A 56,086-nucleotide genomic window follows, 5' to 3' on the forward strand; every position below is an offset into this window, starting at 1 on the left:
TCTTAATTTAGTCTTACTTTTAATAAATGAAAATAAATTTAATCTTCCAATCAAATGATACAACATGTCACTGTTGCCACGTGTCACCATTCGGTTGGCAAACTAACTTTACTTTAATTTAGTCGTCATACTTTAATAAATTAAAATAAATTTATCATATTAAATTAAAATAGAGTTAGTCCTCCAAACAAATGGTGACATATGACACGACATGTGATACCAATTAAATTTATTTTAATTTATTAAAAGTATGACTAAATTGAGAGGATATGTAAATAAAATGGACCAAATGTATGATTATACCAAAATATTTAACTATTGTTAACGACAGTTAACTTGCGGTGACCATTTCTTAATTAAACAAAAAAACAAAAGTAACCATATATTATGTTTTTTTTTTTAAATCGGTGAGGAAAAATGGACAAAACACAAACATAAATGATCAATCATATAGTTAACATTTTTTCTACCCAAACTTGAACAAGCATATAACATATGTATTATCTCAATAACAAGAGTGAGAATTAGCTCAATGATTAAGGCATGCACAAGTTACCCTTGGGACCGAAGTTAGATTTCCTTGAGTGTCAAAATTCATCTCCATTTATTTTCACTTCAATTCTAAAGGTGACACGTGTCAACTTTAGATTGGATTGTAAATTTATTAAATTAAAATCCTCTAATTATATTGTATGTGTCACAATATGATTGGAGAAATAAATTTATTATAAATTAAAATCAGTAACTAATTAAGAATTAAAGTTAATCTTTGTGATCAAATTGGTTAATTATAAAATCTAGGGGATTTAATCTATAAATTAATACATGACTATAATAAAAGATTTTAAAGTTAATGCTCAAATTAAGACATTAGACAAATTAAAAACAAAATCAGGATCAAATTGCATTAAACGAAAATCGAAGTAAACAAATCACATACAAGTAGTGACCAAAATGGAAGTAAACAAATTTCCAGCACAACAAATCATATACAAGGATATGCATCCTAATTATACCAATTTTGTTAACCGTCACTTAAACACTTTCGTTAAATGTTAACGTCAAGTGACTATATTGAAACTATTTAAATGATTCAGTAGTCATATTGGCGTAAATTTTAAAATAGTAGCCATTTCGAGGTCAACCCCATAGTTGGATGGTCATTTACAAAGTTTACCCTAAACTTTAATGCTATTAATACTACAACATATCAATTTTATTACATTTGAAAATTAAAAACAGATTGCATTGGTGAACTCATTTCTACAGAGCTGTGGAGTCTGGATTGTGCTCATATATTTTTGCAAATCAACATTGAATCTCTAGGTCAGTTGTACTTCCTTTTTTTCATCTCAACAAAGGGGCGAAAAAGAAGCGACTCTAAATACAATCAGTTGATTTATTATGTTTTCGCCTTGTTAGTGTAGACGGGTACATACTAACCCAGCTAGATCTGCATCTTCAAAATTATACCCAAAAAAATTATAGGAAAAATCGTATGGCGTCGCGGTTGCAAATTGAGGGCGATGCCTCAGTATTGCTCCGAGTCACTCACTCCAACCTCAAAAGTTTCGCCGCCGACATTCGCTTCTCTCTTCAGGTTCTGATTCACAACAATTTCTTTTACTCTAATTAATTCTTCAGTTTTCTTTTCCTTTTCTATTTTAAAATAAAATTTAAAAGAAATTCATTTGTTTAAAAGATGAGCGTGGAAGCAGTGAAAGAGAAGCTATGGAAGAAATGTGGGACTTCAGTAAATTCAATGCGGTTAGAGCTATATGATGATTGTAAAAATAAACTTTGTGATTTGAGTGATGATTCAAGACCTCTTGGTTTCTATTCTCCTCTAGATGGGTTAGTTTTTCCAATTCCCCTTTTTATTTGTATTGTTAGTTCTAGTTTTATCAATGTTTATTCTACAACATATACATCATTTTCTTTTGATTCCTTCCTTTGTACTGTAAAAGGTTCCGAATACACATTATAGATCTTGATCCTTCATCGGTAACTTCTGGAGGGTGGCTTGAAGATACGTCATTAGTAGAGAAGTATACGATTTCTGAAGATGAATACAGTAAACGTTCCGGTAAGTCAGTTACTTGCAAAAACTGATTCTGCAATGTTATCGACTTGAAATTGTTTTCCTCTACTTTTTTTTTCATTTTAATTAACATTTATTTTTTTGCAGTGGTTTGAACTTTTTTGTTGTTGTTTCAGGTACATTTAGGAAGTTCAAGGAACAGATGGCATCTCAAAATCCATCAGCATTTAGGAATAAAGTAAGTGTCTTATTTCATATACGAGTCTGTGTGTGTTTGTCACTAGCCTTAAGATGCCCCACAATAGGAATATTATATGTAAGTAGGCACTAGCAAGGTTTTGTGCTGCATATTACAAAGTGCAGTAATGTATTTATTGCATCTATTTCTGTCTTGGGTATGCTTGTTGATTTCATTTACAGATGTCAGACAACTACATGGAAGACCTCTGTGCAAATATCAAGGTTGGTGTGAATTATTATTTTTCACTTCTGCTGTACTTGGCATTTTCCGCAGAATAGTTAAATACATTTTTGGATTCTCATATTGTCCATTTCCAGTATGTTTTTTTTATGAAGAAAAGTGAGCAAGGCAATACATTTATCATTTATTGATTTATTCCCTTTGGACATTGATAGTCCCAGAAGGAATTATTCTGTATATGCTCAATCTTGAGTCTTGACAATGATTTCATATTGATGAGAAAACTTTTAAAAAATCAGTAGTAGCTAAAAGTTTCTAGTTTCATCATCTTTACAGATCAGAGATTCGTCAGTTTCGTTTGTGCTTTCTTTTTTAAGTGCCAAATAACGAGGACTAAAACCTGTTGTTGTAGATTCTTAAGGGAAGTAGTAATGAAGGTCTTAAAGAGTCCTTTATTACTGTGACAAATAAATGTCAATTAATTTGGTGTTTCATGCTTAATAATGCATACCTATAACTGAATGTAGTTTTGTTATATCACTTCTAGAATATGTTTCACACACTATTTTCTGGAGTTAACGATGTCCTTGGTACTTTTCCCCTGTTTCTCAACATATTGAATATCTCCTGGGCTTTGCATCTTGCTTCAACGTATTTGCCATAGATTTTCTTCTCATTGTTTCAAATCAGGTAGGAGACAGATGCGAAGTTGACCCAGGGGAGAAAAGAGGTTGTCAAATATGTGGGTCGAGCAGAAGCATTAGGACCAGGATTTTGGATTGGAGTTCAATACGACGAACCGCTTGGAAAACATAATGGCATGTACGTAAACTCTATATTCTTATTTTCCTAATGATTTCACTTTATATATATGTGATAGAAACTCATTTAAGGATAGATATATTTTTTTGTCAATTATATGTGTATTTAAAAGAGTGGTATATAATTTATTCAAGTTGAAGGTTATTTGTGTACCTTTTTTTAACGCAGATGCATTAAGTTGGTTATCATTGTTGGACGCACGTTAAATATTATATCTTATTTGAAGGCATTTTTATCTAAATGAAAAAATGGTTTTATTGAGTTTAGTGGTGGACACACAAGGATTGGAAATGGGAATATTTCGGATGCAGTATATATATATTTTTTTCATGGTTACATACAAGTATAAAATATCTATATTTCAGTACCTCATTCACAAGACTTTTATTGCTTGGTGTAGCATTCCTTATTGCCCTCAACATTATGACTTATTGCCTTATGTCTTGTTGACATTCATATTGTCAGCTGCTTGATATGTTTTGTTCATGCTTGAACCAGACATTGTGGAGTTAATTCTTCTGAGACATTTTAGTGCTTTATTTGTTTGAATTTGTTACAAAATCTGTTTTTCATACTGCAGGGTGAAAGGAACTCGGTATTTTCAATGCCCTCCACTTTGTGGTGCAATGGTTAGGCCCGACAAAGTAAAGGTTTGTATGCAAATATGACAAGTGATTTAAGCATTCTGGGGATTCTTTGTTGCATTTTCAAGTTCAAATTGTTTTAGGTTGATAGTCCTTTTATTTAGAATCACTCTCCAACGAATTAATAAATTGCAAGATCTTTCCTTTAAAGCTAACCCTCTACAAGCTTCTTACCCACTAGCATCTTACTTTTTTCCTTTTTCTACATGTGGATCTTTATCGCAAGAGCTTGTAATGCACATATATCCATGATGGAGTTGCCCATGCTTTAGGAAAGAGTGTTCACTACACTATTTCATTGTCCATAGCTACTTAACCTTCTAACATTGTTCATTTTATCCTGTGTTTCCTTCTAATTATTATTTATAGCATAATTACAATAGAAAAGGAAAATTATTCTCGACTGTTAATTGATTTATGGTAGTGGATAGGAGATAGGAAGGTATAAGAGTTTTAAAAGATGGGATAAATGTTGAAGACATTAGTTCTTTGCAGATAATATGTTAGGGAACTTAATCAATAATTCGTTTTTTTCCTTTGAAAGATTTGGATCCAAGTCCTACCCCTAGTGCTGTCCTTTTTTGCCAATTTATGAAGTGACTAACGATAAGTGAAAATTAGTGAGTTCTCTTCATTTGCGTTCAAAAGATTTGTGCATGACTTCTCTGTTAAAATATCTACAGCTGATGGACTCAGTTTGTCTAATTTTCTTGTTCATTATATAAATTCTGCATATATGTTTAACAGGCAGCTTAATCGATTTTTACATCTAAAGTCCAAGAGTTGTATTCTACCAGTAAAACATTTGAGGTCTCCTGTCCTTACATGTGTTTTGGCTCCTATTTATTTGAAACTTAGAATGGCACTTCCATTTTCAGGTTGGCAACTATCCTGAACGAGATCCCTTTGAGGAGGATGAGATATAATGTGGTTGTGAAAGGGTATTGCTACATTTCTGTTTCCAAGCAGTTTCAATAACATTACAGGCTGACAATGATACATTTGTATTTGATGTTATTGTAACATATATGGTATGAGAATGATGTGTGAGACTGAAAGATGATAAACTTTAAGCATGAAAAGCTGCTATTCTTCTTTTTGTGCTTGCTCCTTGACTTGTGTTTCAGGAAAAGAACTAAAAAGATCCCGGAACAGGGACAGAGATGATAACTAAGCAGTACTCACCTACACACTTTTTGTTCCATTTTCACCATGAGCTTCAACATTCGAAACTATTCCCTGTATGATTGCTTAAAAGTGCAGATTGATTGAGCTCTGTTGAGCTTTATGGAATATTGCAAACTATGTTTTCCCTCAGCGATCCACTCGTATGCAAATAAAGCCTGCTTGATATTGGGAATATAATCTTGAAACTACGGTTCATAAGATTTTGTACAAACTTTGTGGTAGCTAATGCTTTCAAACATACTATATTCACGATTGAACCAACAAGACTGGTCATTTAAGGACATTGATGGCAATCTTGGTTAGGGAAGATTTTATCGCCTTGAAAATATGGGATTAAATGCAAACTCTTTGCAAAGCATATTCATTTAACTAGATTACTTAGCAAAGCATTTCATTTCATCCTATTATTATTCACTTAGATCACTTTATTGATATGTTCATATCAAAATCAATCATGTAGATATTATTAACATGACACATACTTCATGGTTCTTACTTCACAAATAATCACGGGTTACTTCAAATCAAAATTCTCAAATGTACTAAAATTATTATAAACAAAACTTGGATTCATGAATTCATCACCTTTTCATTGTAATAAATATTCTAGCTTGCCTCAATATCATCTTCTTCCCTTCTGTTATCAAATGAAATCTTGGGCTTTGAAGAACTAATATTTAGATTATAACTCTTGTTTCATTTGTTGAGTTAATTAAAATCCTCCGAAGTCCTTCTCTCTCAAATCCTTTAACTTTGATGTTGATGAAGGAGGAAGAAGAAAAATGAAAGAATGATGATATCCCCCATTCTCTTCATTTCGGTTGGTAACTTGGGAGAGAAATGGTGGATTATAATTTATTTACTTTTATCCATTTAGGAAGGTGTGCCCACATTGATATGTTGATGTTGAGTGATCATTTTCCACTATCCCCTTTTGAGAAAATTGCCCTTTGGAGCCTTTCTTTCTTTTTTCTCTTCATTCAAATCCTTTTGAAAATTTATAAATAATTATTTAATTCTTTGTTTTAAGCTTTGGATTGAGTTGATTTCATGTTAAAGTTAAATTGATATATTAAATAGTTAAAAGTCTTTAAAATAAATATTATCACTTATAAGCATACAAGAATAATAAAAAAATTAAAAAAAATGACGTCCTTATCAATTGAATTTTTATATAAAAAATTTAGGTGTAAAAATATAAAGATACCAATATTACATGTTCTTTTCATGTATATGTTTTTTATGTACTATTCTTTTTATCAAGAAGAATATTTAGTGTATATATAGGGAGACTAATAAGTTTTACAGTCATTTATAGTCATTAGATTTAAATAAATAAATAAATGTCTTAGATTTAATTAAAATTTATTACTCATAAATAAATATATTTTAACTCACAGAAAAATAATATCTTCTTTTACCCTCAAATTTAAAAATTCTAAACCCCAAACCTTAAAAACCTAAATCCCAAAACTTGAAATTCTAAACTCCAAACTCAAATTCTAAACCCTACATCTTAAATCCTACACTCTAAACCCTAAATACTAAACTTTAAACCCTAAATTCTAAATCTTAAACTCTAATTCCTAAATTCTAACCCTAATAAGAAAAGTATATATTTTTTACTGTGAGTTAAAATATATTTATTTATGGTTATAAATTTTAATTAAATCTAAGTCATTTATTTAAATCTAATTGGCTATAAATTAGTGTAAAACTTATTAATTTTACATATTGTAAGTGGATCCTAATATATATATATATATATATATAACAACTTAACTTTAGATATTGTTCATGTTTATATTAAATTATATATTAAATTTTTATATACTATAAAATTTTACAAATAAGCTGGACTGGACCACGATTATACCTTAGCTACTAAAACTCAAGCTAACCTCATATTTTAAACAAATTTAGTTTTTATCTGAACTTATCTTTTTGACCTAATTTTTCTCATCAATACCATTTAAGTATGGTGAGAACTTTGAGGCTTAAAAATTGTTTCTTTTTATGCAATCAGTTACCTTTATGGATGTCTTATACGTGAAAGGCATAGGGCTACAAATAAATATAGAATAATATGGGTTTTATAATGTATTCAAAAGAAATGAGATCTTTTATGATTAGGAAAACAGTTGGGATGTTTAGCGGGAATTTCAACCATTAATATATATATATATATATATATATATATATATATATATAAAAGATTGTTTAGATGTAATGGATGCAAGCTATAAAATCTCTTTTTTATGTTTATTTTTAGGAAAGCACTGAAGAAGAAAAACTTTGAAGAGAGCTAAAATTAGAAAGTCTTAATCGGTTATAATATTTCCTAGCTACGTGAAACATCATCACTTTATGAAGAAGAAAGACTTTAAATATATATTTTTTAATTATGGATATTTGATTTTCTGATTTAGTTTAAATCGAGTATTGTAAAAATTTATTTATAGAGAAATTATTAGACGGTTTTAATTTATCACATCATTCGTTGTCTCAACCAGTAATATTTATCTATATCATTTTTTCAATGTGAATCTTTACCTCTTTTCTACATATAAATAAAAAATGGGTAGTTATTTTAAAATTTATGATTCTCATTCATTGGGACCTCGGATGACATAGTGAATCGGGTTCATCAAATAATTTCTCCTATATGTGAGAATGATAATTCCAATCTAATTTGCTCTATTCATAATCTTATTTAAGAATTCAAGTCTCATTTCACTAAATAAACTAATTGACGGTAACATAACCTCTTTAATAGCTGGAATCTTATCTATTTTTTGATTTTATAGTTCATGGGGAGAAAATGGCCAAACAAATTTTATGTTGCTCTTAGAATTAAATGAAATAAAATAACAAGACATGAGAGCATTGAGTTTCCCGAAATAAAATATATTTTATAAAATTAAAAAAAAAAAAAAGCTAGACTATATCAAGATTAGACCTTGACTGCTAAAACTCAAGCTAGACTCACATTTTAAACAAATTTAATTCTTATCTAAACTTATCTTTTAGACTTATATTTTCATCAACCTATTTAAGTATGGTGGGAACTTTGAGGCTTAAAAATTGTCTTCTTTTGATGCAACCAATTACCTTTATGGATGTCTTATAGGTGAAAAACATAGGGCTAAAATCAGTATGTAAATAAATATAGAATAATATGGGTTTTATTCAAAAGAAATGAGATCTTTCATGATTAGGAAAACAGTTGGGATGTTCAGTGGGAACTTCAACCATTAGTATATGCATAGGTTCATAAAGATTGTTTAGATGAATGGATGCAAGCTATAAAAACCATTTTTTGTTTGTTTTTAGGAAAGCACTGAAGAAGAAAGACTTTGAAGAGAGCTAAAATTGGAAAGTCTCAATTGGTTATGATATTTCCTAGCTACTTTAAACATCATTACTTTGAGATTTTTCTTTTACTTTTAATTGATACTTAGTTTCCTTTTATTAATGGATGATTTTATTTAAATGTATATATATATTTTTTATTATTGGTATTCTATTTATTGATCAATTAATTCGTGTAAGATATTATCAAGGTCTACTAATAAAAACGATCTTTCTAATCTAAGATGCTCGATTCATAATATCAAATTTTAAATTTATGGTTTTTATATAATACCTTATTTTACTAGACCCGCTAATTATTGGTAAATATACCTCTTTAATGATCACAATCTTATGTATTTTATTGATTTCGTAGTTCTGGGGGAGAAAATGGTCAAAACAGATTTTATGTTGCTCTTGGGATTAAGTGAAGTAAGCTAACGAGGCATGAGAACATTGGGTTTTTATTAGTACCAATGCTATTGCAATGAAGTGATTAATTTGCATAGGAAGAGTTTCAATTTGTATGGTCTTCCACCCCACCCCCCCAAATACCCCAATGAAGGATAGACAAGTAAATAGATCTTTTTCATTGCAATAATGAATCATCCATTTAGGGAAACATACAATAATATTCAGGATGTGGGTCCCCACCATTTTCAATTTCCATACTTTAATTGTTCATATTTTGTTTGACACATAAAAGTTTAGATAGATTTTATGTGAAAGGAATCTACTTCTGTATAACTCATAAATCATCTCTGTGAAATTGTTCTCAAATTCTTTTCTTTTATTAAGAACCAAAGCGTCCTTTCTGTTCAGTTCACTTTTTTCTAGTTTTTTTAATAGAATAAGATGATTATAAGGTAGAATTTGTTCATAATATACTTAGATATCGACAACGCATACATATTTTAGGTGCAACTATTCGAATCTAAGACACTTAAACTTATATCATTGAAATCATTCAATGAGTTCCGTTATTAATAAATATTTGTCTTTCAAAATTTTATAATTGTCCTTCAAAATATTATCTTAAAAGTTTGAACTTTAATGCACATATACAATTTAGTATCAACTTCAACCTAAATAAAGCTGGGGGACACTTACATGTATTTTTTTTATCCATACGAGCTTTTCTACTTACTTTCAAGTTACAATTGGATAAATTTTTATAAATCTATATTCTTTATAAGCTTGTAATTTATAAGCACGTTTTTCATTCGGATCAAATTTGACTCGTAAAAATTCATTACTTGAATTCAACAATCTATAGAACATATGTTAAAAATCAAGTCGAACATCATTAAAGATATTTAATTAAAGACAGAATATCACAAGGAATATAGAGGATGGATGTTGGCAATTAATAATGTTTAGGACAATCAAATACCATAAATTCAGAAGACCTAAATTAATAATAAAGGTCCTTAAACTCGGGTATAATTGTGCATGAAACGATTATGATATGCAGCTGGATTTACGGCAATCAGAATATATGCATTTGTACATTTCTGCAAGTAACCAAGGCACACAAAGTTGACTGCTGTATAATTTTCCCATGACATCCATTTGTGACTGAAAATGAACCTATAAGTTCAACAATATATATTAAGGAATTGAGGGTTTAGCTGTGAGAATTTGGAAGGAAGGGAGGCCAGAAATGGTGGGGGGGGGGACAAAAAGGAGGATTACAAGGAGGGAATCCAGATTTAGACAATACCAATTATAATATTAAGCTGTCCTGTGTGTGGTCACATTCAATTGTTGCCTCCATACAAGACAATCAACCATCAATTTTGTCCATTCCTTACATAAATAATTAGACAACTACCTATATAGCCAATTAAGCTTCTCCAAGAAAACCCCTATTGAAATGAAGAAGAATAAAATAAGAAAGACAGCTCATTTCTTTCAATATAAAAACGTGATAGCAATCCATGTAGCCTAATAAAGCCCAAGAAACCCCCCTACCACCAAAACCATTACATATTTTATAAGATAAATTACGTATTTAGTCTCCGGTTATTCTTATAATTTTATTTTAATTATTCAATTATTTTTTTCAAAATCATCATTAAACTTACATTTTTATTTCATTTCTATCATTTATCATTAAGAAAAATAAAACTAATGCCATGTAATTTTTTTTATTGATAATGTGATATTACATTATGATGACATGATAGTATCACCATCAATTTAATAAAACATAATAAAAACATCAGTTTAATGATGATATTAAAAGAAAAAATAATTAGATGACCAAACCAAATTTACATGATGATGATAAATTTCATTTATGGGTGTGTATCTGTATATATACATACACACATACATGCATACAATTAAAGAGTTGAGTGTGGTGGTGCGGGGGACAAAAAAGAAAAGGGTAACAGTGAAAATAGGGCATTGTATTTTAGATACTATGAATGAATACAGAGGAGTTGACAGATTGACCTGCATTTCTCCCTCCATCAACACCACAGAGCAAATCTCTGATTCTCCTTGTCTCATCTCCAATGAAACTGCACTTCATATCCACGAGAGAAAAAATAAACTAGTAATTGAAATCAAAGGACTGACATATATAAATCCAATAATCTCTCATGAATGTGTTTTCATACTATTTTGCCCGTCTTTCATCATCCATTTGTTTTTTTATATATATAATATATATGTAGAGAGAGAGAGAGAGTTGGAGCTAGAAGTCATGAGAGTGATGGTACATTGATGTGTCATGTCGGTTCATGGCTTCCCTCTGACTGTTGTGGCTGCTCTCATCGTCACCCTCCATTCTCGATCCCATTCGGGTAGCACCCAGATTCAGATAAACCATCCTCGAATCCAAATTCAGGTTCCCACTGCTGCCGCTGTTGTTCATCGCTCATCGGAGGGTAAATCGCGGTTGAAGTTGGTGGGTTTCCGATCCCTTCTTCACGCGAGATAACCATGGCTGCTGACTGAACCAGCTCGAGACATAGCCTAAGCTTATTCGGTTCAATGTGAGTTAGCCCCGGGACCGCACCTTTGAACAAGAAATCCGAAGTTAATGTTCGGAGGATGTCTAATGGAGTCACTCCATCGACGGTTCTCACGTTAGGATCCGCGTGGTGGTCTAGAAGCACTGCCACCATATCCGGTGATACCATTTCCGCCGCAATGTGAAGTGGGGTTTTGCCTGCAGGTCCCGCCGGGTAGTTAACGTCCGCTGCACCGAGCTCTAACAAGGTTTTAACCACTTCCCGGCTGCAATTCTCGACAGCATAGTGTAAAGCCAGTGCGTCATCAAGATTCAGACCTTCTCCCATTACCATGAGCTTGACTAGTTCCACATCCGAAGAGTCCAATGCCCTTCTCATCCTTCGAATCTTCTGGTCCTCGAGATCAGCCGCCGCGGACAGCTCATGGTGTTGGTGGTGGTGATGATGATGGTGGATCAACGACCGTCTCGCTAGTGATGACTTCAGACGCAGCTCTTCGATTTTGGCCACCACGTCCATAGGCAGATGCTTGGCGAGAACTTCCGGTGGTAACCCCGATTTAGCCACTAGGTGTGAACAAGTAGTCCAAAGCTGGTGCATGTCTTGCTTTCTCGAAGCTATTAGTACTTTCATAACATCTTCGATGGACGCCTTCTCCACCATACTCGCCAATTGTTTCTGCAAAAACAAAGACAACGAAAGCGTCAGCTTTGTGATAAACAGACCTCATTTGATTGATTTATGCACCCAAAAAAAAGCACGTATAGTAGTTAAGTGGGTTGTTCTTTTATCTTCTTTTTTGAAATTAAACCGAAATGGGGAAAGTGAATGTTTGGGAAACATTGTGTGCTTACAGTGGAAGACATTACAAGAGATGATCAAGACTCAAGATCTAAATTTAGAAACCCTTTGGTGTGTAGCATTTTGAATGAAGAACCCCAATTCAAGAAAAACAGAAAAATAAGGTTGTACATAAAATCAAGATAAACCCTTTTTATCATTTTGGGTTATTGAACATGAATACCATTTTTATTTTCTCAAAAGTAAATAGTGAGTCTTTCCAACATCAACAGTGGTCTTTAAGAATGAGAAGAAGAAGTCAAGATGATGGATGAGGAAACACAGTAAAGCAATTAATGGTTGAATCAGGTGCTGTAGCTGAAAATTTCTGGGGGAAAAATACTAGCAGAAAAGGGAAAGTACCCAAATGATCCAATCCAACTACCTTTCCAAGGAAGGAAATTTGTGGAACCAGTTAAAAGCAAAGAAACCCAGTTTGATGGTGTTCATGCCATAATAAGAGAAATAGGGAAAAAGAGATTAAATTACACTTCTCGAAAACCCAAAACACAAAGAGTAACAAGACTCCACAGACACAAGGATCAAAAACCAGACAGCAGATAGCAGACAAAGAGAAAGAAGAAATAAAAAGACAAGTTCATGGGCTCTGATGATGATGATTTGATGATAAAGGGAATGCGAAACCTGAGTAAGCAATGCAAGCTGTTCGACACCAAAGTATCTAGCGGCGGCGAGTGTGTCGAGAGCCAGATCAACGGCGGAGGTGCAATGTGTATGCCAACAGGCTCTCTCACTACAATTAGGCCTCGGCTCATGCTTTTGAGGCACAATAGAGACTTGTCCACTGTACAGGAACTGTAACAGAAGCAAGAACACTTCATATCCCACCGAGTTCACCGGTATAACACCGGGACGAGACCCCACTGCCGACGCCGCTGAACCTCCCGAGTTCATCCTCGAACCAACCGGGTCTAACCCAGATGGAGGATCGGGTCCACAGAAGAATTTCCTAAAGAAGAGACTCCGTGCAGCTAAAATACACCTGTGGGCATGAACTAAACGACCCTCCACACTGAAAGTCACGTCGGAGAAAGCTTGACCATTGATGAGTAGATTGAGGTAGTCGAGGGAGAGAGATCTTAAAGATTCTTCAAAGCTACTCATTTCTAGGGTTGTTTTTCTCAAGAGAAAGAAGATAAAAAAGTTGTATCCTTTTCTGGTTTGTTTTTTATCAATCAAGAAGAAGAAGAGATGAAGGATTCATTTGAAAAGGAGGTTACTGTTATCTTGCATATATATATATAGAGAGAGAGAGAGAGAGAGAGAGAGAGAAAAAGAGAGATTCTTTGTAGCCTGGGGAAGAAGTGGTGTGGTATAGATATTTTGTTGAGAAAGAGAGCGCAACATGGGTGGCTGTTCTGGGCGGCCGGGCTATTTAAAATGCACAACTTAATCAAAACTAATTTAATTTGCTAAATTATTCTTATTCTGACATATATAAAGGGTGGGGTATGATGCCGGATAAATACTGTTGGTAGACCAAATTAATTTTTTGATACATTAAGCCTAATAAAACTCAACAATTATGTTCCAAATCTCTTCACTTTTAAGAGTAATTAAATATTTATGCTAAATAGGTCAGTCAATCTTTCTTCCCTAATCATTCTTATCCGTTGTAGGTTTTAATACTTTGCTACGTTATTATTTATTATTCTCTTATTCACCTTAACCCTATGCAAACGCCAGTAAATTTATAAGTACATGAAACCCTTCAGATTATTTGTAAGTATACGAGATCGTTGTTAAACAACTAATTATAACAAAATAATTTCATGGATTTTGAAGATGAAACCAATGAGAGAGAAGAGAATCAATTCGTAAATACTCTAACTACCGATTCAACTAATTAATTAAAATAATTAAGTGTTATAATTGGAAATAATTTCATCGGTTTTCATAAGACCTTCGCTTATCAAGACTTAAAAGGAATTCATAACTTTCAATTTGACTTTCAAATCAGATATAACGTATAGACAAAAATTTTGACTGTTTCACGTGATCTATCAAAAGAAAATATCTGACGGTCAAATCTATCTAATCTACTTACAAATATCTATAATGATCCTATGTCTAACATCATCAACTAGAAACACAATAAGTACCCAATAACTATGACTAAAAATGGGATCTTGACCTCCATAATGTCTATGCACAATCTCCTTCCTATTCTCATGACCAATTTCCTCATATAATAAAATATTGACCAACAACCAAATATTTACTAATTACGTTTATTTCGTTCAAATGAAAAAAAAATAAGCTAGCAACAAAGGAATTTAAATTTATTCTCATCAATTCTCTTGATTACTTAGCAAGAAATAAGAGAGGACACTTTCTACTAATTAACTAAGAGCATAAGATAAATCATAGAGTATTAGTCAAGAATGTATATGGATGCATTGGTTAATCAAGGAAATATTTTTATTTTCTATTGTAGTGTCGGAATACAATGGAAACTACTTTTACGGAAAATTTTGACTCCCCTTGAAAACCTAGAAAGATTCGGCAGCACGATGAAGAACCACTTGATGGCGGCGGATCCCTTGAACATGTTGACTCAGCTAACCCTTTCACGAAGACCAATGACACAACACTTTGCATGGATACCTCTGAACCTTCTTTATTGTCGTAACCTGCAAACCCTAATTGGTTGCTCTCACACGTTCATTGAAGAAGAAGAAATCATTGAAGAGGATGAAATCGAGATCTTTGAGGGAGATGTCACTCGTTCGGTGATTGACGGGATCATCTCGATTGATTTCTCCGATAGAGTTAAATCCCTTGCGATCAAAACCCTTGACTAAACTTTTGTGGTTAAATTGTTAGGTCGACGTATTGGGTACAACACACTTAAGGGCAAGTTATACAATCTGTGAAAACCAAGCCAACCCTTCCACCTCATGGATATTGAGAACGACTACTTCTTGGTTACCTTCCAAACTCATCCTAAAATCAGGGCTAGTGACTAAAATGGAAATTTTTGAAATTTGGTGACTAATTTAAGAAGAATTGAAAAGTTTATGGATTTAAAGTGAAATATTCTGGTATTGGATTAAATATCAAGGAATGAAAGAATGAAGGGTAATGTGATCTTTTCATTTAAAGGATATTTATCTCTTTATTAAGAGATAAGCATGTGGGGTGAGAGAGAGTTATCTGGAAGCTTATTTTCTTGTCTCCTTATTCTTCTTCCCGTTAGTCTCATTTCATAAGGTAAGTTGAATTGCAACTGTTAATTTCTTGAATCTAAGTTAGTTTTGAGTCTTTGGGTGTTATATAAGCTTAAGGAAAACCTATATAAGCTTAAAACATCAAGAAGAGAATTAGAAATGAAATTGTAATAAGGGTATAGAAAGAATTGTTTGTATGAGGAGGTTTTTGAAGTTCTATTAATGAATTTGACTTTTTATTAGAAGGATTAAGGAGTTTAAAGCATTAGAAATTAATTTAGAAAACATTGAAAGTTTAGTAAAATTCTTATTCAAGAGTTATGTGAGTTATAAAGATGATGAGGTGTTATAGTGATATATGATTATTTAAGTATGTATAGTTGAGTTTAAAAGCATGAAGAGAGCCAAATAAGTAGATATTGGGGTAAAGTGTTGGAATTTTTTGGTTTAAGGAATGGATTCTAGGTTGGTAGTATCGGTACTGATTGAGTAAGTACCGATACTACAAGGCAATTTATGGGAAAATTATGTGTAGGGTATCGATACTTCATGAACAATATCGATACCATAAGAAAGAAGAGTGATAGATATTCATGAAGTATTAGTACTAAAGTGATAGTATCGATACTAGGGGTATCAATACCCATGGGGAGGTATCAATACCATAGTATAGTAGTATCGATACCATGTTAAGGGTATCGATACCAGGCAACATCGAAGCTAATATTGGTATCGATACCGGGGTGGGGTATCAGTACCCTAGTATAGAAGTATCGGTACTGTGCTAGTAGTACCGATACTACTTAACTTGGAATGTGGAAATTAGTGTTTTATTTAGTTTGCTTTGGTTTGAATATTATCGAGTAATTCAAATTCCGTTATTCATTGGATTGCATATTTATGTAGATATTGATCGAAAGCAAAGTTCGAATAGGCCATCAGAGTAAGATTCGAGAGAGAGAACAAGAGCTTGGTATTGTCAAGTGAGACCAAGGTGAGTACATGATATTAAGCGTAAGTTATGTTATAGAATTAAGACTTGCGATGAGTCTAAGTTCAATATTAGGCTATAAGAGTACTGGAACATAAGCATGTAGTGATATGATGCTAGATGTATATGAGTAAATGCATATGTCTAGATGTTGAGTACATCTTTATATATATATGAACTATGTGAATACATGTATGCATGATAAATCGTGTGACCATTAGTTATGTGTGATAATAAGTTATGTGAACATAAGAGATGAGATAGATGATAAAAGATATGTGAAAGTGATATATATGATTACATGTCTATATGAATACAAGAAAATTGTGATATGACTTATATGTGACACTACGAGAATGTTACATGATATGTGATATGAAAATATGACTATGTGATATGAATGTGTATATGTGAAAAACATAAAGATAATGCCCATGTTATTTGTTGTGAGAGCTAGGGGTATAGTTGCATGCCAAGAGTCGAGGGTTCTATGTGGTCCTTTGAGACATATATGTAATCCATTGGAATATATGCAGTTCTTAGGTACACCTATTTGGTCTTGGAATATGTATGTGGTCCTTAAGGAGTGGTCCTTCGGGACATATATTTTATGTAGTCCTTCGAGACATTTCTACGTGGTCCTTCGGGACAACTCTATGTGCCCCTAGTGGGAATTATACGAGCTTTGGTGACAACATATGTGCACAACCTCTATGTACTCACATACCTTAAGTTCTCAAAAGTATACATGGGATAATAAAGAAAGATAAAAACAAGTGCATTTTGTATGAGATATATGCTTTGAAATGTGAAAAGTATTACTAGAGTTTTGTGATGTGGTATGCATTGTTAGTTTTAAGAGTATATGATTATATGAATGAATAATAAGAATGTTAATAATGATAATAATGACATGTGTGCATATAAGTTTGTGGTGTATAAAATATACATGCATTTGTTAAATAGTTATTGTTTCGATTAATTGTTCATGTCTCACTAAGTCTATGACTTAGCGTGTTAGTGTTTCACACGTAGGATCTGAGAAATTTCGAAGAGAATATAGGCAGGGGAGACATCGTAACTTCTGCAAAGATCAGATTAGAAGATTTAACAGTAGGTTTCCTTGTTGTATTATAGTGTTGGCATGTATTTAAAGAGTTAAATGGTAGAAGCTCTGAACAAGTTTTTGTAAACTGTTTTAGTAATATATGTAAATTATTTTGTATGTTTTAAATTAGATATGAATTTTCCTCTATTTTTATATAAGGAATGGTTTGAAAGATTGATGTGACACCTCAAACTCGTATTTGGGTCGGATATGGGTTGGGGTGTTATAGTTACTCTTTACAAGGGGAACATAATCAAGGAGATCGACGAATGTATCAGTCTAGTGATTCATATCCATTATCAAACCGATAGTGGCCGGAGGGGCAGCTTCGCTCGTATGGCGATTGTGATGATCTTCACAAACCTCTTATCACCAAGCTCCTCATCAATAAGAATATTCAGATCATTGAATATGAGTCACTCCCCAGCATATGCTTCTCATATGGGAAATATGGCCACTCTCAAGAAAATTGTCCCGACCTTACTCCCATGAAAACTACTTCTCCCCCTCCAAGCCAACTCCCGGTTAGCAACCCCTCCGCCTCGACAATGGCCTACTGTCCGTGAATGGTCATAGAATAAAACAAACGTCGTTCGATAAAAATAGGTTCCTCAAATACTGCTACTGGTAGTGATATTCTGGTAATTACTTCCAAGTTTAACCCCATCTTTGAGGAAGGTCAAAATCGCTTGATAATGCTACAATTATTGTTGACGTTAACCCCTTACCACTGTCATTTCAAATAAATTCCAAACGCAAGACTGCTACTGCCCAACAAAAATATAAAGCTAAGTAAGTGGTTCCTATGCTTAAACCTCTGACAATTGTTACAAACAACGTCCCTCTCAGAGTTCTAGTCAGTGCTTCTAGCTCTTGTCCAATTGCTCACACTCAAGTGCTCAACAACACTCAGTGATCATCATTCCTGAAACTACCGAGCCTTGTATTGTAGCTGACCCGATGCAACCTAAGCCTACTCGGGAGTCTACACGATCCGCCTGACCCTGGAACTCAATGCAGGCCTCCTAACATGGAAACACCTGAGTATGCAACTTTCCCAGCAGTTCCGAAAATGGGCATTAACCATACACCTGAGTATACACCTAAGGCTTTGTCTTTCTCATCATCTATTATTTTTTTAATGATTTTAATGCTTTTCAGTTGGAATATATAGGTTTGTGGTCACCATAGGTTCTTGTCTGCGATTTTTCAGTATCTACGGGATAATAAATCGGATGTTATTGGTTTAGTTAAACCTTGTATCAGCGACGCTCAAGCAGATTCTATTATTGCCTCCATTGGCTTTCCTCATTCCTACCGAGTTGAAGCTACGATATTCTCTGGTGGTATCTAGCTCTGTTGGTACGACTCAGTTACTGTCCAATTTATGGTTCATCGCTTTCAGTTCTTTCATTTTTTTTTCCTGATAATATCTCCTCTCTTAGGACTCTAGTTTATGTTAGCCCCAATGCTCTTAGTGTAACATCCCAAACTAGGGGTTAGTGGCTAAATTGTAAGTTTAAGAATTTAATGAATTAAGTAGAAGAATGGAATAATTCAATGATTTATTTGGAAATAATTCCTAAAAGTTGTTAGTAATTATTAAAGTAGATGAAGGGCAAAATGGTCATTGAACAAAGATAATATTAAATATTAATAAATGGGTATTATAATATGAGAGGTATGATTGAAGAGATAAGTTTAGACTTATCTTCTTCATCTTCATCTTCATCTTCTCTCAAACGTGAAGAGCCAGCTTGCAAAGGTGAGTTTCTTTGTTAGTTGGTTATTTGCTAAATTTATGGTTGGGTTTTGATCATTAGATAATAACTAAGCTTAAGGAAAGCTTAGGTTATCTTAAGATTGAAAGATAAAGAAGTTATGAAAGATTAAAGAAAATGGGTTTTTTAAAGGAAATTTTGGAAAAGAGTTAATAAGAGATTTTTAAGATGGAATTTGACTTGTCATCAAAGAATAAGAGATTTATGAAGTTAGAAAAGATTTATAACAAATTTGAAAGTTTAGTAAGATTCTTAGTTTTAAGAATCTTGATGAAATATGGAAGATAAATATGATTTATATGGACATAAGTTGGTTTCAATAATGATAGTTGAGTTTAAAGGCATAATAGGGATTAAAATAGAAGAATTGAATGAAGAATTGATGAATTTCGGCTTGAAGTACAATTTCTGGACAAGGTGCATCGATGCACATTCATAAGTGCATCGATGCATTCCTTTAAAAGAAACATCGAATGCCTTTGATGCATCGATGCATAGATAATGCATCGATGCATCCTTTTAAAATAAAAACATCGAATGCATTTTATGCACCGATGCACAAGTAGTGCATCGATGCATACCTTCATTGAAAGAGGAAATTGGCTTTTCTCTTAGCCTAAGAAGTGACAGTTTAGAATATATCAATTGGAATATTGATATGAATCTGTGTATTGTTATGTAGAGATAGAAAGTGATCTGTTTCGGGATAATTGAGGAATTAGAATCGAATCAAAGCAAAGCTAAGGTGAGTGCAATTTATTTTGTACTTATTTTATTGAATTAATATTGGCTTGTGATGAGCCAGTGATGGAGTTACTATGGTAAGAAGTAACTTCTAAATTGTTATGTGATTACCATGTATGCATTAATACATAGAAATAGATGAATGCTATGTTATATGATTTATATGCTTAAGTGAAAATGCAACATATGATATATGTTAATTGACATGACATGCATGGGTACATGAAAGAAAGCTATGTGACTACATGTATATGTGAAAGAAGCTATAAGCTTATATGCACATGTGATATATGTGATATGATATGAGATATATGGTTACACATACATGTGGTATGTGACAGAAGAGAAAGAACAAGTGATACGAAATGTATAAATAAATGCCCATAGTATATGATACGAGAGCTATAGGTATAGTTGTCATGCCAAGAGTCGAGGGTTTAACTATGTTCTAAGGAACATATGGACAGTTTACCTAGGTTCTTCGGGACCTGTGGACAGTTACCGAGGATCTTTATGACCTCTGGATAGTTACCGGGGTCTGTGTGACCTCTGGATAGGTCCTTCGGGACATTTATACGAGCTGTGGTGACAGCATTAGTGCACAACCTCAATGTACTCACATACCTCTATTCTCAATAATATACATGAGCAATGAAATTGAAAGACAAATGAAAGTGAAAGTGATAAAAGAAGGTAAGTTGCATGTGTGCATGACCTGATTGTATATTGTTATCATACCATAGATTCACGCATATTGATATGTAGTGATTCAATGATATGAATGCACATACATGAATTATATGTGTTATATGATGAGTATATGGTAAGTGGAAAGGATTATTGATAGTGTTTGTATATGTATGTCTTTTATTTATATGAAATGATATATGGTTATATTATATGTTTTATATGCCTCACTAAGTCTATGACTTAGCGTGTAAGTGATTTACACGTAGGTACCAAGAACGAGAAGTGAAAGAATAGAAGTGGCAAAGACAGTATCACTACTAAAAGATCATATCAGAAGTATTTGACAAAGTATGTATTTGGTTATGTATAAAGTGTTGGCATGTAATAAGTCATTAAGTACGAGCACTCTGATCAAGTCTGTATTTTGTTTTAAATAAAATTTTAAATTTCCCGGGATTTTTCTTAAGAGTCAAGATTTGAAAAGTCAATGTGACACGTCGGACTCGTATCCGGGTCAGGTACGGGTTGGGGTGTTACATTTAATGGTATCAGAGCTACGGTTTAGCCGATTCTAGGCTAAAAACAAAGTCAAAAGTGTTTTAAAAAGTATACATGCCAACGAAATAGTGAAAACTTCTGATCTGATAGAAAGTAAGTATACTGTTTTGCTAATAGAATGATATGATTGTATTTTATTGGATGTCTGGACAAGACAACTCCCGAGACGTAGCGGGAAATGATAGATTAGCTGAAGGTAGTAATTCACCTGCCCTAGCCAGGCAAGGTGAAGGACAGACACTTTCTGGAGTGCCTGTGCAAGACCAAGACGTTTTCTTTAGAACGTTAGACGCGGTGTTGATGCGTTTCCAATCTCCTGCTCCTTCCACTCCGAGAAGGAATATAGCAAAAGATTTAAAAGGATTAGGAGCTCCTGAATTCAAAGGTGAAGTTGAGGAGAGTCCTGTTGAAGCGGACTTTTGGCTCAATGACGTAAAGATTATGCTAGATGGACTTCATTGTTCTGATATGGAAAAGTTAGACGGAGTAGTCTCCTTGCTTCGTGGACAAGCAAGAATATGGTGGACGAACGTTACTCTAAGAATGACAAGTGACCAAGTGACATGGTTCTTGTTTTTAGAAGAGTTCAAATACAAGTATATAGGAGACCAGTTCATCAAGCAAATGAAACAAGAATTCTTGAATCTGAAGCAATTGGATCACACTATATATGAATATGAGTGTGAATTCAATAAGTTGAGTAGTTTTGCGGCTGAGTTAGTTTCAACAGAAAAAGATGCATGCGAATGGTTTGTGGAGGGCTTACGCCCGAGATTAAAGGAGATGTTGATTGTGTTAAATCTGTCCTCGTTTCAAGAGGTAGTGAATCGTGCAAAAGCTCTTGAAAGAGCTCAGAATGAACGTTATGGGGATCAAAGAGTTCAATCTTTTAAAAGAACGGGGCCTTCATCGAGTTTAGTATCACCCAAAAGAAGTAGAGATTCTGGTTCTCGATCTCAAGCTCGGTCAGAGTCGATGACATCCTCCGCTAGAGGATCAAGTCAGATGAGAGATAGACAGACTCAATTGTAGAGTCTGGTGATAGAAGAGCACAATTGAGACATTGTCAGAATTGTGGAAGATATCATGGTGGGATATGTAGAATTAAATCTGGAGCTTGTTTCCGATGTGGGGAAATAGGACATTTCATGAGAGATTGTCCATTGAAGGACAGAGAGCTTGCACAATCAGAACGATCTGTTTGATGTCTCAAGAGGTAGGGGTAGAGGTAGAGAAAGAAATCAAACAGAATCTTCTACTCAACAGGAGATGCGCTCCACTGCTAGAATATATAATCTTAATGATAATGAAGACTGTGAGGACCCAGAATTATTAGCATGTATCTTTCGGTTGTATAGTAAATGCGTTATGATATTGGTTGATTTAGGCTAGCATAATTACATTTGAACAGTAAATTGATGAGAGAAGTACTAATTTTAGTTATAAGTTAATTGTAGTAGTTGTATTGATATAAACCCATTAAGGTATAATGTTCAGGTAAATATGATTTATGGTTACTTGAGTGGATTAAATAGCGTATGAGAACATGAGAAAATATATAGTTTAGTTATGCTATAAGGAAATCTTGATAATGAGGAATAAATAGAGAAAGATATGAGAATGATAGAGTTTAAAGAATCAAGTAGGATAAGTGTTATAAGTGGTGTTAGATTATTTATAGCATGAGTGAAAGAGATATGTATTGAGTAATTAAAGAGGACTGTATATAAGGATTGCTTCATATTGTTATAAAGTGAAAATTCGAGGACGAATTTTCTTAAGGAGGGGAGAATTGTAACATCCCAAACTAGGGGTTAGTGGCTAAATTGTAAAGTTTAAGAATTTGATGAATTAAGTAGAAGAATGGAATAATTCAATGATTTATTTGGAAATAATTCCTAAAAGTTGTTAGTAATTATTAAAGTAGATGAAGGGCAAAATGGTCATTGAATAAAGATAATATTAAATATTAATAAATGGATATTATAATATATGAGAGGTATGATTGAAGAGATAAGTTTTAGACTTATCTTCTTCATCTTCATCTTCTCTCAAACGTGAAGAGCCAGCTTGCAAAGGTGAGTTTCTTTTTAGTTGGTTATTGCTAAATTTGGTTGGGTTTTGATCATTAGATAATAACTAAGCTTAAGGAAAGCTTAGGTTATCTTAAGATTGAAAGATAAAGAAGTTATGAAAGATTAAAGAAAATGTGTTTTTAAAGGAAATTTTGGAAAAGAGTTAATAAGAGATTTTTAAGATGGAATTTGACTTGTCATCAAGAAGAATAAGAGATTTATGAAGTTAGAAAAGATTTATAACAAATTTGAAAGTTTAGTAAGATTCTTAGTTTTAAGAATCTTGATGAAATATGGAAGATAAATATGATTTATATGGACATAAGTTGGTTTCAATAATGATAGTTGAGTTTAAAGGCATAATAGGGGATTAAAATAGAAGAATTGAATGAAGAATTGATGAATTTCGGGCTTGAAGTACAATTTCTGGACAAGGTGCATCGATGCACATTCATAAGTGCATCGATGCATTCCTTTAAAAGAACATCGAATGCCTTTGATGCATCGATGCATAGATAATGCATCGATGCATCCTTTTAAAATAAACATCGAATGCATTTTATGCACCGATGCACAAGTGGTGCATCGATGCATACCTTCATTGAAAGAGGAAATTGGCTTTTCTCTTAGCCTAAGAAGTGACAGTTTAGAATATATCAATTGGAATATTGATATGAATCTGTGTATTGTTATGTAGAGATAGAAACTGATCTGTTTCGGGATAATTGAGGAATTAGAATCGAATCAAAGCAAAGCTAAGGTGAGTGCAATTTATTTTGTACTTATTTTATTGAATTAATATTGGCTTGTGATGAGCCAGTGAGGAGTTACTATGGTAAGAAGTAACTTCTAAATTGTTATGTGATTACCATGTATGCATTAATACATAGAAATAGATGATGCTATGTTATATGATTATATGCTTAAGTGAAAATGCAACATATGATATATGTTAATTGACATGACATGCATGGGTACATGAAAGAAAGCTATGTGACTACATGTATATGTGAAAGAAGCTATAAGCTTATATGCACATGTGATATATGTGATATGATATGATATATGGTTACACATACATGTGGTATGTGACAGAAGAGAAAGAACAAGTGATACGAAATGTATAAATAAATGCCCATAGTATATGATACGAGAGCTATAGGTATAGTTGGCATGCCAAGAGTCGAGGGTTTACGTATGTTCTAAGGAACATATGGACAGTTTACATAGGTTCTTCGGGACCTGTGGACAGTTACCGAGGATCTTTATGACCTCTGGATAGTTACCGGGGTCTGTGTGACCTCTGGATAGGTCCTTCGGGACATTTATACGAGCTGTGGTGACAGCATTAGTGCACAACCTCAATGTACTCACATACCTCTATTCTCAATAATATACATGGGCAATGAAATTGAAAGACAAATGAAAGTGAAAGTGATAAAAGAAGGTAAGTTGCATGTGTGCATGACCTGATTGTATATTGTTATCATACCATAGATTCACGCATATTGATATGTAGTGATTCAATGATATGAATGCACATACATGAATTATATGTGTTATATGATGAGTATATGGTAAGTGGAAAGGATTATTGATAGTGTTTGTATATGTATGTCTTTTATTTATATGAAATGATATATGGTTATATTATATGTTTTATATGCCTCACTAAGTCTATGACTTAGCGTGTAAGTGATTTACACGTAGGTACCAAGAACGAGAAGTGAAAGAATAGAAGTGGCAAAGACAGTATCACTACTAAAAGATCATATCAGAAGTATTTGACAAAGTATGTATTTGGTTATGTATAAAGTGTTGGCATGTAATAAGTCATTAAGTACGAGCACTCTGATCAAGTCTGTATTTTGTTTTAAATAAAGTTTTAAATTTCCCGGGATTTTTCTTAAGAGTCAAGATTTGAAAAGTCAATGTGACACGTCGGACTCGTATCCGGGTCGGGTACGGGTTGGGGGTGTTACACTTAGGCATCTGGCCTCGGCTATTACATCTTCATGGTTGTTATTTGTGAACTTTAACTCTATACTTTGTACAGATCATCAGATGGGAGGAGTTCCTTCCTCTCGTCATAACAGTGTTTTCCGTGATATTGTTTTTGATTTGGAACTCAAAGACATGGGATTCCAAGGCCCGAATTTTACTTGGAGTCGAGGAAACACCTTTGCTCGTCTAGGTCGCTTTCTTTGTAATACCCATTTGGGACGAGGCTTATCCTAAGGCTAGCATGCAACATTTGCTCCACATGCACTCACATCAGCATCCCTTGTTGCTTCATGTTGGCCCTCTCCCACGTCGTCATTCTCCCCCACATTCCGATATGTTTCTTACTGGCGCTTCCATGATGACTTTAAACACATGGTTTAAGATAATTGGATTACCTTAAGTAGCCTTTCGACTACCATAAATCTTTTCTCCAATGTTGCTTCCGACTAGAATCAATCCGTATTCAGGTTCATTGGCATAAATAAGATGATCACTATGGTCCGTTTAAAGGGAGTGCAAAAAGCTCTCTACATTCGTCATTCTCACTACCTTCTTGATCTGGAATAAAAACTCATCCGTCACTTTGACTTTCTTCTTGACCAAGATGAATGGTTATGGAAACATAAATCTTGCTCTGATTGGATTTGTTTAAGGGACCATAACACTGCTTATTTCCGCCGAAAGGCAACTCTCCTCAAGCACCATAATCGCAATACTACTCTAAAGCTCAATGATGGTGAATGGTGTCATGATGATGACACCCTCAAGAAGGAAGTTATTCAATTTTTCAAAAACTAATTTTCTCTTGACACGGAAGACCATGGCACTTATTCAACTAGGGGATGTTTTCTAGTCATTCCTGATGCTTTACTCACAAATCTGAACTCTTTATCTTCTAGTGAGGAGATCATCTCTTCCCTAAAAGACACAACACCCTTAAAAGCTCCTGAAATTGAAGGCTTACATGCAAGTTCTTCCAAAAAATTGGGAAATTACGGCTCTTCTCTTTGTACCTTCATTCTTAATGTTTTTTTATGGAGGGGACATTGATCCAACTTTGAATCGTACAACTATTGTACTTATCCTAAAGGTTTCTATTCTTGTTTCCTTTATAGAATTCAGGTCGATAAGCCTTTGCTCCGTTGCCTGTAAGCTCCTCACTAAAGTGGTCGTTAAAAGGCTTCAACACCTTATACCCTTGCTTTCTCTCCAAACCAGATGAGCTTTATCTCGGGCAGGAATATTACCAATAACATCATCATAAACCAAGAGGTTATTTGATAACTCCTTGAAAAGGTCATATTTTGGGACCTTTTCACTTAAGTTATTGAATGTCTAAGAGCCCATTTAGGACCATTTAGATGCATTTAGGAGCATATAGTTGCATGTGGTGGATTTTAGTTTTCTGTGGCATTTTATTTTTACAGCGGTACTGCTTTATGGGAAAGGTACTTGTCTGATGGTGTGCAGGTATTGAAAGCAAGGAAAAGAGGAAAGAAAATGCCGCGGCATAAGGAGACTGCCGAGCAGAATGAAAATGCTGAGTTTGATTGGCATTTCGAAAGCGAACAAAGTGAAAGAAGATATTTTTGCAGCCAGCTGTCTCTGACTCCTCGAGAGCTCTGCCCAAGAAATCTGCCTCGAAGATCCTGCCTGGAGGAACCGGCACTACAACCGCCGACTTTGATAATAACGCCGCCTGACCTTACAGGTTATGTCTGTCCTTGGGCGTCTGCAGTGGGATTGTGACGGGTCTAAGCCAGCAACCCAGGCTGGATCACAATCAGCTCTGCCCGACTCCCAAGTAAATCAACCATGGTTTTGGGGTTTCCTAGGATGGTTAACACCAAACCTTAGGATTTATTTTCCCCTATAAATAGAGGAGGAAGCCATATTGAAGAAGACTTTAGTTCCAACCACATTTGATCTTAAAAAGTTAGAGAGAGAAAGTCTCATCTTTCTCCGTCAATCCCACTTGCCATGGCATTTCTCCTTGACTAGCAGAAGGGAGTGGCGTTCTGAGCATCCGATAGGAGCTAGTCCGCTGGGAGCAGTCCTTGGTGGCCGAGGAAGGCATTTGGCAGTGCACGTCGAAGGCTTTTTCTCCTCCCCTTAGTCTTTGCTTTTATATTTTGTTGTTGGGTTGTAAGGAACGAATGAATCTTGCTTTGTGCTTGTTGATTTCGAGCCCCACCATGAACTAATCCTATTTGGTGGGAGTTCGCATGGTTATTTAAGTTGTTATTTTAATGAATGGTTATTGTTTCATGCTCTATTTTGTTTTGTTTATGATGCTTAAAGTCTTGAGGTTGTAGGAGCTACGAGAGTAGCCTTTCCTTAGGAGGGTTCATGAGGTTCGAGAGAATGCCTTGGTAATTTATCTTTAGTCTTCGAGAGAAGCTAGGGAGGAACTACATAAACAACGGGTTCTAGATAGTAACTAGGCCTAATCCACCTTAGAGATAAGAATAGGATTTCATTCGACTAAAAGGAGTTGTGTATAAACGATAGGTTAGATGTTAATGCTGCCGCAAAAAGGTATTGCCGAGACATATTCTATTAGCTGAGTCAATAGGATCACTGCTTGGCCTTACGCCAATCGGTTTTTCCAGGGTATCTTTAGTCTGTCGAGTCCCTTACTAGAGATAGCATGGGGCACATCAGTAGACTCTGTCGGGCAGGGTAAGCATAGAAGAAGCACCATTCAGAGAAATAAACTTAAGTTTTCCTTGTGTCTCCCATCACTCATTTCCATTGCTGCTTGTCTTGTGAGAAAGCTAAAGTCCTACATATATTAAATCTAGTATTTGTATTTTTATTTTGCCTTGACATTTCCATTTGTTTTCACGTATCACAATTTAATTTGCCACGACATATCCATCTGCTACCACACTATCACCACTCCATTTCCACTACGTCCATTCCATTTTGCCACTGCATTCTCATCTGTTTATACCATAACTAACTTTACTTAGGTGACAAAGTAAAGTGCCTTGACAAACCTATTTGATTTCCCTAATTACCTGTGGAGACGATACTCTACTTATCACTTTATTACTTGTTTGATTGTGTATACTTGCATACATATCCGCATCATATTTTAGTACTCACAAACAGCGGACAAGTTTTTGGCGCCGTTGCCGGGGAATTGCAACTGGAAGTTAAATTGATTTGTCATAGCATTTTTATATTACTTGTGTAAATTTTTCTCTTTTAGTTATCTTTACTTTATATTTTCTTTAATTTTTTAGATTTTTTTCGAGTTTATGACCAGAAGCAACCCTGAAGAGCCATTGGAACCTATTGATCCTGAAATTGAAAGGCTTTTTAGACAAAGAAGACGAGCACAACGTGTCAATATGTACCAACTCGGAAATCAGGGCATTGGCCATGAGGGTGATCAAAATGCCGAGGCAAATCCAAATGCTGGGAATGCAGCTAGGCCTCGGGCTATTCGTGATCATTTAAATCCAATCTTAGAGGATCTCAACCCTGGAATTGTGGCACCCGATATTCAGGCAGCCCATTTCGAGCTGAAACCTGTCATGTTCAACATGTTAAACTCTATAGAGCAGTTTGGGGGCATGCCAAATGAAGATGCCAGACAGCATATTCGTAACTTCTTGGAAGTGTGCGATTCTTTTCGCCAACAAGGGGTGCACGAAGATGTTCTGAAATTAAAGCTATTCCCATATTCCCTACGAGACAGAGCAAGGGCATGGTTGAGTGGAGTTCCAGCGGGTTATATGGAGTCGTGGATAGATCTGTACAAATATTTTTTGCTACGGTATAATCCTCCGAACATGAACACCCAACTTAGGAACGACATTGCTTCATTCCGTCAAGCTGATGATGAGTCAATGCATGAGTGCTGGGATAGATACAAAGCATTGCTTCGCAAGTGTTCAAACCATGGTTTTCAAGATTGGACACAAGTAGTGATGTTCTATAATGGAGTAAACGTACCCACGAGGATGATGCTAGATGCCTCGGCAAATGGGACGTTACTGGATAAATCACCAGCAGAGGCATTTGACATCTTGGATAGGATTGCTACCAATGATTATCAGTTTCCCTCAACTAAGCATGGGTTTGGGCGTAAGACACATGGAGCTCTCGAGCTAGATTCTAATTATGCCGTGTCAGCCCAACTTGCTGCCATTACCAACGTGCTAAAGAATTTACAAAGGCCAAGTGAGGTAAGGGAAGCGAAGGCAGCCTGTTCAGTTTGTTTATTATGCCAAGGCAAACACAATAAGAGTAATTGCCCAACCAATCAAGAATCCATCAACTTTGTTGGCAATTTTAATCGAGGCAATAACAACCCCTATTCAAACACCTATAATCCTGGATGGCGTCAGCATCCAAATTTTTCTTGGGGAAATCAAGGAAACAGCACTGCTCAACAGCCAGCTCGTCAGCAGAATTTTAATGATTCCCAGGGCTATCAATCGAATATGCCATGGCATAATCAAAACAAGGGAGGGCCATCTTCATCAAATACTAGTTCTTTGGAGGCCACAATGCAAGAATTCATTGCAACAACAAAAACAATGCTGCAAGACCACTCGGCCTCTATAAAAAATCAAGGAGCTCTACTTCAGAGCCATAGTTCATCGTTAAGGGCACTAGAGAGTCAAGTAGGTCAGATTGCCGCGGCATTACAAGAACGCAAACCCGGACATTTGCCAAGTGACAATGAAGTCACCAAACCTCATAGCAAAGAACAATACAATGTGCTAACTCTCCGAAGCGGTACACAAATTAATATAGAAGATAAGTCTGGGGGAAAACCGAAGGAAGATTCACCCCCCACAACCAGTCAAGCTGATAAAGAACTGCAGGAGGAAGCACCGAAGGAAGAAGATAAATCTGAGGGTTCATCAAGTAACAAAACTGAGGGGGCAAATAGAAATGCCACGTAACTTCTGTTCGCACCCCATCATTACAAGAAGCCAGACCCCCGCCTCTTTTTCCGTAAAGACTGAAGAAACATAACGAGGACATTCAGTTTAAAAAATTTGTTGACATTCTGGGTCAACTGCAGATCAATGTTCCTTTTCTTGAAGCAATGGAACAAATGCCCACATATGCTAAATTTCTAAAAGAAATCATCACCAAGAAGAGAAAGGTTGAGCAGTACGAAACAATTGCCACGGAAAAAGAATTTTGCTCTTCCTTAAGCAAGCTACAACCAAAAAGACGTGATCCGGGCAGCTTTATCATTACGTGTTCGATTGGAAACAAATTTGTTGGAAAAGCACTGTGTGACCTTGGCTCAAGTGTAAACTTGATGCCTAAGTTGATTTTTGTAAAACTGGGGATAGGAAATGCGAGACCTACTTCGGTCATCTTGCAACTTGCCGATTGTTCACATGTGCGTCCAGAAGGGCGAATTGAAGATGTCATCGTGCGGGTTGACAAGTTCGTTTTCCCTGTCGATTTTCTGATCCTTGACTGTGAGGTCGACGCCACAGCGCCCATTATACCCTTCCTAGTCACAGGTCGTATTCTCATCGATTGCGAGAATGGCGAGCTAACCATGCGAGTGGCCGATCAACAGATCACTGTTAATGTTTTCCGATCTTTCAAACACATGGATGATTATGAAGAATGTCAGAGCATTTTTGAGGTAGACACGGAAATTACAAAAGAAGCAGATCAATTTTGCCACGATAATTTCATTCAGCTAGATATTGATGAGAGGCTCCTTGAAGAGCCGAATGACTTTTCATCTGAGGAACAGCATGCTAGCTTCCTTAAAGCTAGCCCAGGTACGCGCTTTAAACCTTTGAAATTCGAAGATTTTGTTCCTCCTAAGCCCTCATTACAGCATGCACCTACCCTTGAACTTAAAAATTTGCCACAACATCTTAAATATGCTTATCTGGGTAGCAATGACACTTTGCCTGTGATTATTTCCTCTGCCCTTACTCCTAACCAAGAATCTAGTTTGCTAAGTGTTTTGTCACAGCATAAGAAAGTGTTAGGGTAGACGATGGCAGATCTCAAGGGAATAAGTCCAACAATCTGCATGCACAAAATTTTGCTGGAAGAATGCCACGGCAAGTCCGTAGAGACACAACGAAGATTAAACCCAATCATGAAGCACGTTGTGATAAAAGAGGTTCTCAAATGGCTCGATGCTGGAGTGATATACCCTATTTTGGATAGTTCGTGGGTCAGTCTCGTCCAATGCGTGCCTAAAAAGGGAGGCATGACCGTGGTAACGAGCAAAGGAAATGAATTAATACCTACTCGCACTGTCACTGGATGGCGCATCTGCATGGACTACCGCAGGCTTAACAAGGCCACCAAGAAGGATCATTTTCCTTTGCCATTCATCGATCAAATGTTGGATCGACTTGCGGGCAAGACATACTATTGTTTCTTGGATGGTTATTTAGGGTATAATCAGATTGCCATAGCACCAGAGGACCAAGAGAAGACGACATTCACGTGCCCGTATGGCACATACGCTTTTCGAAGAATGCCTTTTGGACTCTGTAATGCCCCGACAACTTTTCAGCGTTGCATGCAAGCCATCTTTTCTGACATGGTGGAGGATTTTTTGGAAATTTTTATGGACGATTTTTCTGTTTCCGGAGACGATTTTTAAAAATGCCTCGGCAATTTGGCAAAGGTACTGAAGCGATGCGAGGAGGCTGATCTCGTACTAAACTGGGAAAAATGCCACTTCATGGTGATTGAAGGCATTGTTCTAGGACATAAAATTTCTGCAAAGGGCATCGAGGTCGACAAGGCTAAGATCGAGGTGATCGAGAAGCTTCCCCCACCAAATTCTATCAAGGGCATTCAGAGTTTCCTTGGCCACGTTGGTTTTTACAGACGAATCATCAAGGATTTCTCCACACTATCCAAGCCTTTGTGCACCTTGCTTCAACAGAACCAACCCTTTGTGTTCGATCAGAAATGCCATGGCGCATTCAAAGAGCTGAAGCAGAAACTTATCTCTACACCAATTGTAGTTCCCCCAGATTGGACGTCCCCATTTGAATTAATGTGTGATGCAAGTGATTTTGCCATGGGAGCTGTGCTTGGGCAGCGTAAAGGTAAAATCTTTCATGTCATATATTATGCTAGTCGTACCTTAAATGATGCACAATTAAATTACACAACCACTGAGAAAGAATTACTTGCCGTGGTATTTGCATTTGACAAATTTAGGCCATACTTGATAGGCACCAAGGTTATAGTTCACACTGATCATTCAGCTATAAAATATTTAGTGAACAAGAAAGATGCCAAGCCTAGACTGATCAGGTGGATATTACTTCTGCAAGAATTCGACTTAGAGGTAATTGATAGGAAAGGTACTGAAAATCAGGTTGCAGACCACTTATCTAGGCTAGAAAATATTTCAGAATGCCATGACATTTTTGATATTAAAGAAGAATTCCCTGACGAGAAAATTTTATATGCCACGGCAATTCCATGGTACGCTGACCTGGTTAACTTTCTTGTTATTGGTGTTTTTCCTTATGAACTGAACAACCAGGGCAAAAAGAGGTTTCTTTATGATGCCAAGTTCTACTTTTGGGACGAGCCGTACTTATTCAAGCAATATGTTGATCAAATGATTCGACGGTGTGTCCCCGAAGAAGAACAAAGAGATATCTTACACCATTGCCACATATCAACTTGTGGAGGGCATTTTGGAGGTTCGAGGATTGCTGCAAAGGTCCTCCAGTCAGGTTTTTATTGGCCATCATTATTTAAAGATGCCCACGCATTTTGCAAGGCATACAACAGATGCCAGCGCACTGGAAATATTTCCAGACGACACGAAATGCCGCTGCAAAATATTCTGGAGATTGAGCTCTTTGATGTTTGGGGCATCGATTTCATGGGACCATTCCCATCTTCCTTTGGAGATTTATACATCTTGCTAGCGGTGGATTACGTTTCAAAGTGGGTTGAAGAAATTGCTACGCCGAGAAACGACTCAAAGACTGTGCTCAAGTTCCTTCATAAGAATATCTTCACTCGTTTTGGAGTCTCAAGAGCTATTATCAGCGATGAGGGCACTCACTTTGACAACAAGTTGATTGCCAAGGCATTACAGAAATATGGAGTGCGACATAAGATTGCCACGGCATATCATCCGCAGACGAATGGACAGGCTGAAATCTCCAATCGAGAAGTTAAGCAAATCCTAGAGAATGTGGTTAACCCCCGAAGGAAAGACTGGTCCCCAAAGCTTGACGAAGCATTATGGGCATATAGGACAGCATTCAAAACACCTTTAGGAATGTCGCCCTTTAAGATGGTATATGGAAAAGCCTGCCACCTCCCTGTTGAACTAGAGCACAAGGCGTACTGGGCAATCAAAAAGTTAAACTTTGACGAGCAAATTACTGGGAAGAAACGATTACTTGATCTAAATGAAATAGAAGAGTTTCGAGTGCAAGCATATGAAAATGCCAAGCTCTACAAGGAAAAAACCAAAAATTGGCACGACAGAATGCTTTTTCCACGGCAATTTCATATGGGTCAGAAAGTACTGTTGTTCAATTCTAGGCTCAAGCTCTTCCCAGGCAAATTAAAGTCACGCTGGTCTGGACCATTTGAAGTTCACCATGTTTACCCTTATGGTGTTGTTGATATCAAGAACCTGGACGGTGGATCCATCTTTAAAGTCAATGGCCAGCGCCTAAAGGCTTATCAAGGAGTCCCACCTGCACGTGACAAGTCGGCGTTGCTCTTGCAAGACGTTGACACTGGTCCGGCATCTTAAGGATGCCGTGGCATTTTTAACTTACATCTGTACATAAATTATTTTTGTTTTGCCTTTATTTTAATATTTCTCATTATTCAGTAATTATTTTCATTTCACATTTTTGCCAGGGAATCCCACGCACTAAGCACGTGAGGCGTGTTGACGAAGTTGAGAACACTTTGGGCGGCAAAATGAAAAGGAAAAAGGAGGGAAATTTTATTTTAACTTTTGACTTGGGAATGAATTTTTTTCATTTTGTTTTCTTTCCCCCCTACCCCACCGCTTATCTATTTCCCCCCCAAAATATTTCCATTTAACTAGCCTACCCCACTTACTTTTCACTTTTCACTTTCTAGTTTCCTCTTCTCCTTTCCAACTGCCGTCGACCACCATAACAACCGCCTCAAAAAGCTCCCTTCCTTCATTTATTTTTACAGTCTCACGATGGTGCGCTCACGACCAGCCCCACCACCCTCACCACCACGCTTTGTCAACGAGGCTGCCAATGAACGCTATCAAACCATAAAGAACCGGCGAGTCTTTTTTGAGTTGGGCTTTGTCTTCTCCGAAGAGGAGAACGCCGATTTGGGCAGCGAAGTGCTGGACGTGGTCATTAAGCATAAGTGGCAGAAGTTTGCCAAACATCCTGCCCCTGTCAACGCCACAATAGTGAAGGAGTTTTATTCTAACATTACCGAGCCAAATCAGCATACCGTGATGGTTCGTGGCATTTCTATTCGTTTTACTCCTATCGCTATTAATCGTTATTTTAAACTGCAGGTTGTTGATGACCACCATGCGAGCTTTGCCCAAGAGACCGACCATGAAACTTACCAAGACATCCTGGAAGACTTGTGTCTTCTCGGTACTCAGTGGAACGGTCAGCAATTGAAACGAAAGACCGTGGATAGGGATCGACTGCTCCCCCATGTCAAACTGTGGAACCATTTCATGAAGCACAAGCTTCAGCCAACCTCCCACAATACAACTGTATCATGCCAGCAGATGATTTTGCTGCACTCTATCATCACCGGACGAACCATCGATATAGGGAAGAATATCGTGGAACAGGCTCATCTATGCCTAAAGCGACAGGCAAGTGCCTTGGTATTCCCAAATCTCATCACTGTTTTATGCCGAAAAAAGAAGGTTCGAGAAGAAATGTTTGATGAGATTTTGCCGGGCATTGCTAGACTCAACAAAGCGAAAATACCTATGTTGCTGGGCTACAAGGAAGCCAAAGGAAAGGAACACGATGCAACCACATCTCGCGTTGCATCATCACCACATGTCAGGGCATCCTCAAACGCCCTAGAGCAAGCCGTCCAGCGTACTCACCAGCATGTTGGGCAGCTATCCGACAAACTAATGGTCTATTTTGCTTATGCCAAACGACGTGATGCCTTTCTCACCAGCGCCCTGATGGAGTTCCTCCCGCACACTAACTTTACCATTCCCCTTTTCCTAATGAGCTTGTTCCACCGTATGGAGATGCCGAGGCATCTGCAGAAGTACCTCCACCCGCCCCAGCTGCTGCTCAACACTCATCGAGTAAAGACAGTCCCCAGCGAGCTGAAGCAGCGGAGCCAGTGGACCCTAATCCGATCCACGAAGTTTCGCCTGATGTAGACAGAGAAGCCAACCTCCAACTTGCTAATTTTCTGGAGCCTGCCCAATTTGTTGAACCGTTCGCAGAAGAACATCCAGCAATGCCACCACCTGCTGTACCGATGGAAGCAGACAACCCCAAAGTATCACAATCTACTGAGTCGACCGAGGAGTCACAATCGGAGATACCACGGCAAGCTCCTTTGAGTAGGAGCAGACGTCGCCTACGAAAGGCATCTCAACATCAGGAGCCCCCGCTCCCAACTGTTCAAGAAGGCCCTAGCACTCCTCCAGTTGCACCAGCTTCTGACTCTGAGCATTCCAGCCATGCTAAGCTCCGCAAGCGCACTCGCCGTGCGACTGCTGCACCACCACCATGAAGCCAAGGTACCTTGCATTGCATTGCATTTATAGCATGTAGTTTTCATTTTTCTTAGATTTAGTAAGCATTGGGGATAATGTTTCTCTCAAGTTTGGGGGAAGTAGGGTTCTCGCATCATTGTATGATAGTATTAGTAAAATGAATATGCCATGACATTAGTAAATATAGAATTAGTTTTCTGGAATTAATTGAGGATGTCCGATGATGAAGAATTCTTGATGGCTAGGATAGAATGTACATGACTGGTTGAGGATGATAAAACCAACTCTAGGACTTGCTTCTTTGAAACCCTTGAACACGAGTGTATGTTTTCCATGCTTGAGAAACTTAGAAATTTTTTATAAGAGAATTCTTAAATATCGTGGCATAAAACTGTGAATAATGAAAACCCCACATAAAAAAAAAGAAATAGAAGTTATAAATAAATGCCTTGGCATATCTGTAGAGGAACACTCCGCTATGTCTTGGCATATGAGTGAATGAAAGTAGTCACAGAATGACTCTACCTGACTAGCTCGGGGGTGAAATGTATGCTCCCTTTCATCTAGAGTGTGGGATGGTAGAGTGATGGGCTGACTCTCCTCGTAGCAGAAGTAATAAAAGAAAACAAAGGGGAGTAGTAATTTGAAAATGTCATGGTAAATTGAGAAAGCTTGAGTAGAAAATTTTTAGGTTTGTTAAGCATGGACTGGATACAAACACGCACACACCCACATAAAGAATCTTTCCCTAGGGGACGGTACTTGATTTCTCAAACTAGTCTAGCATGTTGAAGCCAAATGCTGAGGGCTGAAATTTTATCCCATATAACTATTATGCTTTTGAACTTGTCATGGTATTTTTGTTTTGCTTATCACTATCCATTGCTTGAGGACAAGCAATAGCTTAAGTTTGGGGGTGTGATAACTTCTTGAAAAGGTCATATTTTGGGACCTTTCACTTAAGTTATTGAATGTCTAAGAGCCCATTTAGGACCATTTAGATGCATTTATGAGCATATAGTTGTATGTGGTGGATTTCAGTTTGCCGTGGCATTTTATTTTTACAGCGGTACTGCTTTATGGGAAAGGTACTTGTCTGATGGTGTGCAGGTATTGAAAGCAAGGAAAAGAGAAAAGAAAATGTCGTGGCATAAGGAGACTGCCGAGCAGAATGAAAATGCCGAGTTTGATTGGCATTTCGAAAGCGAACAAAGTGAAAGAAGATATTTTTGCAGCCAGCTGTCTCTGACTCCTCGAGAGCTCTGCCCAAGAAATCTGCCTCGAAGATCCTGCCTGGAGGAACCGGCACTGCAACCACCGACTTTGATAATAACGCCGCCTTACCTTGCAGGTTCTGTCTGTCCTTGGGCGTCTGCAGTGGGATTGTACGGGTCTAAGCAGCAACCCAGGCTGGATCACAACCAGCTCTGCCCGACTCTCAAGCAAATTAACCATGGTTTTGGGGTTTCCTAGGATGGTTAACACCAAACCTTAGGATTCTTTTCCCCTATAAATAGAGGAGGAAGCTATATTAAAGAAGACTTTAGTTCCAGCCACATTTGATCTTAAAAAGTTAGAGAGAGAAAGTCCCATCTTTCTCTATCAATCCCACTTGCCGTGGCATTTCTCCTTGACTAGCAGAAGGGAGTGGCGTTCTGAGCATCCGAGAGGAGCTAGTCCGCTGGGAGCAGTACTTAGTGGCCGAGGAAGGCATTTGGCAGTGTACGTCGAAGGCTTTCTCTCCTCCCCTTAGTCCTTGCTTTTATATTTTGTTGTTGGGTTGTAAGGAACGAATGAATCTTGCTTTGTGCTTGTTGATTTCGAGCCCCACCATGAACTAATCCTATTTGGTGGGAGTTCGCATGGTTATTTAAGTTGTTATTTTAATGAATGGTTGTTGTTTCATGCTCTATTCTTTTTTGTTTATGATGCTTAAAGTCTTGAGGTTGTAGGAGCTACGAGAGTAGCCTTTCCTTAGGAGGGTTCATGAGGTTCGAGAGAATGCCTTGGCAATTTATCTTTAGTATTCGAGAGAAGCTAGGGAGGAACTACATAAACAACGGGTTCTAGATAGTAACTAGGCCTAATCCACCTTAGAGATAAGAATAGGATTTCATTCGACTAAAAGGAGTTGTGTATAAATGATAGGTTAGATGTTAATGCTGCCGCAAAAAGGTATTGCCGAGACATATTCTATTAGCTGAGTCAATAGGATCACTGCTTGGGCTTACGCCAATCGGTTTTGCCAGGGCATCTTTAGTCTGTCGAGTCCCTTACTAGAGATAGCATAGGGCACATCAGTAGACTCTGTCGGGCAGGGTAAGCATAGAAGAAGCACCATTCAGAGAAATAAACTTAACTTTTCCTTTTGTCTCCCATCACTCATTTCCATTGCTGCTTGTCTTGTGAGAAAGCTAAAGTCCTACATATATTAAATCTAGTATTTGCATTTTTATTTTGCCTTGACATTTCCATTTGTTTTCACGTATCACAATTTAATTTGCCACGACATATCCATCTGCTACCACACTATCACCACTCCATTTCCACTACGTCCATTCCATTTTGCCACTGCATTCTCATCTGTATATACCATAACTAACTTTACTTAGGTGACAAAGTAAAGTGCCTTGACAAACCTATTTGATTTCCCCAATTCCCTGTGGAGACGATACTCTACTTATCACTTTATTACTTGTTTGATTGTGTATACTTGCACACATATCCGCATCATATTTTAGTACTCACAAACAACGGACATTATTCAAACTATGCGGGTTAATAAATCCAGGCTTGGATGGATGGCGATCAAGGTAGACTTAGAAAAATCCTTTGATCAAATCTGATGGGACTTCATTCAATACACTCTATGATGCGAGCCTTCCTCCCACGCTTATCAACATTATCATGAATTGCATCACTAGCTCCTCGTTTCAACTTCGATGGAATGGGAGCCATTCTGAGCCTTTTACTCCAGAGCGAGGGATTCGTCAAGGTGGCCCACTTTCTCCTTAGATTTTTATCCTCTCTAAGGAACTCCTTGGCCATTCCATCGCCAAGGCAATAGCTGATGGTACCTGGACCCCTTTTCGCTTCAAAAAGCACATCATCCTCTATCCTACCTATTTTTATCGATGACCTCATATTATACATTCATTCAATATGGCAAATGCTAATAAAGTCAAATCCATCCTCTTAGCTTTTGGAGCCTATTCAGAACATCGAGTAAACAAAAAAATCAGCTTTAATTCTCACCAAATACCCATACATATCTGCGTAATGAAATAGGAAACTTCTTGGGTTTCAAAGTAGACGATGCCCTTGGGAAGTATCTTAGGGTCCCAATAATTCACCAATGGATTAGATGTATGGACTGTTATTTCATCCTGAATAAGATACGTGCAAGGCTCTCTGGCTGGGCCACCCGCACTCTTTACCTTGTTGGTCGAGTTACCCTAGGGAAATCGGTTTTGGAAGCCATTCCAATTTACTTCATGCAAACAGTGATGCTCCCTAAAAAAGTTTGCAATGACAATGAGAAGGTCATTCGAAACTTTATTTGGGGCTCCTCTCCTTCGTCCCCAAAGGTTTCCCTTTTCAACTATAAACATTTTGTCAGTCATATGACCGTGGTGGCATCAGGCTTTGACGAACCCATGAATATAATAAGGCTTTCCTTATGAAGATCGACTTCCATCTTTTAACCGCGACACAATCTTTATGGGTTCAACTTCTTCAGAAAAAGTACAAAATTGTTAATATGCTACCCCATACTATCAATTGAGCCTCATGTTCCTTCTTTTGGCATTCTATTTCGAACATTTAGAATGATCTTCGTCCTAACATAGCATGGTCAATCAGTGATGGTTATTCCATCTTTGTGTGGGATAATGTATGGGTTCCCTCTATTGGTCCCCTTTGAAGTCTTGCCTCTAATCCCCTTGCTCCTTTTCACTATCCTCACTTCAAGGATTTGATGTCTTCAATGGTACCTGAAATATGTCTTTACTCTCTGGACTTTTTCCTGGTAACATTGTTTCCCACATTGCCGGCATCTAATGTCCAGATGCTAATGATAGTTCAGATTACTACAAATGGCGATGGGGTGATAGCTTCTCCATCACAAATGCTTATGATTGCCTTATGCAAGATAATTGGGATCAACACTCCAATCATTGGAAAATTATCTGGTACCTTTTGGTTCAGCAATGCATTCACTTCTTCCTCTGGCTTACTTATAAGGATAATCTCATGACTAGCTCCGAACGCTATCATCGTACGTTCTCAAGCACAACCTCCTGCTCTCTTTATGATGACATCAACGAATCAGCCCTTCACACATTGCATGATTGCTCCTTCATTTGAGATGTTTAGAATCTCGTCTCTATAGGTTCCACTCCTCCTAATTTCTTCACCATGGCTAGATCTGATTGGATCATGGAAAATCCCATAATGAGAGAATCTTTGGCAATTCTCATCATTCCCCCTTAGACGTGGTTCACCATAGCCTCTCATGGGTTAAGCTCTTCGAGAATGCCACTCTTGACCAGCCCATGCATTACACTGTTCCTCGGTCCCCTGTTCATATTCAATGGTCGCCCCTCATCCAATAAGGGCCGCCCTTAATGTGGATGGTTCTATTTTCCTAACGACCGGGCACGCCACGGTTGGAGGCCTCCTCCGAGATGACTCTAGTTTGTGGATTCACGACTTGAGTAGAAGAATTGGTGTTTCGGATGCTTTCCAAATCGAACTCTGGGCCATTCATGATGGCCTTCTTGCTGCTTGGCGCCTCGATTTGACTCAGGTTCAAATACAATCAGACTGCTCCAAGGCAATCTTGGCTATTACCTCTCCTAACAGCCACCTCAGTGCTAACCCTCTTATCCAAGCCATTTGCAAGCTCCAACGACGGGAGTGGCTTCTTGATTTTACTTGGATCCCAAGTGAAGAAACCTTTTCAATAAAAAGAAGTTGGATATTTAATCTTGTCTTTATTAAATCAAACCAACTATTAACCATCACTAGATCATTGACTTCAAAATTTTCAAACACTCAAATAATTAATTTATAAAATCCAAATAGTATAACCAACCATGCAATACAGAACTAAAATAAACATAAAATCAACTAAAATCATGATGATATGAGTGTGTATTTACACACTAAAATTAGTACATGGGATGAAAGAGATAAAATCACCTTTAATGAGTTTTTACCTGTTTTAGTACCGTGTAGGCTGCAATTTTCATGTTTCCGCGTAGAGCTTGCATTTCCTTTGAAATTGGTAAATTAGAGTCCAAAACTGAATTTTGTATCTCAAGTTATGATTAAAGTACTGAAGCATTACGAGAAAAACTACAATATGGACTTAAATTGTAAATTTAAGCACTTTAGAGTAGTATTGGTCTTCTTCCACCTTCTTGAATTAACTTTGGGTATACTTCATCTTCATGACAAATAATCATCATGTCCAGTGGCGACGGAGTCACGTTTTTGTGAGGGTGGCTATACGTTCCACCATTTACCCCTTAATTTATATCGTTGTAATTGTTAATATATCAATCATTTATAAAGTTGTTTCGATTAGATTCTTAGATAGAGTTTTAACATTATTGCTCATTTTGTGTTGGAATGTCATGCTATAATACATTATTTTTCCAATATTTTCAATTATCAAAAAATTCTTTTCTCTTTTTGTTCTCTCAAAGTTTCGTCCATTCTCTCAAAGTTTTATTATTTCTGAGTCACAACAACACAACTTGTTAATTCCATTGTGTTAATTCTTGTTTTATTTGTTTTGTCAGTGTTAACGGCTCATTCTGAAGTTTCATGTTTCCAACATGAATTAATCATAATTTAACATGAGTATTTAAAAAAAAATATTAGGTACCTAATTGCACCAAGCAAAAAACTTAAGTATCTAATGCATCAAAAAGAAGAAGTCAAATGCCTAATTGTATAGAAAAAGTTAGATAGAAAATGTAGCATTAAAAGAAAAGTTAAGATAAGAATAATTCTTAGTTAGAAAAGTAAAGATGGGTATCGTCGGAGGTGCAAGGCAACATTTTGTAGTTTCATTGGGTAGAGCCCAACGGGGTGTCATAAAAATAGATCATAAGCAGGTGATTGTTGTGTTTAATAAATGACACATAGTTATTAAGATGTTTTAAAGATAGAAAGAGAACCACCCAAGTTGTTGGTGGTTGAAGGGTTCAAGAACGAACTTTTCGGAAGAGTGCCACAAATTTCCAAACTATTGTTTCCTAATAATTGCTCTCTAATATTTCACTCTTGCATATAAAACCTGTCTAATTTGCACCCTCGTCCTCACCAAAGTTATGAACCAAAAACACACATATTCTGCAATGAATATAATATAATATTTGTTCGAGATTCTTTTGTTCTATTGATATTGCAAACACAATTACTATGGTAATTGAATGAGCTTATATATATATATATAGAAAGGTTTGGTTGTTTTCTTTTGGTAATTGGATGAGTTTATGGAAGGATCGGGATGAAATTATAAATTTTGAAGAGTGCTGGAATTGAAAAAATAGAAAATAAAATAAAACAATTAATTTTTAAGTAGGCTGAAACTATGATTTTATTGTTTAGTAAAAGAGTTAAAAAGACTGAAATAATATCATTAGTAGATGTGAGGGACTAAAAGACAAATTTTACCATTTAATCAAAGGGAAAATGCCACTTCCTACCCTTGTCTTTGCCCTTGGTATAAAGTTTCAGTTAAATTATATATGAAAACAATTGTTTAGTATTTACTAAAGATAATTTGATTAGTTTTAATCTATAAAATGTGGACGTGGATAGGGGTGTTCATAAAACCCGAAACCGTTAACCGTAACTGCTATATTTAACAGGTTAATTAACCGAACTGTTAATACTAAAGTGGGTTAATCGAACCGCTAAAAATAATGGTTAACGGTTAAGGTTACGGTTACGAATTTTGATAAACGATTAACCTTTAATAAATTAAATTTATAATTATATTTTTAATTTATTATATTTTTAAATAAATAACTTAATATAAGTTTCTATTATTTAAAATTTATATATATTTAATAAAATTTGTATACAAATAACTTAATATATATTTTTTATTTCTTTGGAAATATAGAAGCATACTTACATCAATATAATTATATGTTTATTGGTAGGTACTAAGATAATGGGAGATGTGCATACTTAAATCGGTAAGTATGTGTTAAGTGCTACATATTTTTATTTTATTTACTTACACCGTTGTAAGTAGGGATGAGCATGAGACCCGAACCCGACGGGTTCCAACCCAACCCGATCGGGTCGGGCTTTTTTAAAAAAAAATTGGGTTCGGGTCGGGTCTTGTCGGGTTCGGGTTTAAGGTGAAAATTACCTAACCTGGAAAAAATATAATTTTACCTTATATATTTAGGAATATTATAATAATATCCCTCAATATATTTTTTTTCCCAATTAAATCATTTTTTTATTGAATAAAAATAATTTTTATTATTATTTCGGGTCGGTTCGATTCGGATTTTATTTCAAAAGTCGGGTCGGATGGAGGGTATATTATGCGTGTCGGGTTAGATTTCGGGTGGAGGAGTAACTGTTATTGGGTCGGGTTAGTGGACCAAAAATCCGATCCAACCCGACCCATGGCATTCCCTAGTTGTAAGTATATGTTAAGTGCTACACTTTTTTATTTTATTCACTTACATTGGTGTAGTACGTGTTAAGTGCTACACTTTTTGTTTTATTCACTTACACCAGTGAGTATGTGTTAATTGCTACATTTGTTTATTTTATTCATTTACACGGTATAAGTATGTGTTAAGTGCTACATTTTTTGTAGTATGAATTATGGAAAAAAAATTAAAAAATAATTGTAATAGGTTACCCTGTAACCGAACCAAATAACAATTAACTATTAGCGGTTAATCGTTTCTTAATGGTTAGGATACTGTTAAAAAATCTCATTACTTTTATAATGATTAACCAACCATTTAGGCTAAATAGTACAGTTAACCGTCCATGAATAGACCTAGATGTGGAGCAAGATGGGACATTTTTATTATTCAAATTGTGGGTATGAAGCGGTTATGAATAATGACAAAGTCCACCCCCAATATTTGCCTAAATGATTATTTTGACCTTTGTTCCTTATTAAATCATTTTAACCATCAAAGTTTTAATTTTTGGTTAAAATAGCCTTTATTAGATAGAAATAGTTACTTACTAACGATCAATGCATGTTATTGACGTAGTATTTTCATAGTACTTAATTGCTAATAATAACTCTCTAAAAGAGTTATTATTTAAAGTCATTTTACTTGGGTTTAAGCTTTTATTTTAGCATTTTATGATCATATTTAGAGTTGTTTAGCATATTTTACATAATTTGCATATTGGGAGCGAGTTGGTATTTCTTGGTCAAATTATGATGTTTTTTTCGTGAAATTGCTACTATGATGATGTGATATTGTCTAATATTGCAGACATTATTGTGAGCCAAAACGAGACAAAATTGTTGAGCCATTTCTGCAATAACTATGACTCTCTAGACAGTTATAGAATTTTCTAAAATCAGACAAATGTTCATTCCCATTGTAAAATGGTTGGAAAATGAAGGACAAATCCTATTTTCCTATTGGATGATGCTTTAACCTTTGAGAATTATAGAAAAGACTTGTCACACCCCAAAAATAGGTTAAATGGAGGTGTTTGTAAGTTCTTAGTCTATTTGTGAATTATTTAGAAGTTTGCGGCTTAGTGTTGTAATTAACCCATAAATTTAAAGTTCGGATATCCAAAAAGAGGTGTCGTTCAACTCTCTCTTAACACGTTTTTCTTTTTACCATCATGCATTTTTTGGTATTTCTGTCGTCGTCCGATCGACGTGGTTGTCATCGTCAACACCCTGTTGCTCATTTCATCGTCCTCATTCATTCGATCTGCTTACCTTCTCAATCGTCATCCTCGTTAACTTTCCGTGGAGGCGTAACCGTTTGAGTTTCACAAGAAGCCTTATTTCTATCATTTAACATCACGAACTGATCCTAGTAAATGACTCATATTATTTTAAAATGCAATTATGGAAAGTTTCATCGAATTTCAGCAGCCGGAGGACCCTCCATGCGCCCTCATGCTCCGCCGTACGCGTGTGGGAGTGACTCTGCCTGTTCAAGTCTGAACCAACCTGACTGAACCAGTTCTAGACTATTTGCCTGAACCAACCTATTTGGATGACTGAATCATTGACCTGACCTGACCCGTTAACCCGACCCGACTCTTTGACTTTTTCTTTGACCATTGACTTTTACCCTTGACTTTTTCGAAGACCCTTACTTTATGTTTTTTGACGTCTTGAGTCTGTTTTCTCAGTCTTTTTGCAAAATTTTGATCCAAAACCCTATTTTATTTAGTTTATTTCTTAAAATCTTAATTATGTTAAGTAAAATGTGAGACTTTGGACTCACTTTTTAGTGTTATTTTCTAAAGGTGTACCCTTGTCTCTGAACTGCTCTCCAGTAGATCCTAGTAACTTCCGTTCCACTCAGTTTGATTATGTACGTTTGATTTAAAATACGTGTGAGTGTTATTAACTGAAATAATGGTTGATTTCGTTTGAGTAAGTATTCCTTCAGTTCTTTTAATAATATGTTATCATTAAGTTTTCGTTCCATATGACCTAGTACTACTGTTCATGGGAAATATGAAGTTTATCCAATATAGTTAGCTTAGGGTTCTAAACGAATTGAGTCGAGCTCGGAAACTCAAGAGCCTAGAATTTTCAAGCTTGACTCGAACTCGAAATCATGAACTGAAGCTCGAAAAGTCATGAAATGAAAAAACCTTAAACTTAACTCGATTAAAGCCTCAAACTCGAACTCGAACCTGAACTTTAATACATGAAAACCTTATATTGCATTTTTTTTACAAAAAAACAACACGTAAATGTTAATATTATTAATAATTTTATTTTTTAAAAAATAAAATCGTAATATATTATATTTTCGAGCTGCTCATGAGCTTTTTGAGTTGGGTATCAAGTATCTCATTTCGGCTCGTGAAGAACTCGAGTCGAGTCCATTCGAGTTGAGTAGTTATCGAGCTTTGATCGAGTCAATATCAAGTAGCTTGCGATCTATCTCGTCTCATTTATAACTCTAGGTTAGCTAGTATAGGTGTGTTCCTTGACCTTTTCGACACACTTAATGTTTATTGATATTGTATGACATGATTCTATTGGAATGCATGTTTGTAACCTGATTATATTATTCATATTATGACTAGTTTTTTTATTAATATTGCATCATTATTAATTTGTATATTGGTTCATTTCTACGATTCAACATGGGATGCTCTACGGAGGGCATCATTCATGTCCTAATTATACATGGGATCATCTATAGAGAACGTTATCTTTGTCTAGATTCGGCATAGGATCATCTACGGAGGGCATCATCTTCATCTAATTCTGCATGGAATCCACTACAGAGGGTATTATCCCGTCCTGATTCTATTGGGACCCTCTTCAGAGGGTATCCCTATACTTTTTCAGATTTTTGATGAGTTCCTCTTTAGAGGTTAACTCGAGTTCCTCTTTGGAGGATAATGTTCCTATCCTGATGACCGTTTTTTTGTTATGAATCCATTTTCAAAGGTCACTTGCCGTTTTGAAATGTAACATTTCTTATTCTGTTTATCTGTAATGAAAGGTAAGGTTGTGAGAAACTTTGTATGATTTTACATTGATAAATATTTGTTTTACTGATGTCTGATTATCATGTTATTTGATATGTCCCATCTGATTATATATAATAATAATAATTTATATTTAGAGGCACATTGAGATTTGTAGCTCACTCTGTTTCTATTTTTTTTCAGATTATTCAAATGTATAATCGGTTTGGCTATCGAAAGAATAGTCTCAATTTCATACCGTGTGAGATTAAGTTTTTACTTTCAACCTCTTTAAATTGTGGCATGTGTTTATTTCCGATTTTATAATCAATAAATGTTTTTAAGATGATTTATTAAACTAAGATCATTGGTAAACCATTTCTGTGATCAGCAAGGTTACCCTGATTTAGTTGTAACTCCTAGGTCGGGTCTAAGGGGTTACATTTCATAGTATTTTCATATGTACTTAATTACTGATAATTCTCTAAACGAGTTATTATTTAAAGCCATTTTACTTATGTTTAAGCTTGTACTTTAGCAATTTAGGATCATATTTAGAGTATGTTAAACATATTTTTGCATAATTTGAATATTGGGAGCGAGTTGGTATTTCTTGGTCAAATTATGATGTTTTGCGATGAAATTCTAATATAATGATGTAGCATTGTCCAATATTGTGACATTATTGTGAGCCAATACGAGACAGAATTGTTGAGGCATTCTACAGTAACTATGACTCACCAGGCAATTATAGAATTTTCTAGAATCAGACAATTATTCATTCCAATTCTAAAATGGTAGGAAAATAAAGGACAAAACCTATTTTTCCTATTGGATGATGCTTTGACCTTTGAGGATTATAAAAAGAACCTCCTTCACAATTTTCACAAGCTTCTTCAACCTATCTTCATCTTCATAGAGACTTGAATCCATATGAGAGAGTAGTATTCAAAGGTGGAGAAGTAACAGCCGTGACATCGGTGATCAACAATCAATTTGGGCATCTTCTTAGCTTTTGAATCTGAACCTAAGAGAGATAATATTATTTTTTTAAGTTAATACTTATTCTGGATGATTTGTTGACTTGAATTTTATGTTTAAAATATGTTTGATGAAATGCATGATGCTTAACTTGTTTAGTAATTGGTTTGATGTTTCTAGATCTTCAATATTTGGCTTGTTTCATAGAAATATAAACTGCCAAGTAATGCGGTGAGAGATGATTAAAATCATGTGTAGCATCAGTGTATGTAAGAGCAACGTGTAGTGTAGAGAGATGTACGCTGCTTATTTGTCGTAGCATCCTAAGTATGCTTATTTAGATTGTTATATAGAGATATAAATTTTCTTATATGATGTTGGTGAAGTTTTTGAGAGAAGAACAACATGTTAGGGTAATGTTTGACGCATTGACTTTTTTGCTACAAAATTGTTAAATTCATGGGAATATTTAACTTGTCATCTTATCTTTTGTCTAATAGATCCATGACTCGATTTGCATATGTTGTAATCCAGATCACTTTATTCTGTTTTTTCAATATTTTTGTCACAACTTTGTTACCACAACATTTTCACAATAATTTTACACTCTTAAATATTAATTAAGTAATTCTAATTTGTAATCACTTGTTCTCTATGAGTTCGACATCCGACACACTTGTTGTGTTCACTTACTACTTGATAACAACATTTGCACTTGCGTTGAATGTCATAGCAATATTCGTAGCATCAAATAACATGACATATGCCACATCACCAAATTGACATGATATGTGCCAACATCACCCAAAGTGATAATGTGTCATATGTCACAACACTAATTAAGCATGTGTAAAAATATTACGTCAAAAACATGAGTTGATCGTTAATCAAACTAACAATTTTATTCTAAAAGGAACTATTTTAATTAAAAGCTAAAGCATTAAAATTAAAAAGGATAAGAGCCAAATAATCATTCAAATAAACATTGGAGTTATTTTTGTTATTTTGCCTATCTAAATTAGTAAAGCATGTTTTTCGTCTCACAATTACTTTTCACTACTAATTTGGTAATTTTGCTTAAATTTTGGGTGTATTAATAATTACGATATGAAAAATTTTACAATGAACAATTCATACCAAAGCACATTACTAAAGCGACACATTGAGATACACGATGTAACACCACGAATCTCAGGTTAGTTGTTTTCGATTTAACCCGAATGAATTTAAATTTAAACTTTTCTTCTTGTAAGGAAGCCTAGACCCAAGTGGATTGGATTTGGGCTTGTTTGGGGCCCAATGATATTAAAATGATATTTGTAATATTAAGATAAAAGATGAATGACAAAAAGTATATAACCCCTCATGTGAATCAAAGATGAAATCTTTTATTTGGTGTTTATGTAATCGACAAAGGAAGCACCAAAATAGTCCTTCAACTTCGTCCTCCTTTTCCCACACTTATTCATTTTTTTCTCTCTTCATCATCTTCTTCCTTACCAAGATACCTAAGAAAGGTTGAAGCTTTGAAACATTTTAACCCTTAACCAACAAAATTAAGGTAAGAAACGTAATCTCATCTTTCCAAGCTTCATTTCAAGCCCTCATTTGCAAACTTTTGCTATAATGACAAAACATGGTTTTAGTGGGGGTTTTAGAAACCTAAGTGAAACTAGCTCGCTTTGAGGGATTTATACCTCTAGAAAAATTTTAGACTCCTTTATAAACTCTCCAGTAATGTTAGTAATCTATGTGTTTAATTCTTGCTCAGTGAGAGAACTTAGAGAAAGCTTCAAGACTTAGGGGAAAGAAAAACTCACACTTAGTTGAACCTTGGATGTTTCCAGCATCTTTGAAAATCAAGGTAACTCATTTCTAACTCAACTCTATCACATGTAGGTCAGTAGATGTGTTTTGGTAGGTTGCATGAGTTATGAACATATTCATGGTAGAATTCAAAAATTAGTGTTTTTCAGCATTTTTATAGGCTCTTTATGACCCCTATATTCATACGTAACTCTTTAAAAATGTTTGGAGATCTTAATTGGATGTTTAAGAGTGTTTGGGAGGCATTTTCGTGCTTAAAATAGGGTATTTCAAGGCATGGGTATCGGTACTAGAAGAATAGTATTAATATTATTCTTTAAGTGTTAAAAACAAAAGTAAAGTAGTATCGATACCTAGGGTAGAGTACCGATACTCCCAATAGGAGTATCAATGCTTGGATATTTTTCAAAATTTTAAAGCCAAATTTGTTATCAATACTCAAGAAAGTATCGATACCACAGACCAGAAGTTTTGATACTTAATTAGGAATCGATACCACCCCTTTATTATCAGCCTTTAATAAGCCAACAATATTGATACAAAGAGGTTATCGGTACCTAGGGGCCAAGATCGATACTTAGAAGCTTAGAATCGGTAACCATGAGCAGTTTTGGGTAAGAAACCCAAGGGTTCTTAAGGGATAGAATTGAGGGAACCAATAGCACCATAATAACATGGAATAAAAATAAAGTGTGAACAATAATAAGCTCAGAATAGTAATCAGCTCGGGATATAGCCAGGACACTTGAGTTACTCTAGCAGTTTAATTGGATATCCCAATCAGTGCCAATGCACTTCAGTCGCCAGTTGGGCGTAGATGCCTTAAGACTCGACAGAGTAAGTTGATCGGGCATACGTTTCTGATGTAGCTCTAGATCTCACCCAAATACCCAAGGATATTTTAGAAAGACTAGAGGGGTGTGTGAGCTCCGAGATGCAGAACCCTTAACCGTACCTTGATGTCTATAGTATGTTAGATCAACATTTCGATGTCTTTATACCTATGCCTCTAGCATGCACATTTAGTGAATGCATGTAGTATAGTATAGTTATTAGTGAGGCACTAAGCTCGTAAGCTTAACATTTGGAATATATTTCCATGCGTAGGCTCTTAGAAGATCAGTCGATGAGCATTATCGTTGATAGTAGTTCCAGCTCAACAGAGACTTCAGACTACGTCTTGATTATTATTAGAGAGTATGTACTATTGTATACCCTATTATTATTCAATCATAACTCTATTTTGTATTAAACTTGGTATATTATTTTAAATATTGGGCGCTCCCCGTATTTGAAAACTGAATTATTACATTTTAATCTTGGATGGATTTATTTATATGGCATTTTACAATTGATTTAAAAGGAAATTTTTTGGGTTAGCTACTTTAGGGGTCTCGTGTGATATCATGATCCAGAGATCTTCAGGTCATACTGGATTAGGGTGTTACATTTAGTGGTATCAAAGTGTCAGGTTTAGTCGTTACTAGTACCCACGGGTTAGAGTCAATCAGTGTTTATAAGTGTACATGCCTCTAGAGAGTCAATAATACTTTAAAGACTAGAATGACAATAATAACCTCATTTTCTAACTAATAACCCAGATTTAATCAGGATGGTAGAGACGAGAATCATGTCTCATTAGTAGCTGACACTAGAGACGAGTTCGTCCCGGATACATACCAATAGGAGGTACCAGTAAACATTGGGGTCGAGGAGGTAAACTTATTTAGAGACGTCACTTTCGCACTTAGACATATCCTCAGGGCCATCCCTAGTGCCTCAGTTGCACTACCTCCTCCACCAGCACCTCCAGCCCAACCTATAGTAACGCCTCATAAGTCCTCAGTGGATAGGCTCCATAGATACAAGACCATGATTTTCATGGTTCAGGAGATGATGATTCCATAGCCGCAAACCAGTGGTTTATGGAGACCCTTTGTACTCTCTGACAGCTGCATCTTTCCCTATAGGTAAGCTCGAGTGTCATCGCTCTACTCAAGGGTGATGCCATCGACTAGTGGGAGATGATAGATCTGACACTAGAGCCAAAGAGGTCGACTTGGGAGATATTCTAAGTTCTGATAAAATACATCAGGGAGGCTCACACCGATGATTTGATGGAATAGTTCCTACACTTGACTTAAGGGACATGTATGGTGGAGTACGAGAAGGAGTTCCTTAGGCTGAGCAAACATGGCCCAGAGTTAGTATCGACGGAGGAGGACCACTGTTGAAAAATCCTATGTCTCGATATTCTTTTGTACCTTGTAACTGACCCTCATAGTGTCTTTCTCAGTTGTCTCAATAGGAGAAAGTAGTAGAGAGGGTCATGAGTAGGAGGACCCAACAATTGAGCGAGGTTGTGGGGTAGTCTAAGAGGGTTACCGAGTCAGTAAGGACATCTCAGACCCCAGCCAAGAGGGCCAGAGATAGTCAGGGTTCTTAAAGACTCTTAACAACACAATCGATGAGAGCTGGATAGACTTCGGATTGAAGGGGTAGATCTGAGTCTAAAATAATACCCCTAACTTTAGTTTCCGATGGTAGTACTAGTGATTCAGCGAGTGTATTCACTCAACCCATTTGTGCATAGTGTAGGAGGAGATACTCGGGGATATGCTAGCAAGGATCTAGGGGTTGCTTGAGTTACGGCTCCTTAGATCACTTCGTTGGAGACTGGCCAAGGGCTTAGAGAGTAACTCAAACGGTGACTTAGAGGTCAGTGCCTTTTATGTAGAGAGGTCGAGTGCCAATGAGAGATGGTAATACTGTATTTGGGTAGTAAAGCTGATGGATAACCAGATCAGTGGTTGGGGAATAGCCGAGGGTAGCCTTAAGACAAAATGTGATGAAATTATGAGAGGAGTGTGATACAACAAATATTATATAAGGTACATTTAGTATTTTCCATTCAGTTACTACATTGATAGATCCCAGTTCCACCCACTCTTATATCTACTCTGACCTAGTCCAAGAGATAAAAATCCCAGTAGAAGGCTTAGAGGTAGAGTTTGAGCATAAAACCCTCTAGGTCTAGATGTCCTAGTAGACAAAATTCACATACGATTCTCATTAGAAATTTAGATCCAAACATTACTAACAAGCTTCATAAAGTTACATTTTTGAAAGTTTGACATGATCTTAGGTATGGATTGGTTAACTGAGCATGACGTTAGTTTAAAGTGTAAAGTCAGGCAACTTAAGCTTAGGATAGACGATGGAACAAAGTTTGTTATGACTAGTGAGAACTAGGGTCAGTCGAGGATAGTGTTAGCTATAAAAGCTCAGCAGATGATTGACCAGGGTTGTAATGCCTTCTTGACTCATGTAGTTGACACCGAATCTCAGTTTTAAAACTCGAGGATATTCAAGTAGTGAGAGATTTCCCTGATGTGTTTTAAAGGGGTTTTTAGGTTTTACCACCCAACGGTAAACTAGAGTTTGGCATCGAGATATGTCAGGTCCAGTGTCTATTTCTCCCTACCGTACGGTGCTGACAAAATTGAAAGGGTTAAAGGCTCAAATTTAGGAGATGTTGGAGAAGGGTTTCATCCGAACGATTATCTCTTCGTGGGGAGCGTCGAACTTGTTTGTCAATAAGAATGATGGGTCGATGAGGTTAAACATAGGCTATATGTAGTCGAACAAGTTAACCATCAAGAATCGTTACCCACTTCCTAGGATAGATGATCTCTTTAATCAGATGAGGGGAGCGTGAGTGTTCTTGAAGATCTAATTGAGATCCAGTTATTACCAGTTTAAAGTAAAGGACTCAGTTGTAATGAAGACAACTTCATGACGAGATATAGTCATTATGAATTCTTAGTAATGTCGTTTGGACTCACGAACACCCTGACGATATTCATGGATTTGATGAACTGAGTCTTTCACCCCTAACTAGATTATTTTAGTGGTGTTCATATATGACATCCTTATGTACTATAGATTAGAGGAAAAACACGACCAATATCTCTGTATCGTCTTGCAGACACTCTAGGATCGACAATTATATGATAAGTTTGGGAACTGTGAGTTTTGGATGTCAAAGGTTCATTTACGGGTTATCATCATCAAACAATATCTGAGTCGGCCTAAAGAAGATTCGGGATATAGTCAAGTTGGAGCCACCTAAGAATGTGTCAGAGGTGTAGAGTTTCCTAGGTTTAGTCAGATACTATTTTCGATTCATTCAGGGCTTTTCAATGATAGTTGCATCGCTGACCAAGTTACTTCATAAGGGTTTCCTCCATTTTGGACGAGAAGCGACAGAAGAGCTTTGAACAATTAAAGACCGTCCTAACTCAAGCCCTAGTATTGACCAAACCGAATTCGGGTAAGGACTTCATAGTTTTAACTTACGCTTCGTTGAATGGTCTTAAATGTCTTGATGCAAGAAGGTAAGATCGTAGCTTATGCTTCCTACCAGTTTAAACCTCATGAGCGTAACTACCCCACTCATGACCTTGAGCTAATAGTTATTGTGTTTGCCTTGAAAATTTGGCGACACTACCTTTTTGGTGAGAAATGTCACATCTTTACCAATCACAAGAGTCTTAAGTATCTACTCATGCAGAAAGAGTTGAACTTGAGACAACATAGGTGGGTCAGTTACTTAAGGACTATGACTGTGTGATAGACTACATCTGGGTAAGGCAAACGTTGTAGTAGACGCCTTAAGTAGAAACTCAATGTCAGAGTTGTAAGCTCTCCTAGCATGGTTGAGCTTGTCTAAAAATGTGAATTGTTAGCCGAGTTACAAGTCAAGCTAGAATTGGTAGGCGAGACCAAGAGACTATAAAGTTCAGATGATCAGTTAAAGGCTCGAGTTGGGCAGTTCATCGAGTTAAGGCATCGGGCTTTGAGTTGTATGATGAAGGGGTATAGTACTCATAGGCCATTGTACGTACATGTTGATGCTCAGTTGCATAGTAAAATCCTCCATGAGGCACATTACAGCCCACTCTCAGTTCATCCAGGCAGTACAGATGTATCAGGAGCGATAATTGTTTATAGTGGTCATGCAAAAAAGGAAATGATCATAGTTTGTCTCTAGATGTCTAGTGTGTCATCAGGTTAAAACATAATAGCAGGTTCATTCAAGTTTACTTCAGTCTAATCAAATTCCTCAGTGGAAACGCAGTTTGGGTCATAGTTTATTGTTTAACCAAATCAGTCCAATTTCTCCCAGTTAGGATGGACTACACCTTAGAGAGGTTAGCTCAGTTGTACATCTGTGAGATAGTGAGGTTACACGGAGTACAAATTTTCATCATATCTTACATATATCATCGATTCACTTCTCGTTTCTAGAAAGCCCTTCATGAATCCTTAGACACCAACTAAACTTTAATACCACTTTTTACCCTTAGACGGAAGGCCAGTTAGAAGTGTCATCTAGATCTCAGAGGTCATGCTTAGGTGCACTATCTAGATCATAAGGGTAGTTGGGAAGACCACCTCATACAACACATTTTTCAGTCGACGTTCAAATGACTCCGTATGAGGCCTTGTATATATGCAAGTGTAGAACTCCACTATATTGGACATAGCTCAGTGAGTGTAAGATAGTGGGGTCCAAACTTAATCAGAGAATAAAGGAAAATGTTCAGTTAATTTAGAGTTGGTTTAGATAAGCCTCATAGGCAAAGATCCTATGTTGATCTGATGCATAAGGATATGAGTTCTCAGTAAGGGACAATGTGTTCCTCAAAGTTTCCCCATGGAAGAAAATGTTTCATTTTTGTCGCAAGGGAAAGTTGACCTTGCACTTTTTTAGAACCTTACAAGGTACACGAGACTTGGGCCAGTGGTTATCGGCTAGCCTTACCACCAAGCTAAAGTACATTTATAATGTGTTCTATGTATCCATGCTTAGATATTGTTGTGATTCATCTCACGCCATACCCTTAGAGAAAATTAAGGTGAGTCCAAACATGACCTATGAAGAGGAACCATCAGAGTCTTGGAAGAGATGTGAAGGAGCTAAAACAAAGGATTCCTCTACTAAAGGTACTGTGGAGGAACCATGGCATTGAGGAAGTGACTTGGGAAACCAAGGAGGATATGCAAATTCAGTACCTCATATCTTCTATTCAGGTAAATTTTGAGGGCAAAATTTTAATTAGGAGGGGAGTTTATAACCCCGAACTCCGGGTTAGTAGTTTCCAGTTAATCAATATGAATTTAAATTTAAACCATTAGCCTTGTAAGGAAGCCTAAACTCAAGTGGAGTGGATTTAGACTTGTTTGGGGCCTAATGGATATTAAAAATTGTGTTTTTAATATTAAGATAAAAGCGGAATGACCAAAAGTGTGAATAACCCCTCATATGAATCAAAAGCTGAAATCTTTTATTTGGTGGTGATGTAATCGTAGGGGAAACACCAAAATAGGGCCATTCAACTTCCCTATCTTTTCCCACACTCATTTGTTTCTTTCTCTCTTC

At 36.2% G+C, this 56,086-nt stretch overlaps 2 protein-coding genes and 1 pseudogene across 2 annotated transcripts; 2 read left to right on the forward strand and 1 right to left on the reverse strand.

Moving 5' to 3' along the window:
• The first annotated feature begins 1,236 nt into the window (after nt 1-1,236).
• Nucleotides 1,237-5,002, forward strand: LOC120155622 (tubulin-folding cofactor B-like). The gene is given in 10 exon segments (XM_039167133.1): nt 1,237-1,326; nt 1,489-1,600; nt 1,703-1,854; nt 1,968-2,086; nt 2,218-2,279; nt 2,462-2,503; nt 3,153-3,193; nt 3,195-3,284; nt 3,865-3,934; nt 4,807-5,002. Coding segments are annotated over 9 exon segments (726 nt in total). The 5' UTR covers nt 1,237-1,326; nt 1,489-1,498; the 3' UTR covers nt 4,855-5,002.
• Nucleotides 5,003-11,139: 6,137 nt separating this feature from the next.
• Nucleotides 11,140-13,511, reverse strand: LOC120155625 (BTB/POZ domain and ankyrin repeat-containing protein NOOT2-like). Its single transcript, XM_039167134.1, is given in 3 exon segments — nt 11,140-11,346; nt 11,348-12,129; nt 12,937-13,511. Coding segments are annotated over 3 exon segments (1,437 nt in total). The 5' UTR covers nt 13,417-13,511; the 3' UTR covers nt 11,140-11,171.
• Nucleotides 13,512-26,933: 13,422 nt separating this feature from the next.
• On the forward strand, nt 26,934-34,191 carry LOC120155621 (annotated as a pseudogene).
• Nucleotides 34,192-56,086: the final 21,895 nt, after the last annotated feature.

This window comes from Hibiscus syriacus, unplaced genomic scaffold (genome assembly GCF_006381635.1).
Source record: "Hibiscus syriacus cultivar Baekdansim isolate YM2019G1 unplaced genomic scaffold, ASM638163v2 tig00111199_pilon, whole genome shotgun sequence".
Classification (NCBI taxonomy): Eukaryota; Viridiplantae; Streptophyta; class Magnoliopsida; order Malvales; family Malvaceae; genus Hibiscus; species Hibiscus syriacus.